Raw genomic sequence first — 72,089 nt, forward strand, 5'->3', positions numbered from 1 at the left:
GGTATCGGCGAACTCCGGTTGCAAGAAGGAGGAAGAGCGATCGAAATAAATCCAGGCCGCGTATCGTTGAACCCGCAGACTCTGTATTTTAAAACAACTAAAAGAAGCGGTCGCGGAGAGCCCGGGGCCCCATTTAAATCTGTTGAATGGCTCGGAGGAGCAGAGCAACCTTCTCTTTCAGCGCGGGGATTCGGCAACAAAGGCGGAGGTTTTACTTTTAAATTTAGTACACGGACCGACTATCCCTCTCTCTCTCTCTCCTTCTCCCTTTCTCTCTTGTTCTGTTTTGCTGGCGAACCCTCTCGCGTTCTCCCTCACTCTTACGAGTCGTTCGGCTCACCCCTCGCGCTCGGTAAGTAAAATAGGGATTTAGACGTAGCTCCAGTTTATTGCGAGCCGGTTCTTCGGCGGGATACAATAAATCAGCGTTCGGTAAATCGCTACCGATCATCCGGACGTGAATCAGGACCTCGGGCCTGTGTGTTCCGCCAATCCGGATTAACTAATCAAGATTTCGAAGGAGCTGTTACCTGAATGACCATTTCGAACGTTTCTACGGATTTGCAGACTTTATTCGTATCGCACAAGATGTCTCACACTTTTTGTTGCTTAAAAACAGTCTTTGTAACGAAAAATAAAAATTATTCTTACATTTTCAGTAGCGTTTATACATTATGTATTGATGACGGTGGAACATCTTTTAAGTGAAATGAATGAAGCACTTGATCTGTGTGCTCGACTCAATGTAATTAAATGGTAAGGGGTTAATATTACTTTATTTTACGGTTAGCGGGAGGATGTATTTTTGAGAGAATCTTTTGGGGGCAGCCATTAGGTTAGCCGAAAGTTCCCCATCACTTTCCGAGCGCTCGCCAAGCACATTACCCTAATGAATTGGAAATCGAGCAGGTATCCGAGACAGAGCCGAAGTTCAATTAACTTTAAGAATCAGATGACATATTTAATTTCCTCGGAATAATGAGAGTGGGTTCGTGGAAGGGCGAGCAGCCGAGATATAACCGGTAGGAGTGCCGGAAGGAGACAGAGAGAGCGGCGTCAAACTTATCGTACCGGAGGAAACTGCCTAGAGAGACTTATTTAGAAAATGGAGAACGTTCCTGGTAATCTTCCTTCACCCATTTAATCGAGTAGCAGTCTGCTAAACAATCTGCTAAACAAAAATAACTGCGTTACGGGATGGTCACCATTTTTAAATTGAAATTAATATTCTATCCCTAATTTGGACTGTAAAGATTTTTATCCAGACTCATAGATTGAAATTGATAAACAGGAATATTGTTTCCTATCAAAATTAAAAAATTTCGAACGCAAGAATATTGTCGACTAACCACCGTCTGCGACTGTTCCAGGGTCCCGGAAAATAAAATCTCGTCTCTCGTCCGAGACATCACTGGTTCATCGTCTCTAGAGAACGACGGACGGTTTTTAGCCGTAGAAAGCTCGTGACGGAGTTGTTTTTTTTTTCTTCGACGGGACGATTAGTCGATGGAGAAGCAACACGGTCAGGACGCCAGGATCCGCTGTCACAGCAGGATTTTGTCAGGAAGCTTTTATCCCTTCGCAAGGAGTAAATCGTGCGGTCGCCGCGTACATCTATTTGTCACTTGGTCCGCCTCGTGGATGTCCAAGGGGTCGAAGGGCGTCCTGACGTTCCTCGGACGTGCCGTATCCGCACACCTTCTCCTGGAGGCGTCCCTCCACACCCCGTGGGACCGTTCCATCTTTCCTCCTGAGCTCGATCCTCCGAGAGGAATAGGTTACCTTTCGTTAAAGAGGTAATTTGTGCCAGGAACGATCGAGCGGACCACCGAAACTTCTGTACACTTCCGTTCCGGGCTTGTACCTCGTCAGGGTAGTCTTTGACCCAATATTTCAGCGGGCCCTTCGAGCCCTACGGCGTTCAAACAACTTTTCATTTGTCGAGAACGACTGTCCGAATAATAGACATATTCGCGGTATTCTGATTTTCGAGGATCTTCCTCGGAAAAATTTCCTCGAAGCTGAGAAGTGTCAATCTACTACCGAATTGAACGTGGACAATTAAAATGATGTGGTAGTTCTTGTTACAAAAAGGTTTTTGTCTTCGGATGCTTTGTGATGTTCTAACAAGGAAAACAAGGCGCTGCGTTCTCGATCGATCAGCAACACAATCATCGTATTCACGCGCCTAGGTGTATCAAGTTATCCGGTGGCCCGACAGTGTTCTAACTTTAGTCATCTCATCATCCCCTCATGGAGGTTGGTGACTTGCATGTCCGTGACTCGGCATCTAGGGCAACGTCGATATATCGCACCCCCATGGCGGACGCGTGTGTGCTTCATCCCGGTTTTCACAGTATGCTCGGATCACGGGTCCATTTATCCTCTGTTTGCAACGTGAAATCGTCGGTCGGTGTCTTAATCACTGAATTCACTCAACGTTTGTCCGATTTTGATTGCAGAATCTTTATAATCTCAAAAATTGTCAAATAGAACATTACAAACCGGTCTCAAAATTTTTCTCCAAAGTTTCATTCCGATGCGGGTGGTTTATTTTCGTAAGAAAAATTGTTGAAGCAATAACTGCAATGGCTACATCGGTTTTACTGGACTCGTCAAGTAAGAATGTGTAAATTCTCGCGCGGTATTGAAGCATAATGCATTAGTGATGCACAAAGGATGCACCAGGGGCACCAGAAACGTGTGACCGAAGCCCTCGACGACTCGCCCGGGCTGAATATACAAATTTCCGCAATTATTCGCCGACTTACGACGTCATTATATTGCAATCTGGGAACACCGGCGTGGATAGACCGGGTGGATAGTGATTTCGCCTAATATCAAGCCCTGACCGCACTTTGCAGATACTCCGTTGCGAAGCCGTGCTTCGAATTCACTCGCGACGTTGCAATTGATGGAGATCGTGACCGCATCGTGCGCTATCATGAATTCTTTAGGCTGCCCTTGATTCCTTCCGAGCTCTATCATCAGGACGTATGTGCCTGAGAATGTTCGAATCATTATCATATTTTATCCAACAATTTTTTATACAGTTGCGACAGAATTATTAAAAAAGAAAATAACATTTTTAGTGAATTTTGTCTTACTACTATTTCTTCTTCCTTCTTCTAATATTCCGTTTTTTATGTGCAATCAGTATGCATGTAGAGAAAAATGTAAGGGGTGAATGAAGAAAATCATTTTTCATACAGTTGCGACAGAATATGAAATTATTAAAAAAGAAATTACATTTTTATTGAATTTCTTCTTACTACTATTTCTTCTTCCTTCTTCTAATATTCCGTTTTTTATGTGCAATCGTATGCATGTAGAGAAAAATGTAAGGAATGAAGAAAATCATTTTTCTAAAAGGCGTCGATGTAGGAGAAGGGTTGGGAACCCATGGTGTATAGGATGCCAAAAATATTAGGAGCCTCGCGAATTGTAAATTTGAGCCTTCTTGATCAAGTTTGATCAAGCAGTGTCGTCCAAAAGATTCCAGGAGAAGTGGTGCAATGGAATCAAAGTGCAAGCGATCCCTTCGTCCTCCACCCTCAAGTTCCACATCGTTCTCCAGTGGTCACCGAATCCCTCGAACCCCTTTTGTCCTTAACCGGTCACCTTAACCGTAACGTCCGCAGCCTGCTCTCGGAAGAGCAAAAGCCCCGGAGGTGGTCTTGCGTAATGCGAATACCATGTCGCATTCCGGGAACTCGGGGTCCCGTGGAAACCCTTCTTTATTCGATTAAATAAATTGGTAGCGATTACGTGGACGAGCCTCCGGCTAATGGAACCCGATAGCCGGTGATGAGCTGGGGTAATTAATGGCGCCGATCCGAAGGTTCATCCAGTTTCCTGTTTATTCTCAAGGATTGCGTCTTGTCCGCCTCTTTTTCTTCTCTTCTGGATACTATAGCCCGCGACTTGTAATTAGAACGCTGCTGGTCGACGATCATTCGGTGTTTCGACGAAAATGTCGGACCTTCGAACTCGAACATCCGATATCCTCCAGAGCATAACGAGGAGATCAAGTTTCCAGTCATAAGGTTTATAATACAGGGTGAACCACGAATCGTGACCAGCAGAGATTACTCTGTCATTAGCAGTCGGATCGAAAATGTTTTTATCAGTATTTATATTATAAATACACACTAAGTTTTTGCAAATACACCTATGATTTTTTTATCATAACTAGACTGCGGGTGTTTATGCAATTTTCAATTTTTTCAGGTAAATTTTAAAAAACTGGAATTAAATAAAATGTTATTTCCAGTGGTAGCAGCCTTTATAGATCCCAAATAAATTAAAATCGTGCTAAATTCTGTCATATTTTATATCCTAATATTTTTCGAAAATTTTTAGAAGCCATAATTGCATAAAGATCCGCAGTCTAATCATAACGTAAAAAGAAAATAATTGCAAAAAATTGCTTTTTTATATTTTTTCGCAAAAAAATGTACTGTTCTAGACTATGAAAATATGAAAGGGAGCTTTTTGGAACAGTTTGCCTAATTTGTGAGTTTTGAGCCACAATCGTCCGAAGAAAATAGACTATACTACGGAGGACACCAGGGACGTCTCATCAGATTCCACATTACGCCGGGCAACGAACACGGTTAGGCGAGTCGGGGCACAGGTCGGGGGTGTAGCGGAATACCCGAAAAGGTTTTCGGGATGTGCGGCGTGTCGAGGGTTTACGAGAAACGCGGCCACCGCAACACACGCGGTGGCCGAGAGCAAACCAAACCAAAGATTAATGCACTACACTTACTGGGGCAATTTGCGCCAAGTGTCGGCCCTAGACCTGCCTGTATACCTCCGGTCCTCGGGGTAGATTTGTTCCAGAGGAGCGTTCTCGCAGGGAGATCCCTCTCTTTTGTAACAGTCACCCCTGAAAAGGATCCCGAAGAGAGTCCCTGCACGAGGAACTCAGCGATCTAGGCTCCAACTGGGGCTACTTGTGGCCCTTCTGCACATTTCACATGGACAAACTTGTATACATATTCAGTATGGTGCTATGGTTTCATACTTTTCATTAATAATTTGTTAATCAATCTCTAGTAAACCCAGACCATAGTTAGTCTATGTCTATTTTAATTTGATTCAGTATTTTCTTCATATACTAAAGTAATGGAGTCTGTATCTTCAGCACGTTTTTTGCGGAATTAATTAAAATTGCACACAACTCTGACCACGTTCGGTCCGTCCATTTAATTTTATTCTCTGCTCGCGGAGGAGCTAATTAAAGCGAGTAACGAGGCACACACCCCAACTACATTGCTCTACGTTCTGCCGTTCTGATCTCCCATTGAATCAAGAGGCATATCACATAACAATTACGTGTCTATGTTCGAAATAAATGCAAGCTCTCATACTGTTCCTCGTGAAACAATCGTTCCCAACAATTTTAATAAAGTGACAATAATTTGATTTTCATTTTTAGTTTATAATTTTGACAGAAATGTAAATCCATAAAGATTGTGACAAGCCTGTAAATATTTTTGTAAATTCCAATCTCCACAGACAGTTGCGTACAAATAAAATTTTCCTTTATTTCGCAAACGAAAAATTATCTCGCGCGAAATATAAAATACGAGCATCGCTACTATTCATCTTCCTGTATCTCCTAAAATTCCAAACGTTGTAAATTCATGAAGATCCTCAGTCGACTTATGAAACTCGAATTTTCACGGAAGTGCCGGTTCCAGGTCGTAATTCGAAATGATGGCACCGGGATATAATTCATAGGAGGATTCGATAGGATTCTCGGTGGTTTCGAATAGGAGAAGCAGATTAGCCGATGGCAAACAAGGCAAACGAGTGTTCCTCGGCCAGGAAACGTCTAGTCGCGGCCGGGTATCATGGAGGGCTAGGATATAAGCAAATTAAACATGCATAATTAAAACGAAATAGCGACGTTCCTTCCGTCGCGCTGGCGCGGCTCGGCTCCGGGAGGACCTAAGGCGAGGAAGGACCTCGTAGCAACATCTGGCTGCTATGAAGTATAAAGAGGCATGCGATATCATCCGCAGTGAATGCTTAATTAAAACCTCAGACTCCGGCAGCGAGAGAGCTTCCCCTAGTCGCTCGCTAATCGCAAGAACTGCCACTCCCGTTCAACGGCCGCTTCTCCGTCTTTCTGTCTGCGTCTCCGTCCTTCTGTCACACACCCCCATACCCACACCACGTGGTCTCTACCTTGTTCTCCGTTGATTTGGGATCTTTCGGCTGGAACTTATTGGAGGGAACCTCCCGCAAGCACGAAACTACCGAATTTTTTCAACGTTCAAAATCATTCTGCAAGACTCCAGGAAAAATTGTGTTTGGTTTATTGAGTAGGAGGGATTTGAATTGTTTCTCGTCCTAGAATAAAATGTTCCACTAATTTGTTCTAGAACAATTCATTGAATAAAATGTTTCACCAGATTTATTCTAAAACAATTCATTCAATAAAACGTTTTGCCAGATTTATTCTAAAACAATTCATTCAATAAAACGTTTCGCCAGATTTATTCTAAAACAATTCATTCAATAAAATGTTTCACCAGATTTATTCTAAAACAATTCATTCAATAAGCCGTTTTATCAGTTACGTCCTAGACACTTCATCGAATAAAATGTTTTATTCTATTCATTTATGAAGCCTGCTACAATAATACTTCTTGTAAAACTTTCTCGAACAACGGAGGGCAACTATTCACCCCCATTCCCGAGAACCGGAAACGTAAAAGTGATTGAGCTTGACCGAAGGGACATTTTCTCGTCAGCGAAACGAGAAAAATACGCCGAGCCAGGTCCGGGCCAGCATCCGCCATTATAAATAAACCATCTTTCGTCGCCATTTTAGCATGCCACGGTCATAGAGGAAAAGAGAGAGTGTGGGGCTCGATCTGTCAATCACCGGATCACCGAAACGAGTCCTCGGCAGTGCTCGCCTTTCCACAAGGGAGGCTTTCGCCCTACGTCCCCTGGAAACACGACCCTTCCACGAACTTTTTCCTTCGCCGGCGACGTCTGAGGTAAAAGCGAACTCGTTAAAGACGCCAAATAAAATCGCCCCTTGCCTTTGAAGCCACCGGAAACGTCGCGTTTTTTCATTCGAATTGTCCCTTCTTTAATTGCTTCTCGAACGGCTGTCTTCGATTCGACGGTAATGTGTTTCTTTAATCAATTTCCAGAATTCCATCCAATTATGATTAGACAGCGGATTTTATGCATTTATGAGAAAACTGAAGGGATGTAATTTAATACAGTAAAGCTGTTAAATGTATTAAGAAAGAAAATCAATTTCTATTTAGCTCCAGTTTGATGCGATTTGGAATGAAAATGTTTATTTTGCATAAAGATCCGCTGTCCAATTATGATTTTCTAGATTATACGAAGGGAAATATTTCCGTAAAAATAATTTCACTGTCGATCGTTTCGTGTTGTAATTTCACCAACCTAATTCTTTGATAAATGCCGAAAATTCGCGGTCTAATAACGTCCTTGCGTCTGAACAACGTCCGCAATTGCACTCCTCGTTCCCTGCTTCGAGAATAATGAAAAATCTCCGGATATACTTTACGATTTTCGTAAAATCCAAACGTCTGAGCCATCTGCGAGCCGTACATTCGCCGGGACGAGCGCACCGTGTCGTTTACCGGTGAGATTTTTCGCGCGACGAAAATTTCTGTGTCTCTCACGGTAAAGTCCGTGCTCGAAATCAGCGAGACTACGCCTCTTATCTTATCTCGGTTAAGCTTAATACTAGAAAAATGGGATTCCACCGGGCCGGGCGGCGCGACGCGGCGGTACCGTTTCCCGCGACGAAACTGGAATTTCTGTCTGTCAGTTCTCTCCTTTTCCTCTCCGGCTGCCACCGATTGCGAAATGAAGTTTTATATTAAGCTCTTCCCGGTTTCCTCTCTCTCTCCTTGCCCGTTTCCCACCCCCGTTACCTCCGGAGGGTGGCTCCTCCGAGCCACCCCTGTCAGGCTATCCCACCCCCGCTTTTTTGTCGACGCCTTCCTCTTCGCCCCCCTTCGCCCTCCCCGCCTCTTATATATATTTACGTACCGATAGATCGTTATGTCGGCGTTTGCATATATATTGACATCGCCACCCCCTCCGTGAAGATGCCTTGTATAGGCTATCGAGTGGCATAAAGAAACTCGTGTACAACCGATCTTCGAGACGTTCATACCCAATTTGAACAAGCTCGATCGTCTCTTTCTTCTACTTCTTCTTCTCAATCTGCTAAGAATTTTCAAATTAGATACTTTCGCCTTTCCAGGTGAGAAAAAATACACAAGCGATTGATATTTCTCACAACGAAGAACAAGAAATTCCTGCTTCATCCACAAAGAAGTGAGAATTTTGAAATGACAAGGACAAGACAAAAATTATGCATCATCGGAACTCGGTTATAAGTTGCGTCAACTCGTTTTCGCTGTAAATGCATAAAATCCGCAGTCCACTTACGACTTTCCGAACTCTGTAAAAATCCACGGACGACTAATTACAAAGCTCTGACACGAATACGACGAGGAGACCGTGGTAGAACGTGATGGAAGGTCGATCGGGGGTGGAATCGGGATCGGAAAAGCCCGGTGTCCCCGGAGGCGCGGGAAACGCGTCGATCCGAACTCGACACTCTCCACCCCCGCCATCCACCCCGATATATTCTTCCTTGGAAGTTTTCGTTCGTATATTTCGAGCATCCTTCCTATATTCTTCGACGGTGCGCGCCAGAGGATCGGAGGGGTCGCGACGCGGGGAAGCGGTGAGCGCGCGCGATGAAACTTTTAATAAATGGCGGAGTCGATATGAAGTATAGGACTTTGACATATCGTGTGTCTGTAATGTATAGTTAAATCTGGCGGCAGATGTGGCGGCTGCTCTCCTCCCTCGACCCGATCTCTCGCTCTCTTGCCTCTGCTTTCCGCTCAGAGCCATCCGCGCCCTGTGAGCGTTTGCGAACCGGTCGCCGCCCCTGCCAGCGTCGCCGAAATTTTCGCACTAACCCCGCGATTCGCTGGATCATCGATCTCTGATGCCCTGATTCTTTCCTGGCCCTGCACTTTTTCCCTGACATTTTTTTTCTACTGTGTTTTTGATCGCGGATCGTGAGAAAGGGTGGCGAGACGTAGGAGATTTCGAAACTGTTATGCGTTCCTTCAATTTGGAAGTCCTTCTTTTATTGATTTTGAGGATTATAGGGGTTGGTTTTTCACGAATTGTGGACGATAGTAATATATTTGCATACTTGTTTGCAACTTTTTTGGGAAGCTACAGCAAGTAGTTTAGATCTACGAAACGTGTTCTCTAAGGTTTCCATACAAACCCACGTAAAAAAGTTGCAAAATGCAACTTTGACTATTTTCTCTGCAATTCCGGCAACTTGCAATTATTATCAAAAAATTTGTTCATGTTGTGTAGCAAGCCTGACTTCTCAAAAAAGATCAAATCCTATGGTTCGATATTAAAAAAGTTGTCGTCTTTTTAAGAGTGTCCGAATATTCCCGACATTTCGGTGAACCTCCCAGACACAAAAATTGCAGAACAATATGTATAATGGACAAGGGGTGTGTGTGCAGCAAGATTGCATCTGCAAAAAATGTATCATTTTTCTTCACTGGGGTATCTACACGAAGAATCGAGCAACTTCTCTTTTTTCGTGATAATTCCGAAGCTCTCGATCAAAGTACAGTCGAAGGGATAAAGAAAGACTGGCTCATTTCCATCCCGGAGGGTACCGCAGAACGAGGGTAGTAGTGCACACTATATGTATTTTTTAGTCTGTTTCGATAAACGGTCGGCGAACTTTTCAATCAAACGGGCTGTCCAAATGAGAGCTTCTCCACAAAGCGGATCGGGTAATCTGTCATCAAAACTGCCCCATGGCAAGTAGTCGTAGCACCAGCCGGCGCCCCCAGCAGCCGAAACCGTTGCGACGACGTCACATCGTTGCATTCGATGCACATCCCACCGCACTGAATTGCCTATCGAACTTACTGCATCATCTCCGTTCCCTCGCTCTCTCCCTCTCCCGTAAATTTCGAACCGTTTCTGCGGTGTTTCTCGTCCCAAAAAATATGAAATATGTCAATAATAGTTTCCTTCAAATTTCAATGCTTTTGTAATGCATCCTCTAACCCTGCTGAACTGGGATTCTTCCTTGTCTCCACTTTTCCCTTTTCCCTTCTCCACCCTCACGGAACGACATATGTGTTAATAGACATTCTCGACGAACTGAGAAACTCAAGAACGAACGACGTACACGATCATATAAATTCTCGACAAATTTACAAAACCCAGAGAGTCTTGATTAAATGAAGAATTCAATAATTTGTCGTAAGACTTTCTTGTCTCTCCACCCTTATTCTTACGCGAGTTTCCGAACCGAATACAACTGTGTGAGAATGGTAAAAAAGTCATTCCTATCTCCACAATCCAAAGCAACCCTCCATTCCAGCAAGCCTTACAAACAAACACCGTGTTCCTTCCCCGAGGTCAATAAAACCAATTCCCATGATCCTGAGATCCGCGATCCCGCGATCCGTTCGTCTAGTTATCCACCAGCGGCCATAAACACATACCCACCTCTCTCTTTCTCTCACTCTCTCGTTCCGTCAAGATCTCAGGCTAGATTTTTACCTCTTACTCCGCAGTTCCCCCGCGCCGAAAGACAAGGGACCGCGTGGCCGAGCACGTGAGAGCTTCCCCACCACGTGGCGTACGGTGCACTTGCGCGTCCCGCCCACATCTGCGCCGGAATCCATGACCGCCCAAGTCGGCCTCGTGCTCGCCGGGATCGAAAGCATAGTAGAGTAGAGAGTGAAGAGAGAGTCGGTCGGTTGCAGCGTCGCAGGAAGGACGGTGTGTTGTGTCTGCGTGTTTCTGCGTGTGCCCCGCTGGTTCCGTGCCCTCCGAGCCCTCCGAGGAACACGGGTCCGCCCACAGGTTCGGAGGGCCGTGCCTCCTCCTCCCGGATACCGCGCGGGGATTGGCAGGTCGTTTCTGCGAGCGACGATCACGTGACCCCCTCTCGTCCCCCACCGGCGTCTCGAAGCACGGACCAGCGGACCCCCTACCTCGGCCGGGGCAAGAGAGACAGCAGTAACAACAGAGACACGCCACGGAGAACACTGCAGAAGCGAAAAAGAGCGGTGGCGCGCGGTGGCAACTCTCGAGAGTGGAACCCGTCGCCGTAGTGCGTCTCCTTCTCCTACCGAGGCCATCATCCTCTCCACCTCTCGCGCTCTCCCGGTGCAACCCCGGTGTTCTCCCTCCTCTTCTCCCCGCCACCTACGAAAAGAGCTCGCCGGCGTTCTCTCGCCTATCTTTCTCCTGTTGCCCTCCTCGCGGTACTCTACCACCACCTCCATCTCCTCCTCCTTCTCCTTCTCCTCCTCCTCCACCACCTTCTTCCTCGTCCTCTTCGTAGACGAACATCGGAATCGCCAGCCTGCCTCGCCAGCCTGGGTTCCGGCCGATCGGAACACGCTCCTGGTAGCCGCGCTCTACCATTCGGTCCGCCGGCGATCTCGCGCGTTTTCATCGATCCTGTGACAGTGCGACCGCGGTTTTTGTGATCGTCGAGCCTACTGCTCAGGGCGCGAGTGTTCTCTGTGTACCTAGACACCGCTCTGCCATCGTGGGTTCTCCGACCCCCGTCGCGAACGATGACGACGCGGTGAACGTGGTGTACCCCGCCGGTGAACAACGCTGACAGGGTTTCGGTGAAGCGGGGCCTGAAGTGAGGTACCGTAGGTGTAGAGGTACACTGAAGTGGGGTACGCTGACGAAGTTGTAGAGAAGGTGCTGAATCCGAGAAGGTGCCGAGATGTTTGAGTGCTAGGATTGTTGTGTCGATGTCTGGAAGTAGAGACTTGGATGTAAGGTTGATACAGTTGTTCTAGGAGGAGGATGTTGCACTGAGGACCAGGTCGGTTCACCTGGAGAACGTGATTCTCGAGTCGTTGTATCTGATACGGTTGTAGGAGTCGTTCTATGAGAAGGGTGTTCCACTGAGATCCTTCTACCGAGGATGATACTCTAGCGCTGCACACTGCTTGGAGCAGTCGAGGACGTAATTGTTTAGTCGGTAGTCGTTGCAACCGACCTGTAGGAGAGTTAGGGGATCCTATAAGGTTTGAGGAATAAAGTGGTTCACCCCTGCCAGCATCGATCGAGCGTCCGCGTCGTTCCATGCGCGGCAAACAACAGCCGCTGGCGCACCAGGAAGAGGACCCCGACGAATCGGCGCAGCTGGGCAGCTCGGGCAACGTGCAGCAGCCCGGCGGACACCTCGAGGCGTTGGTCCACGCAGGCAAGGAGCTCGCGAGCCTGAAGACGAGGCCGACGACACCCGTCCTGGCGAACGACGGAGGGGGCGGCTTCTGGCTGGCCACGGTGGCCGCGGGGGCAGGTGCCCCAGCCGGGCTGCCCCCGCACGGGACCCATCATCCAGCCATGGACCCGACCTGCGGACCCGCCGAAACCGGGTTCATCAACAGCCAACCCTCCATGGCCGAGTTCATGACCGCGTTGCCGCAACTGGCCGGCGACGGTAGCCTACAACACTCGCCGGGAACCGGAGGATCCATCAGTCCGGGATCACATCATCCGGGCTACCACGCGATGATGGATCCCCACGGAGTCGCCGACCCCTCCGTCAACGTACCCGAATATCCGTGGATGAAAGAAAAAAAGACCACGAGGAAGAGCAACCAGCAAGGTAAGAAGTGCTGCTATTGAGGGTTTATTTTGATGGGGACTGGTGGTTTAAGGAGTTCATGAGTTCAGAGTGATAACTAGACTGCGGACCTTTGTGCAAGAGTTAAATAAAAATTCACTTGATCCTTTAATAGATTTTTCACATTGAGAACATCATAACAATATCCTGATTTTTCTCTGATCTTTCACTGTTTTATATTTCACAATTTCTTCCTAAATGCATAAAAATCCGCAGTCTAGTGATAACTGTCTCCGTGGACGAAGTTATCCACGATTAATCCTAAATTGATGTTTTGAGACGGATTTTGGAGGAGCCTCCAACATGTCATTGAATTGGTATATCGAATTAAGCTGGATCTAGTATGTAGATTTGAGGATTGAACTCTTGTTTGATGATAGCAGAGGATGTGGCAGGAGGGCTCTTTGAGGTTCGGTGATTCAGTTGCGCGGAAGGCCGGAGACTTCAACCCTTAATTCGACTCTGAAAGCAGACTTTCACAGTGGACATAGAAAAAACAATTGGAATAGTGTATTTGATGTTCTACCTTTCATTCAATTCTACCTTTCATTCACTTCTACCCTTCAGTGTCAAAAGCTTAATGGAGTAATGGAATGGCTTGTCTAAATCTTTGAATTTCATCAGAACTGTGGCTGGTTCAATAGTCGCTTAATAACCATAACAGTTGAAGAAGCGACGGAAACAATCAAACAAAAATGGTTCAATAGTTCACTTAGGGGTTGAAAAGAAAGTTTCTTATATCTATCATTCTAGTACACTAACAATAAGAAATATAAAAAAGTCTACACCGCGTGAAGAGATTATTGCAATAGTTTATAATCTATGACAAGACAAATTAAACCAAGCAAAACACGCACATTTAATAAACAACTTTGACAAAAAGCCGTACAATTGTGATATCGGTAACACAAGTAACGTCGATCGTACGGAGTCAAATTGACAATCCATCGAGGGTAAAAAAGGTGAAAAAGCCAATCGCTTCGATTACCCGTAGGCTTTGAATTCGCCCAACTGGCTCATAAATCACCGTGGATTAACAGGCTCGAGAATCGGCGAAAAAACGATGCTCGTTGTCATTATCAATTAAGACAGTCCCGGTACAGTCGTATAGTGGTCGTCACGGCGGGGTTCGAGCGACAAACAGTGGGCCGCAGAGTCAATTAACGGCGGTGGCGAGGATTCGGCGAGTCTGTTTATAGCATTAGCCTGTCGGGGTCAGGTAGCATGGTATATCGTCTGAGCAGGGGACACATTGTGGTACGCCACGGGGTGCCCAGTGTCCGTCGGCTAATGACAGTTCTCCTCTCTAACCTCTTGCTACTCCTTTTCCTCGAGGATCGTCGGCATCTGGTGTCCATCATGTGCGAAAACCGCGCGCGCGCGTTTTCCACAAGCTAACACTCGCAAAGTAAACGGTGTTTCTACACTCTCTACACCGTAGAATTATGATGTATCTCCCGGAGCGGACAATCGATGGACCGATGGCCAGCACATGCGAGCCCGCAGCCCGTAAACCCTTTCAATGAGGATGAATTATTGTCTTCCGGAATCCACGGTTTCGGTCCCCGCGTGTCTTCGTCGTCGTGACCCCAGAACCCACCGACAATTCGTTCTGGTTTGAGGTTTCGTTTGACGTCGATTAGGCTATTCGAACCTCGACTCCATTCAGCAACGCCATGTGTCGATCCCGAGAGGCTAATGATTTCTTTCGTTAGCCACCGCTCTTCCTACATGGCAGCTTTTCTTGATTTATGTACGCTTTGTTTGGCAGAGCTCGACAAATTTGGTGGTCAAGGGGGTTGCGCGAAGAACGAGTTGAATTAGGATGTCGAGTTTTTGATTTTCGAGCGAGCGGTCTGCGAGTTGTTGGATCGATCGTTTGATTCGTGGATTGATAGGCTATGGAGTTGAGTTGGACTCTGTTTGACAGAGTTTCAAGATTAATGGCGATTTAAACATTTTACGGCACGCGATACAACTTGTTTAATTATTGAAAGATTAATGATTTTCACGATTTCATGGCGGATCCATTCAAATCGTTAGAGATCATCTTCTTCGTCTAATTCTCGAGGAAAAATTAGCGAAGCGAAGAAATCTGTATAAAATTGTTATCGAATATGGCTAAAACTGAAAGCAGCCACTGCACCAAATTTTACATGAAGATAAACCACAAGCCAGGAGCTAATCAAATAACATTAATGATTAACGCGCAACGGACAGTTCATTTTGATTTATTAACTCCGGAGGATCGAGTCGTTCATCAAATCAACTGTGGAAAGAGTTGATCAAGAGTGACCGGAGAATATGTGAAACAATCGTCGAGTCATTTTTACAAATAATTTCAAACAACTTCTCAGGGATGAAGAATGAATTATTTTTTAATAACGTATTCATTCTTGCAGTTCTTCGTGACTGTTCTATCACGAACGAATGAAATACTTTCTAACGTTTTCTTCGATAGATTTTTTGCATTGGCTATAGCGAGCATTTTCTTCCACAAACACTTGATACGAGTGCGTTCCGCGCGCATTAACGCGGAGCACAAATGAAGAAATACCAAGATAATTATCAGGCCCCAGGAGACACATATTCAATCTTCACTTTAGCATAAAATATTCAGTTGAGTAACAACTTCGTCCAGTCCGCCATGTGCACTTCATTACGAACTTTCACTAGACAACCAGACACTTAATGCCACGGTGCATGCCGCATACACAGAAAGAGGCGTAGAAATTTGCATCGCCTCTATAGAATTACCCCGTTAGCCCCGGGCTTTTCGAAAGGTTAATTGCGGAGCCGACAATTCCCCCTAAATTTTCTAGAACTGTCGTTCAAATCCATTCGCGGGGTACATTCCTCCGGAAAAATTAATTAACCTGTTACCCAACCAAACACTGTTATCATACCAAACATGACTTATGTTATAATACCAGACTCCCGGTGGAAAATGTTTTCATTTCTATAATTGATGTCGTAATTTTCGTAAGGCACGATTATCATAAAAACTTTACTGTTGAGTTGAGATTAAGAGAATTAGAGTAAAAGAAATTCCTAAGTGAATGCTGTTCCTGGAAATTGGTGCAGACAATTTTTATTTTGCGTGAAGATCCGCATTCATAAAACACGTTACAACCTAGGAAGTTCCTCAAAGATCGCAGCACAAAAGAGACCGATTCAACGCTTGCCTAACAGACTCGTCAAAAAGCGAATTAGCAGGTCAAGGTCCTCGTTTAACCTGGTCCCGCGACCTTGATCACCGGCCATTAACCCCGAAGACAGTGTCGACTGCTTGGTAGCCGGTGTCGATGAGAAGGTAGAGGAGTTCTCGATCGTTTTCCAGCAACTTGTTGGCTATTGTCGGGCCATCGAGGACCGATAAATCTGCGGGGGATAGGTCCGTGGCACGCTCCAGCGACAGGAAGGTCGCATGTACACGCTGGTAGCCTGGCAATGGGATCAGAAGGGTGGCCAAGTTTATGGGCCACTAGGGCCGACGGTCCTCAAAACGATAGCCCCCATAGAACGCCTCTTTCCATTTATCTAACCATTCCGAGGCCGAGCAAAGCAAAGCAAAGCGGAGCGGAGTGTTATCGGGAAAGTCGCGATCTGAAGCGGCAGTCGCGGGACACACAGGAAGATTAAGTGTTTGGCACGAAGGTTAACCAGCCGTTGGCCAGGCGGTAACACGCGGAATCATCTGTAAATTGAGCCGAGGGCCAATGGGAGAGAGCGTCGGGACGGCCATAACTCACGCGGCCTGCTGGCACCGATGCCCACGTACCCTCTCTCGGCCCTCTTTGCCCTCTCGGCCCTCGCTCTGGACGCGTTTTGCCTTCGACCCCTCGACGCGGTATCCCTTATCGGACTCTCAACCCTTTCGCAATGACCAGCGCCCACGTCTGAAAGTGAAAATTTTAAGATCTCGGGTCGTTTGGCCGGTGAGACCAATTTTAACCGTTTCAGAGTGAAGAATAGTCTGTTCTCCAGACATTATCTAGGTTTATTCTTTCGATAAAACCTTGTTGGTTAAAATGAACTAGACACTTTGCACATACTAACAACTGATTATAGCTTACATTTGTAGGAACAAGATTATTGAGAATCAAAGTATCTGACATTTATTTAGAATAACGAGACAGAAATAACAAAGATAGACAGTACAGGTATAATACAAAACGTGTCCTTATTCGCAGATTCTTAACCTTTAACTACCCGCACCCTGAATTTTCACGTAACATTGGTGTACTTTTTACACTAGCGCGGGTAGTTAAAGGTTAATCGTAAGCCGTAAATCGTAATTGTTAAACGTGTGTCGTAGCCGCAAGTCGTGATCGAGTTCGTATTCCGATCTGTGGTTCGTATCGTTGCGTTTTTGGACAAAAGACGTTCCGCGTCCTCCGCGGCCTGGCTTTGTCGTTGTACACACAGGTGGTACGCACAGTCGGGGTACGGGCAATGACACTGGCCTAGGTTTACTTGTCAGTTCATTCGCCGGTCCTCGACTGTTTACAGCAGCTAACGTGTATCATTTGATGTTTTCGGTACGAGGGCAACGACTCGGTCGGTTGATGGCCTTCCCGATGTAAACATCCCCACATATTTAATAATCAATTGTACACGACTCAGGATTGCCAGCAAAATTCCGTTGGTATTTGATAATGAGCAATGCCTAAAGTATTAGGTTGTTGCAATTGAAATGACCGTTTTTCACATTTGAAACTTCCCGCCCTTGTAGTTTAGTTTTTCCACGACAGAAGCGGTTGTACAATTCGAAAAGTATAATACATATCTCGTACATGAATTTGCGTGTATAAGATTATTAATATTATATAGTATACAGGATTCTCAAAATCGATTTTCGTTCACCATGGAGAGAAAAAAAGGAAATTCATATAATTTACTTGTACGAGTTCAAACTTGGACATACTGCGCCTGAAGCAGCGAAAAACATAAATGCCGCTATCGATGAAGGTATAGCAAGTGATAAGGCGTTTTGGTTTGAAAAATTTCGTTCCGGAGATACAAATCTGGAAAATGAGCCTCGCGGTCGTAAGCCAGCAGCTATTAAAGATTTAGATTTAGAACAGATAGTTGAAAGGAGTTCACGTGAAACCATAATTGCTGATAAATACTGTCAGGAAATTGATATAACGAACGAAAACCTGCGTGTTCAACAGTCGGCATTAGTCAATAGACGTGGTGTAATATTGCTTCACGATAATGCTCGGCCACATATTGCGAAAGAAACAGTAAAAAAATTAGCAGAGTTAGAGTGTGAAGTTCTTCCTCACCCTCGTTATTCGCCTGACCTGTCACCTACTGGTTATCATTTGTTCAAGCACCTGGATGGCTTTTTGAATGGAAAAATATTCGAAGGAAAACGTGCTGTAAAAACTACATTTGATGAATTGATTGGAATCGAAGGCATTGATGCACTTGTATCACGATGGAAGAAGTGCATTGATGTCGATGGAAATTATTTCAATTAATGGAATATGAATAAAGTTTGTAAAAAATAAAAGTTCATGTTAAAGATTCAAAACGGCCATTTCATTTGCAACAACCTAATAATAACTAGACTGCGGATCTTCATGCAAAATAAAAATGTTCTTCACTGATTGTGGGGGAAGCAGGAATAAAATAAAAATTGATTTCATCCCTTAACGACATCATTACATTAAAAACAACATTGCAATATTCTTAAAGTTTTCTATTTCTTTACTGTTTTATATTTCACTTAGCCAATTTCTAATAAGCTTTGATATAATTCAACGATTGAAAGATACAAAAGGAACCTCGTAAGTATAAAAGTATCGCTTCGAGAATAATTCATGTTTCATTTAACAAAAATCTTGAGACACGAAGAACGTCTCAATCTTCAGAACCTCTCAACCCCCACGGCTCTCGTCCACATCCCGAAGACGACCTATCCCCGCCGGAAATATCAAAGCCGTAGATCTCCGGGAACAATCCATCCTGCTCGGTAAAATTTCAATTAGCGTAGTTTCAGCCCCTGCTCCTCGAAGACGCGTCTCGTCATCTTCGTCTTCGTGTGCTCCGAAGACAACCCTCCGTCAGTCCCCGGTTCGGCAGCGTGTGATCGTGCGTCACCGTGGCTCGCATTAAATTCCAATCTGTAACATGAACGTGTCGTCGTCTACGCCGCAACGCTATGTCCCAGACCGTTGCTGAAGGGGATGGAACCACGTACGATTAGTTATTTGCCCGCCGAACGGGGTGGGTGTCGGGGGTTTGCTTGGTAATTCTTGGCGGATACCTTCTCACGAGAAAGAGTGAGAGAGAGAGAGGGAAAAAAGAAGAACCAGCCGCAAAAGAATCCACGAGTGTTTTTCACGATGGCTTGTTCGAGGCGTCTCATCAGTCACGTCGCTCCGGGTAGCAAACCGGAGGCGCCAGCCCAGAAGACTCGCCTCCAAAACGCCGATGTGTCAATTAATCCCTGCATCCCTCGGGACAGCACTAGGCTAGAGGCTGGATTATCATTATCCTCCTTGCTATCATCCCCCAAGAACGCGCAACCACCCTACCAACGAGACGCTATCTTCCGTCTGGTGACACTTCTTCCGTCGCCCAACACTAGTTTGCTCCCTTGTCGATTCCTCGGTAAACTGTAGTGTTCTTGGACACGCGATTCTCAAATGATTGGCACGTCTCACTCCTCGTGGCTCCATCGAGAAAATTGGTTGGCGAACGAAATCTTCGCAACCTGAACGACATAATTAATTCTAAGCATTCTTAACGGGTAAAATTGATTTGCAAAATGGTGAATTTGATTTGCGAAACCTACAATCGCGCATTTCTCCACTACATGTAACGAGGAAGAACCGTCTTAAAGTAGAACTGGTCGTTCATAACCAGACAGGCGCGCAGTTACCGTTCGAGAAAATCTCCCACAAACTAGACCAAAAGTACATTCACCCTACTTGCGCGAAGAAGAACATTCGTACAGATTTATTCATAATATTCAATAGAACGATAAGAAAAAGTGTTGTGCATCTCACAAATATTAACCCAAATTACTATATGAATCAACGGATTTGAATAATCACCGTCATCGTTAAACAATTACCAAGTCATTAAAAGAATGATCCTCTATGATCAAATATATTTACATTTTTCAAGCAATCAGGCTCACTGGAACGTGCGTGCGCACTGGATTCGTTAATTGTTTCGGCCTCGATTCTCTGATCACAAAACAATACGATTCGCAGACATTTTATTATACTACTTCTTTTTGGCGAGCACCTGGTGGGTTAATGGCGACAATATATTCGTTATTATCGAATCGGAAGCAAGCAGGAGACGGTTTCCCAGGTCGCAAGCCCCCAGAGAGCGGACGAAATCCCCCGGAAACGGAAATACGGGCGCGTTTGGCGAAATGTAAAAATACGAACTATTTCCTAGACAGTTTTATCCGGTGGCGGCTCGACGGTCGAGCATCGAGGAGGAGTAGAACGAAGAAGCGAGGGTGGACGCGGTGGGATCAGAAAGGAAGAGGGGCGGCAGGCACCCCCGCACTTTTATGGCGGCCCATTTGGCGCAACAACGAGCGTGGAAACTTCTTTTAGTGTCGGGCCACAGATTCCCGGGCCGAAATATGCGTACGATTATGGGGTTCCGGATTATCAATTTGTTATACCGTGTTTATTATTTGAACGCCACCCGCTCCATCCCGAGCACCGCCTTCTGCAGCTGTAAACCGCGTGTTCCGCTTCGGGGGATGGTACTGTGGTTCCTGCAGATGCTCGCCAAGCACTCGCGCAATGCTGGATCGCGGAACGATGCACGTCATCTTTACAGCTATCGGTAGACTTTGATTTTACGAATACGTAAAAACTTTGTTATCTGTGATAGGATGTGGAAAGCGTTCTTAGTTTTAGTTTTAAAAACTTGTTTATTAATTATACAACTTATATTTGTACTATAACTCGTGTTTACTCTCGGACCACTACGACCTTGTCTTTACAATACGCAATAAGCTACTGACTAGGCAAACCATGAGGTATATGTATATTATATTAAGCAGGTCTATCAGTACAAATATTTCTGTTTACATGTCACAGATGTCGTTACTCATTAATTTTACAGTTTTACTTTCTTAACAATCTGCAGTGTATATTTTAGAAAATATGTGGGAAATGGGGTTAAACGATTACAAAATTTCGGAGGTCTTCGAGCAGCAAGAACTTTTCGCTCCGATTTTGTGAAACAGTACAGAAGATACGATCAGAGGGCTCACGAGGATTTACGTCGGAGAATTGAACTATCCTTCGATTTTATGACCGAACGAGTTCCCCAGACTCTGGTTTTTGGCGACTCAGCCACCCACGCGGTCTGAGAACTTTGCAAAAAAAAGTTTCTCTACTGAAATCAACCTCTTCGCTCCGCCAATAGAAATCAGATACACACAAAACGTTCGCAAAGTGCACAATAGAGGCTCGTACACTTTACGCATCAGCAGTGTAATAAAATAATACCAGGTTGCAAGAAAAACGTGTTCAGCAAACGTGTGCAAATCCAGAAATTTTACGTGCAGATTTTCAAATGTATTTTTCCGAGCTCATTGCACAACAGTTCCGGTTTAATCTCGAGGAGTGAAATAACGAGAGCGTATTACTTCGTCGCGAAGAAACACGAGGCACTCGCGTTTATTCGATCGAACGGCACTCGCACCCTTTATCTCGCACAGCCAGAGATTCTCGGAACAGTTCTTTCCTCGAGCGTGTACTTTATCCTCCGTTAAATACGTTCCCGGTGATATCATAGCCTTAAGAGCACCCCTCTGCTCTCCTTCTTCAACCCCCTCTGCCTCGGAGACGCGGCGTCGTCCTCGAAGGACCTCGCTCGTCGGGATTTCCTGCGAGAGTTATCTCTAATTCGCCGCGGATTTACTTGCCAATGAATCTTTAAATTAGATGCTCTACTCTCTCGCTCTTCCACTTCCTCTCTCTCTCTCCCTTCCCGTTGCGACGGAACTCTCTTCGCCACGAGTCCTAATCGTTCAATCACCTTTATCATGAAATCGACGAGAGCACTCCACGTTTCGAGCACCCCTCACTGACGCGGTCTCTTTCACTTTATTCCACCAATCAGACTGCTCCTGATGAAACAAGATCGGGATCCTGCTACTCTATTCTTCAGATGATCATTCATTATAGACTGGATCATTTAAAATAGCATTTGGGAAGGTTCAGTAGATTCGAAAAATTATGAAACTTTGCACACGGGTATTCAACTCTATTTTTTCGTACCACTTCTCGCATTAAAGGGGTGAGACTGGATGAAACCAGCCCTTGAAAGAATTCCAAAATTTTCTTTCTCCTGAAATATTTCAAGAATTGTTTACCAAACTGTGAAAAAAAAATTTTCGGTAATTATTTAGGAAGAGGCATCTCCTCCGATTTTGATGAAATTTAAATATGTTATAAATTTCGACATTTTAAACAACTTTTTCCTTTTCACATACAGTGACTCCGATTAATATTCGGACGCTCTAAAAAAGACGATAACTTTTTTAATATTCTAGTACTATATACGATTATTATGTATACTATTATATATGCTATAATAATATTATATATACTATAATAATATTATTATAAGTTAGAGGAAGTTAGAGCAATTAGTTTACTACTGGATGTGAAAAGTTTCAAAAATTGCAATTGGTCGGAATTGTAGAAAAAAATACTAAAAGTTGCATTTTACAACTTTTTTATGTGGGCCAATATTGAAAATATTAGAAATACGTTTTGTAGATCTGTGTCAATTAAACATATTCTGAAAATTTCATCAAAATTGGTCGACGTTGCAATGAGCTACAAACGTTTGAAGAAAGTACAAATTGGCCTCTTCATCATATTATATAATATTATATATTTATGCATAATCTTTGCATTGTATATATATACTATATATAATATAGCTGTCATCCAGAATTTCAACTAGTAATGGAAAAATCATGCGAATAGAATGAGTTGTGGTCAGGTCGTGGAATACGAAAATCCAGGAATAGTCTTTCAAAATTGAAAGCTCACTGTATACAGGGTGTGGCCGGACGGGTGGTACAACCGAGCAGGGAGTCATACTACATGTAAAAATAAGTCGGAAAAAGGAATAACATTTTTTCGTTTGACACTTCGTTTTCGAGAAAACCGAGTTTGAAAATGCAGCGAATACACGTGCTATTGCATAAGAATCGTCTGACGCGTCTGACCATGATCAACCAATTCTACTTTGTGCATATATTACTAAGGCCGCGATCACAGTAGCTCCGATGTCGGACTTTCTTTCGCACGCTCGAAAAAATCGGAGAGGAGTGCCTCTTTCCAAATAATGACTTACGGAATTATTTGGATTTGAGAACACTGTGGACAGAGGTGTTTCGCGTGAAACGTACGATAGACGATTTCGCGTTGTCGCGGGTGGTTGGAAACGCGCAAGAGGATCATTTAGGCCCGCGGTTCGCCGACTTTTTCGCCGGGACGCATGCAAATCGTCTGCAAAGTGAGACAAACCGCAATCGCCAGCTTTAATAATAATTTCATGGAAATGTTCCAAGGCACCGTCGCGGAACGACGACATCATCCGCGTCGTCGTCGTCTCAGCGAGTCGCGCGGCCATATTTTCGCTCGGCGAACCCCGAGGCCGGTGAATAATTCCGCAAGTTTTTGCGACGGTTACTCCAGTCACTCGTAAAAAGAATGTACGGGTAATAGAATACACGCAGAATCTGTTCGGCGTGTAGAAGTAAAAATTGTAACGAAGAAATATTTATCTCTGTAACGACACTCTGCTTCACTCATCGTTAAATTAACTAAATGGCACTTGCTTTAATTCGTGTAGTTTTCTGACTTGGGTAATCTGCGGTTCGCACTTTCACTTAATTTCACTCATCCCCTCTGCAATCGTGAGTCATAGTACGAGTGCATTGACTGAGTTTCTTTTTTCTGGACACTGGGAACGCGTTTATGTCGATTGTTGTTTGTTCGAATGCATTGTAAGCGAGATCGTACCTGCTGGGACATATTTATTTATCAGTCCTGATTGCGTAGAGGAATTTCAAACGTTGCACTCGAGAGCGTTCAGTCAGTTAAAAAATTAACACAGGCATTCAAAATAAATTTCCATTTTCAACTAATAACAGAACCTGTCTGTCTAGTTTAATATAAAATTAAAAAATGGTGTGTCGAATAAAACCTCACGGTTGCATCATGGGAATGGTGTGCCACAAACAGTCTTACAGAAATTTTGGAAAAATGATTGCCATGTCCTAATAGCAATAAGATGCACAAATTAATTTGTTCAGAAAAAATATTTCTATAAGTGGAAAAAATTGTCGAACTTCCCCTCGGCTGGGACGAGGCTCTGAGGAACCGTGCAAAGTGGCCTAACCGCGTTTCGGGGGGTAGTCCCTCGCAACCCTCCAAGGCACCGGCTAATAAATCGCCGGACTGGGACTGTTTATAAACCGTTTAACCGTTGGCAGGTATCGCGAAGCGGTACAGAAAACGCGATGCGAAAAACCCGGGCGCGGAGACGCCACCGTGTCCACGTGGCGGGAAAAGCAGCAAAGGGAACGAGCACTATGATGGATGAGCGTGGACGAGTCGTGGAACTCTGTGGCGACAATAGAAACAAATTATTAACTGTCTACTTAGTAACGTTGTCGGCGTGCAAACGTCAATTACCCCGGGGACCCGGAACTTCGATCATTCGAGTTCGTTAACTTTTCGGAGGTCAGAACTTACTTCTACCGTAGCTCTCGCGAAGATAATGGAAGCTAATTTCGCTGTAAACTCGATTATTTATTGTTACGTCTCTCGGCGGCGTCTTGTCAGCTATCGTTCACCGGTAACAGTTCGAGAATGTTTCATTTTACTACCGCTGGCAAGTGTGCGCGGCGAATATGTCGCAAAGAACGCAGAATGTTGATCAAGTGAGAGAATAATAAACGAATTGGAAGATCTAGGGAGCTACATGGATCGCTGGCAAGAAGTTGGTAGCGGGAGAGACCACGTTGCTTTGAAATGTGAGTCGACGGATGTACATCTTAATTTGTGTCATTTTTAAAGTGTCTGACTATTTTTTATTCAATGGAATAACTACAGTTATTTAGCGATAAATGTCCCAAATGTCTGGCCGACGATTGTCCCAGAACTATCCCCACTCCTGCGGGGTGTACCCCCTTGAGAGGCCAAGAAGGTCGAGAGGCCTCGGTCGCCGAGAAGTATGACATCATACGGCTCGGGTATATCGGTGAGACCAGACTAATCCAATGACAAAACTTCTTTATTCTTCATTATTCTTTTATGGGATTTTGACCAATATATGTATTTTTGTGACATTTTTGAAACGAAAATGGTACCAAATATGATATAATTCCGGTAATATTTACAATGGATATAAGCATATTTACAAGGAAGAACAGCGTATGGGAAGTTCTTTGAACTGTGCCGGCGCGCTTCGACTCTCCGCGTCTCTTCTTTCCCATATGCTACCCTTTTTTTGCGTCGAAAACTTTCATCGTTCATTACAGAAGCAAATATAATTGGAATTATATCATACTTGGTATCATTTTCATTCGAAAAATGCCACGAATATGTTGATCAAAGTTCCGCCAATAAATAATTAAAAATGAAGAAGTTTTGTCATTGGATTAGTTATGTTCACACTTCTCAGCGAGCGAGGCCAAAGAATAGTATTATATATGAGCAGGCCCGTGTTGAGGACAATTATCGATAAAATACTGTACTTAAATGTAAAATCAATATTTGCTTGTGCGGTCGACACCTTCGTTTGTGCTTGAACCACTAAACTTAACGTTTTGAGATGGTAAATACTACGTGCGAGTAATTAAAAGTTAAATATTGATTACGAACAGAAAGAAAGGAACGCGTAACATTTATATTTGTTAGATTTTGATTGAAATCTTCATCACGAGTCTGACTCGTTTAAATACGGCAGGGGGTTAAGGAAGGACGTCAGTGGAGGCAGAGCGTCGATCTCTCGCGCGAGCCGGATCGAGCGAAGCGAGGATAAAATTGCGGATTGCAGTGCGCTGTTCCCATAGCGAGGCCGTAGGTAGCATTTCGATCTCACCGGGGGGAACCGGAGAAAAACCGTGGGCCGTGTTCCACCCTAAAAATCGACGACGCGAGATTCTGCACGGCGCGCGGCGGCGCGGCGCGGTGGACTCGGCGAAAAACAATTCCGTGCATCGGTATCGCGCAAATGGCCGCCTCGGCCGAGGAATTGCAATCTCTGTCGAGGATCAGGGTTTTTCAGCGCGCGTTTCCTCGGCGCGGCGTCTCCTCGCAAACATCAGCAACGATATCAGCCCTGTTCTTTTTGTCGTTACGCCCGGGGGTAGGAGAGAGAGAGGGGGGGGAAGAGAGACAGAACTCTTCTTTCGTTTCTTCCCATCCCCCACCGCCCGTGCCACCCATCAACCTCCACCTCCTCTGGTCGTTCCTTTCTCGAACGTCGTCTCTCAGGAGTCTCTCTCGTTTTATATTAAAAATGAACTGTCGCTTCCACCGACGCGACGAGCGACGGGCATTTGACTGTACTGCCGCCTTTTATTTGATAAATCGCGGGACGACCTTCTCTCTTTCGGTCATCTGAATTTCTAATGCGTTATTTCACCCGGTGCCGGCCACCCCCGTGTCGCGAGGGTGAACGGACATCCCGGATGCACGAGCAAGGGACGAGAAACGGATTCCACGCGGATAGAGGACGCGCCGAACGATATTACGCTCCGAATCCCCGGGATGATTTTGAGCTCGATTTAATTGTTGCGTGGCATTATCGTAATTCCACTAGTTCGACGCGAGCGAGTCCGAGTTCCATCTCTGTCGGGGATTTGGTACCTGTCCTGCGGACTTCGGCGAGCGAAAAAGTACAAACACATCGTACGGATATTGTACTGTGTTCTTTTCTATTTTTAAGGAAAGTTTGATAACGTTCACCTAGATTCGACACGAATAATCATTGTTCATAGAACTTCGAAGTTAAAATATATTTTTGAAACTACGAGAGTATCTTCGAAGAGTGCAGTGCAGAAGTTTACAAAACGTTCGCTGCCAGTTTGAACAGTGGCATCATACGCAGAGGATAAATTATGCGAAATATGCGACGGAAGCATTTCCAAGCGCATTCTCCCTCTTGACACATCCGATTTCACGACTCGCGACAGTCGAACGCAAAGTAGAGCGATTCTCAAAGAGTACTTTGGCAGGTTCGCACGCGCCCGGACTTTGGACGTATGCCAGCGCAACATGCTTCATCAAGTGCACCACAATAAGAGACAAGCGAGTGAGGAATCTCAGACAGTAAACAATCCGATTCCGTGGGTGTGCAAGACAATATATCTAAAAGTACAGTGGAATGAAAACCGTGACAAATGCAATTTTCAGAATAGCATGGGATATAATCCCAAGTGTCTCCTTTCCAGAACAATTTTTCAAAATAACCACACTACAAAGTTAGCCCGATGAAAATGCATTTTCTGCTCTCGCAGGAAGAAAATCGTCTCGGACCGCAGCGCTGAGGTCTAAAACCGCGTCCGCGTTTCGCTAAACCGGGATAATTGCGCAATGGCGTGTTCCCGGGGTTGGTTTGTCGGATCAACGAAAACCTGTTGCCCGTGACGGGCCTCACAGCTAGATAAAAAGTCTCCGGAGAAGCAGAAGCGGCAACGGGTCCGTGTTTGTTGGACGCGGCGCGCAGTTTAGTCTCATAATGCAAAGTCGCGAGTCATTCGGCGATCAAAGTGCTCGCGGGCAACACACCGGCCGCGGCCGCCCCGTTAGCTTTGTGTACGTGTGCTTTTTTGTTTTCGCCACCGGGCGCAGGGCCACACGGTTTCAAAAGGCACTGTCGGCTCTGATGGCTGTTTGATTCGCCAGTTGGAGTCACGGCCGAGGACGTTGACACGAGGAAACACGGTCTACGCGAGGCGACAGCGACGTGGGTGAGGCGATAGCACCCACTTCCTTTTGTCCGATCCGACCGGAGATAAAAGGATTTCGCCGAGCGCGGCGGAAATCGCCGCGGAATGAATGCCCGGGATGATCTTTCGCCTTTCGGATCCCTGATTTTTGCATTGTCTGTCTCGCCGTGAGACTCGCCAGCTGGAAATATTCATTTCCCCGCTGGAACGAATTAATACGCCGACAGAAGAAAATCTGCACGTTAAACTTTTCGTTCGATTTGGTTTGGATTGAGGAGAAGGTGGAACAATGGTTGAAAAGTTTTCTGTAGCCAGATTCATTTTTGGCAGATAGGTTAATTGTTTACAGTAATGCAATATCATAATTTTTCTATAGTTCGAAAAATTCGACTAAATTCTGTCACTAAATTCTACTGAAGGGTGAACACAATCCGTGAAGCAGCGAGCGAATTCAGGCCCCGCGGACGCACTTAACGGTACCGAACGTAACGGGCCTGTGAAGCGGAGGAAACAGCGTGAAACGCGAGCAGAATAGTTGCACGGTCACAAAGAAGAGCATACAACGTCGGTCAGGGTATTCTTCTAGCCAAGAAAAAATACGGAAGCCCGCGAAGCTGAACTCTGAAACCTCGATTTCGAGCCTCGCAAGAAAAACAATGAACCGCGCGGCAACGGGCGGGTATTCCACGGGTTTAAAATCAACTTAGCAACAATCGGTAGACCGGTTACAAGCGCAGCCGCGGACTAAGCACTTTACTTTTAAGGGACATTAGCCGCGCGAGCTACGACCGGTCCCTTCTTACGCGTCTTTTCTTTCGCGGAAACCGAAACGCTGGAAGCTGGTGGTTCCGGCGACGACAAACGGGGGTTGGGGAAGAGTTGAAGGGGGTGAAACCGTCTGGGGTAATTAGCCGACGGTTGCAATAGCGCTGCGTGGAAACCGGCGATCGAAGTTAACAGTTGTCTCAAGCACTTGAAAAATTCTGATCGATTTTATGTGTTTCGTTCGAGATATCAACTTTTGGACCAGATACATTTTATGGATATGAAATTGATAATACCTCGTACAATACCTAAACGTGTAGTAATTGATTAGATACCAACATGTTTAATAATGGAAACAATATTGTGAATAATGGTACAGGAATTTTTAAGGGTTAATATATTAAATAATTTCATAGAAATACCAATCAATTTTTGCTACAATTACTTATAATTTTTTCATGAAATACTGTGCAGAATACGTATGTGCACACACACAACAAATTGGTTATTGAGATAAACTCAGGAACTGATTGCGAGCTTAAAAGACGCAAGTTATTAGCAAACTGTCGACAGAAAGATTTTTCAGCACCCTTGGGTCCGTCAGTATTGACTAGCTAACTTCTCGGTTCCGGAAATGTCAGCCAGCTAATAAAAAGTCATGCGACGTCGAGCATCGGTCAGAACGGGGGAGAAACTTTCGTAATTTCATTATCAACCGGTGCAATTACCTTCGGGCCGTCTCGTGCACCGGAAGCACTGCGTCTTCGAGGGTCTGGAGAAGTTTGGATAAGACCTTCGACCTTCTGAATACCGTCTGGAAAAAGGTCAGCCTCTTCCCGAAGGACACATGCTTCAAAAACAAGGCCTGTCTTCGTGGAAAGAATGATCGAGTTGTTTGAACGGGTAGCAAAAGCCTTTCGAGGAACAAAACTAATCAGCATTAGCGGCTAGAGTATAATGTCTGCTTACTATGCACTGTCACTACTTACTGGGAACTCGGAGCTGGTGGATAATTTGATACGAAAAAAAATGTGATTTTATATAACATGGAATCAATTTTTCCTTTCCCACTAGCTTTAGTTCCAAGGAATAGAAACAATAAGAATTCATGACTGCTTGTACTGAATGCAGACTAGTCGATGAATAATTCAACGAAAAGAAGATAAGATTGACGTACACATTGACGTTTCTCTTTTCTAGCTATCCTCAGTTTCAAGGAACAGAGATAATAAGCCGCTGCGAGTGACGCACTGTTTCTACTTACTGTCAATTAAGGGGAATGTTCGTTAAAGACATCTGCAACTTTATAAGTCATAGATGAATATTTCTAGGAGTAAAAGAATACCTGTGGCGACTGTGGCGACACTCACCAATGTGAAGTTACTCACCAATGTGAAGTTGATGTTATATTTAAAATGTTTTGGATGTTATATTATTTTGTCTTTAACAAAATAGGAAATGTTTAATCAATAGTCTATCGAAGGAGTAGGATCAAAGAATTGAGTTTAAAGCATTTATTTCTATTTTAACATTTTGTTTACAATTTTATAATAGTTATAAATAAATTTGAAATAATAAACTTCAGCCTTAAACATTTATTGGAAACTCTATTACTAAATTCCCTAGAGATTTACCAAATACCATTATCACTGAACAGCGGATTTCTGTGCGAAATAAAAATTGCCTGCATCTGCTATTCTGCTGTAAGAAGTAGGAGGCGCTAGAAGCTACTAGCAACTGAACCAGCGAGACCAGTAGCGGACGGAGGACTGTCAGAGCAAGAATACAGTCTCCCCAGCATCGACAGCGCAGGAAAGAACAATCGCAGAAGTGGTGCAGGTTAGCAGTCAGGCCGGATCGATTGTCAGGCTCCGGTAGTCGAGGCATGACTCGTCGATTCGTAGGTAGATGCCTTCCGAGCGCGAAACTCCGTACGCGTTGGATGTGGCTGACCAGCCGACCGACCGACGGACGGCTGACTGCCTTTCTGATTGATGATCGCTACTGGACTCTCCGCCGCCATGCATACCCTATCCTCGACCTCCACCTACGTCCTGCACACCACGAGGCAACCCTTCGAGCGGAGAAAGGCTCGCCGATTCCCTTTACTCCGCTCTGCTCCGGTTTTCTGTTTCTCGTTCCCGGAATCGCGCGCCTCCACCCCAATCTCTCTCTCTCTTTGCAACTGGCTCGTTTCTCTGCTAAATGCGCGATCTCGTGTCTGTAATCGACGTCCAGTTCCAGGAAAAGTGCAACGCGGTGCACCGCTGCACCGCTGCAACGGCACCTGCCGCGATCAAGACTCTCTACCGGGAAACGATCCTCGAGCTGTTGAAAATTGCCGGTTCTTAGCGAGCGTTTCTGTCATGGAATTATGACTGCTGTATCATCCGCTCTGCTCTCTAGTATAACGCTGCAATTTGTTCTTCTTTCGAGTGGATTTTTTCGAAGCTTTCAAAGTCGTTTGTTCGCGGATTCTAGTGGTCATCGAGAAAATTGAAATTTTTTTGGGTGGTTGTTAGATCGGTTCCAGGAAGTTTCCGAGTTCTTGTCGAGGTGTCGATTGATCCTTCATGACGGTGGTAATTGTTTAAGTGAGTCACTGGTTTACATAATTTTTTACTGTTTCACAACTCACCCATTTCTTCGTAAATGCGCAAAAATCCGCAGTCCAGCCACGGTATTGTAACCGTTCGTTGGATTAAGAGAAAAGATAACGTTTCCGAATCGAGATAGCGAACATGAATGAAGCGTTCGATAAATGCAATTTGCTTGATTGCAGAGAGTAGCTCTGTAAATGTGTTTTGATATCGGCGATGATTACTATGATTAACTATGATCGGCAAGTTTAATCCAGGGAGTAGAATCACGCGGGAAAAACGGAGGACCGGTTTGTTTCTTAAGGGATGCGAAACAAGCGGTTCATTATCGATTATCGATGTGGGATTGCCGCGATATCATCGGGTCGATGTTAAAATAATGAATTGGAATAACCAGGAGACGGGTCACGGTATGAAAGTGATGAAACGTGACTGGACGAAAATCAAACTTCCATCGTGTTTTCCTGGCTAACACCCCTTGCGTAAAAACCGCTCGCGCGGAAAGAGGAACGGTTTCCACTCTGGTAGACGCGTATCCCCTCAAATCTGAATTTTTTAACACCATTCTTCGTTATTCATTGTATCCTGTTCTTAACTCTGAAAACAGGGATTTTTTTAAATTCTCTCATCAACCCTTGAGGTACAATATTTTCGAGCTGCGATTTTCTTTTATTTATTTTATTCTTTACCGAAGCCATGAAACAGGAATTTTTTAGACAGCGGTGAAACGTTTCCATTTTTTCTGTGTTGGTGATCGGATTCGATAGTAACGCGAAAGCAACTGGCTGAGAAGCCTCAGAGCCGAGAACCACAGAAACAGATCGGCATTTAACTCCTAATCGAGCAGAATACTCGTGCGGATGACCTGGCACGACCTATCCGAAGGAGCGGTTACAAGCAAAAGGGAGATCCACCCCGATTCAACTCCCTCCCCCCGCTTCCTTTCATTCGGAGCAATATTTCTTTTCGCGAGTCCCCTCGCGGTGTCCTTTATCTAACAAGGAGCAAATCATTTCCCTATTATTTGCTCGCTATCGCGCTCTCGCTCGCCCCGGCTTCCTCTTCGTGGCTCGTTTTGCTCGTTCGAGTGCTCGGCCTGTCTCGTTTCTCTAGTCCCAGGCAGGCGATCCTCTCTATCGTCTTCCTACCCTGTCGGCTATACTTTTTGGAACCCGTCCAAAGACTATTCATCGCGTCCCTTGCCCTTGTCCTCTTCCACTTGCTCTTCTCCTCTGTGTCTCTCGCATTCTAATTTTTCTTCGAATCCAAATTCAAGTCTGTGTTGTTTCTCGGTGTTTGAAAATTTCAAGAATGTGTCTTCATCGAAAAGTTCATCGAAATGCAGATAAAATGTTTCCACAATTTTTCACTTCACCAAAAAGTGCGCTATTGATCTCGAAAAGAGGACGATCGAGCGTACATAGAAAATCAAATCGATGCACGAAGATTTAAACAAATTTTCTTGCACAGCTGTCAGGAAATCGTCAAAAACCCTTTTGCTTCCGACGTGTCGCATTCGACGAAGATCGGAACCTGCAGATTTCCTCGTAAACGGCTGAACACGCTCGCGGTTCGCGCGTCGTTTCGAACGTTTCGAACGACCGGGGGTGGTTCTGGGCCCCCGGGAGGCCGGGGGGCGCGGCCCTCTCTTAAGTCGTATCAGAAAGCAGTAAGCGCCACTTGTTCGCCGAAATTACGGCCTGGATCGTAAGTCTTAAAACGTGACTGGATTCCCGAGCGTGAATCCCGAGTCCGGTCGGAGGATCCGCGACGAGTCGAGAGGGGAAAAAACCGGTGCCTCGGGGTGGCAAAGGTGGACCAGGGGCTGGTGAAGGGTGAGGGAAGGGTTCCGAGGTTGCAGTTAAATAAAACCGGCAAAAATCTTCTTCCCCGAGGGCGAGAACCGTCGTCATCGTGGTCGTCGTCTGCAGGCTGGAAGACGCGCGCGGAGGCAACGGCTCACGGACGGGCGCCATGTGTATAATAATGTTAAAGAATGTTAAATGCGTGGAGGGGCCACGGCCCGCATACATTAGTTGTTAACAATGCTATAAAGGACACTCGGCCGGTGTCTCACCCTCTGCCGCCCACCCCCCGGAGCAGATTTACGAGCGCTCCTTTCCGCGCGATTCTTATGTAATACTCCGACGACTGCGGGGGTGTAAACACTCCGCCGAGGGGTTGGGGCGGGAATGGAAATGCTGTTTGACCTGGCCCGACCAGGACGATATATCCAGCGATTTTTTAGTGAGATTTTTACTGCAACTGTCGAACGTGCACAGAAATTAATGGTAAAAACTCGTCGAAACGTTACTTCCTCTCGGATTTCGATGAAATTCAAATATGAATATTCCTTTATGTCGATCGTAGATAATGATTTCGACGCCATAGGTTCGATCAAATGTTACTCACTAAGCAATTTTGCAATTTATATTGTTCTCGACGTTTCGATCCAAATGTGGACCATTTTCAAGAGAAATTTTGCGTCTGTAGAATACTGTAAGCTATAGTCATTGTTCGACAAAACCGGGCAATACCAATAAAACTTTGACATAAGTACTTCCTGTGTGTAAACGAATTATATATATTCAATGATGGAACTTTCGAGAAAACTAATTAACACCATGCAGGTGGATGTTAAACTGAAACCATGTGGCCGTTAAGGAAGAACCAAACGTCAGAACAAAGGAACGACGGATATCGAATGATAGCAAATCAGAACACAGAGATCGATGACTTCTCAAATCAATATTTGGGGGCAATTATGAATCATGCCGGTCCACCATAGCCACTTCACATGTGCTTGTATACCATGTAGATGTTATGGTAAATTAATAATTGACATTCAAAATATTTGAACCAAAAATTACATACAATTACTCTTGTATGTGAGAACACTAGGTGTTTAATTCATGGGTGAAAAACAAACAATGCAACTTGTTATGTGGAAACGTTATCATAAATTCAAATATGTTGTAAATTTTCAATTTTTGAAGATCTTCGCCAGTGGGTAGATGATTTTAAGATCTAGACCTAGTACGTGACAATTTCACCGCCACCAAAACGGCAACATCCGCGGTAACCACAAAACAAGGTTCGCATGGCTCATTAATCGCGTTACGCTGAGTTATAGCGCGCGACGTAATAAATCGACAGGAATCCTTCCGATTATTCCAGGCCGCAGCGAGCACCGAAGAAAACCGAGCCCCGCGTTGTTGACTCTAAATATAAATGAACCGAACGAGAAGTGACGTTTATGTGCCGCGACGATAAATTAACTAATATCGCCTTTAATTAGGACCCGATCCACATGCGCCAACCGCGTCTGCCGGACCCATCTTCTTTTCCATGCTGGCCAACGTTATTGATTGCCTGGAATTTCTTCGACCGGTTGCTCGGATTTCGGACTGGACCTCGTATCTCGAGCTGCGCGAAATTTTTGCACACAATGTGTTCGGAAAGTCATTTCTTATGTCTTTATGACATTTTTATTTGAAATAAAATTTGCACCGCATCAAAAATGTTGAGAATCAAAACTAACAATGCTTCGATTTATGAATTTTCCAACATCTGATTAAATCCATCCTCCTAGGCAGAAGCAGTATACGAAAATCGTAGGGGTGGTACAGGCAAGTCTCGCGTTCTCGTTTATTTCTCATCAGCGAGAACCGTATTTCGGTGGTAAACAAAGGAAGAATTCGCAGAAGGAAAGTATTTTCCCGGGGAAAAGCCAGTGTCCACCGGCTCCCGGCGATTTATTCCCGGCCAGCCTCCGCCTTTCGAAGTTCTCCGCGGGATTAAGGGGAGTAATTTAATCGTAATTAAGTGTCCGCACGTTCGCGTCTAAGTACATAAAGTTTACACGAACGCGGTCCACTCTAGGGACCGGCTACGGTGGTCTAAAAGGGCGCCGGCCAGTGGTCGGTTTAAACAATTATCACAAGGGTTGCAGCTTGCACGAGTTGACAGGGGTGATAAGTTATAGTGGGCGCGGGGTTGCTTAGGAAATGCTGCTGCGTGCCGCCTCGCTTTCGACCGCGCGATGAATTACATCTATTACTCTAATGCAGCTTTTCTTCCTAATAACCTTTTCATTTCATTCGACCGGGCCGCCCTCGAAACGAAAACGAACATAATTAGACCGTGGTGTCGGGTTATGAGCCCGGGGATTCGTAACCAGTAGGATCTCCCCTCTTCCTGGCAAATTAGTGAAATTAAAAGCGTTTTTTTCACGGGGACGCGGAAACGTTAACAAATGGTGTTCGACTATATTTCTTTCTAATTTTTTTTTTCATAGTAGTTCATTAAAAGAATTTCATTTTTATGAAGTTGGAAAACACTTCAAAAACCAAAATTGCACCAAACAGAGACGTTCGAAGGATTAGTGTACTAACTAATGTGTAAATAATTTTTTTTAATCGTTATTGATCGCAACTGCGAAGGAAAAAGTAAAGGTGACGATTTTTAAATATTTCGAAGGTTAAATATTATACGAATACTTCTTACACCCACTCTAAACACATTCAAAAGGATTGAAGAGGGCGCAGATTTCTCTTGGAGAGGATTCCGATTCGATCCAGACGACGACCGCCTAATTACAGCGATATCGATCGATCGTGGCTTCACTTTCTCGCTGCGACACGTGAGAGATTCTCAGGTAATGATTCGCGCGACCGTAATTTCGCCGACGCGACGATGCGACGCGACGACTCGCAGTCAACCCGGGGGGAGAATAGAAACGACCGGAACTGTATCTTGATGCTTGATGATTACGCGTGTTCGACGATCGACACGATGATGGGAAACGTGCCGGCAATTAGTGGCAATTATCCGTACGATGATTGCGACAAGCTTTCTTGAGGCATGTCTCGAATCGGCCGAGTTCATGGGTCAGACTCTCCTCTAACTATAACTCCGGCAATTTCTAGAAGAGATGTTCGAATTTTTCTCTCTCCTCGCGGAGAAAGTTCCTCGAGGATATCGGAGGACACGCGAGACTTCCAAGAACAAAGTAGTAACCGAGTTTAGGGGTGGGGAAGAACGGTCCGGGGGGGGTGGCGAATCTTATTTTCCGTCGCGACAGTTTACACCGTTGGGGGTGGGACGAACCGCGAAGGATTTAGAATTTGTATAGATTAAAATAAACTTTTTTATCCGGCCGAGAGGGCGGAGAACCTGAGGAACGAGGGTGGAAGCAGCTACGTCACCAGACAAGAACAAGGGGTGGTTTTCGGGGATGATCGTGAGAACGGAATCGGTGTGCAACCTTGGAAATAAATCTTCTCGACCGAGGAACACAAATTGACAACAAAAATTGAGTAACATCAAAGCAATTTATTTATTAAAACAAAAACTGAGCATGGGAAGAAGAGAAGACAGTGGTAGAAAAGAAACAACTATAAAACACATTACGCAACAGTGGAGTTACCAAATTAGAAGCTCTACATAGCAGAAAACAAAGAGAGACCACGCAAGAAGCGGAATTCCTAGCCAGGCGAGTTCGTTAAAAATTATATAATATTCCGGCGAATAAAAACAGCGATTTCCATGTTACCGTGTGTCAAACACGATCTCCTTATCTCGATCAGCGTAACAAAGTGATAAAAAGTCGGCCAGGAGCGGCGCAAGGTCGATTAATAATCGCTTCGCGACGCGCGATTATCCGCTCGTGAAGGAAACCCTTATTTCTCTTTTTATGGTGTGGCGTGTCTTAATGGTATTACGGGGCGAAGTTGTTCGGCCGAAATTGGTCGGCCCTTTGTATTTTGATTATCGCCGGATTATTTTAATCACATTAGCGCTCTCGAGCAGCAACAGCGCCAGCAGGAGCAGAGGATACACCGTAGGTACACCGTCGCGTCGGCCTGTTACGCTGAAGAAGGAGAGCTCTCGCAAAATCAATCTCGCGTCTAATGGGAAGATGGCGCTTTTCATCCCTCAGGAGACCACTCCCGTTTTGCGTACCGGCCACCCTTCGTCTCGAGTATCGTTCCCAACCTCCCCTAACTTCGCTTCTTTCCGATACACCGAGACTTCCGAGCCCTTAAAGGGGGCATGCTAAGCGCCGCCAATTAAAGAACCGCGCGACTCCTTGCTGGCGAGGTGGGGGCTTCAACGTCACAACTTCCTCTGAATCAGCTTCTTTTTAATACAAAAATTTATTTTAGACATTTCGCGAATTATTTCTATGGAAATATTTAACTTTCCTGCATGGAATTATTTCTTCGTCGTATCTGCGACTCTGTTAGGATAAAATAATCTCGAAGCGAAAATGCAAACGTAGAAATTGATTCACGACCGGATCTCCCGAGTATTCAGGCACCGAGGATTTTAATCTAGAGTCACTGTCGTTCGCGGTGGTTGCCAAGTAACCAAGTGACCGAGGCAGCCTCGCAGCTCTCTCGACTATGTAGGAAAGCAGCGGAGAAGGTTGAATGATAGGTGGCGATTCGTCAGAATTTTTATTATCACTCGGGACAGAGATAGAGGCGCCTTGGCGGTGCGTGGCAGCCGCGAATACGCTGCCAAGGAACTTCACTTGCTCGTAATCCAGTCGATTTGTACCAGTCGGCCGCGTGTACCGGTGTCTAATTACAGGTACACGGGATTCTAATTGTGCCTGTTAGCGCACACATCGATGGGACAAGGTGGACGGAATGCAACGCGATCAATCTCGCCGACGCTCGTTTCTGAAACGTTCGAATAGGCCCCGTGATTGTCGACAGCCATGCTTGAAATATTGTCAACGCTTCCGCGTTTTCAGGTTGCCGGAGTGAGCAGGTGGAATTTCCGTTCCGGCTCGATTTTTAGCTGTTTCTCGAATTTTCAAGTATTTCCTCCGCGAAGAATCTTTAGAGTTTGGATCGAGGTGGGATCGGATGGTTGATCGCTAGACTGGACTGTACACGTAATTTCTGAATTATTGCAAATGAGATTGGTGCCTGAACGGTTTTCGTGTCTTGTTAGAAAAGAACCTTCAGTTCAGGAATGATTGATTGCAAGACTGGAGTTTGAACATGCTACCTGAATTATTACTAGACAGCGAATTTTTATGCATTTATAACGAAAATGAGTTGGTGAAATTAAAACAGTGAAATTATTCGAAGAATTTAAAAATTCGGTCATATTATTTGCTACCGTTTATCCATGGTGACAAAGAAAATAAATCCAGGTTAAACATTTTTATTTTGTATAAAGATCCGCTATTATTACAATTATTACAAATGAGATTGGTACCTCAATGGTTTTAGTGTTTTCTTGAGAAAAAACCTTCGAGGTTTGATTACTGGAGTTTGAACATGCTACCTGAATTATTACGAATGAAATAGTATGCAGAATTCCCGAGTGGAACTGCCGAGGGTTCCACCCATTGATTCTCTTGAAAGAAGCCTAATTCCGTATACAAAATAAATTGTTGAATTTCCGCGTGGTGCGAGCGTTCGAAGGTATGCAGTCCTTTCGAGTGGAATGAAAAATCGCGCGGCGTATTACGGTCGACCAAACGAAAAACACACTTGAGCGACAGCCGAGCCATAACTCTTCCCGGTTGATAATAAACGGAAACGACGCGGAGTCGCCTTGTTCTTATAAAAATGTATGCGGTGTGCGCGCGCCTGTGGAACGGGTCGGGGCTTCGGCGTTGTTGCTCCCGTTAATTACAGCTAAGGGATTTATCGGCGGGGATCGGTGGAAAAAATGCACGCGTCAAGAAGGACCTGTACGACGTCGTTTTGATTCATTGCCCGCGCTGGCCGGGACGAAAATTACTGGTTGCACCGGCCGACTCCATTTTTCGATTCTATCTCCGTCGTCACGATAACAAATCCGTGCGGGCCGCGTGCGCAACGCGATCACGCTATACATTCGCGACCATAACGCGTTCGTACGAAACCGCATCAACCTGGGGACAGCTGTTGCTTGGTTGTGCGAGAACTGCTCGCCATTGGTTCTTCAAGCTCGACTATGAAATTATTATACATATAGACGCACCTCCGAGAGTCGAGATAAACGTCGCGATGCTACCACCGGTTAATAATTCACCTGCTTTGTTCTTTTCGATCCGCGATACACGAGGAAATCGGTCCGCCTGGATCGCTTCACGCGCCACTGTCGTCCAAGTTTACGTCTGCTTGCGGAAAAATCAATTTTTAGCTTCGGTATTATTTGTATTATTTTATTATTATTGTTTTATATACAGACCGAGGTCCTTTTATACAAACATTTACATTTGTTTACAGTAGAACTGGTAAAAACAAAAGGAAACATAACAAAAAAAAAGTCTTAACCTAAAATTTACATAAGAAGGGACAAGCGCGAAACTAAACAAATACAGGTACGATATTAACAAATAGTCTTGCGTAGTTTTCGTTTGGATGCCTGTAACGTGCCATTAAAAAAATCAATATTATCATAAAGTATGTTTGAGCTAGCCATAATGCAATTTACAGGATTTATTACTCCATATGTGGATTTGGATTTCATTGTTTGAAATCCTGCTCATCCCGGGACGAGATGATGCTGAAGATTTTTAAATCATCTGCGAATAATTACAATGTTGAAAAATGGTGGTTAAATCATTAATGAACATTATAAATAATACAGAACCCAGGTGGGAGCCTTTTAGTATTATGCTTGATACTGCTGATATATTATTACTTATTGTTGGTATGGCAGATATTTTCGTGTAAACTAATTGATGTATTTAATAAAAGAACTAATTCACTCGAGATTAAAAAATCACGGCCATGATCGTGATTCTGCGAATCCCGAGGAAGAATCATCGTAGACCCTGATTACGGGTTTACGAGAAACCGACGGATCCAAACGCAGAATTAGGGTCGCCAGGCCGGAACAATGCTCGCGTTGGTTTTAGAGGGTTGCGTCCCACGCGAACTATAATCAATTAACGCCGGGTTGAAACAAGAACCGCGGCGGACCACCACGGCCGCGAAATATTTCCTACCTTCCTGCTCCAGTTTCGCAGGAACCCAATTGTTTCGCTCGATTGGCCCCCCGACACTCCGCGATACGGTGCTCGATGAGAAACTACCCCTGTTTCAGGGCTTTTATCGAGCAGAAACGATCCTGCCGATTGAAACGAGAACTGGGGTGAAGAGCAGTGGCTCTTGGGATGGGGATCGTGCTGCTGCGTGACCGTTGGTTACTGTTGTTTGCTGGTTATGCGAGCTGTTCGGGAGTTGGGGGCGTTTATCTGCTGCCGGGTTTGGGGAGGAAGAATATTTAGGGGATTCGTGAATTTTTGATGTTTGGTTCTGGGTTTGCGGGTGAATGAGCTCTTGATGATCTTGCTCATGTGTGGAAATTTTCTCCTTTTTCATCGAAATCTTTTAGGGGGACGACACCCTTCAGAGTCGGGGGTCGATGTCCATTTGCTTTGTTTCTTTTTGTGATTCTAAAAGTAGTTGCTCTCAAGAGTACTCCCAATTTTCGTGTCCAGTTGAGAGTATTTCAGATTGCTCTCCGAGAATGACGTGAGAGTCAACTCTCGGAAAATCGACTGAGGTATACACATATGTGGCCATTTGAATTCCGTGCGTGTAGCTCTCAGATGAACTTCAACAGTTATAAGTAGGATCTTTATGCAAAATAAAAATCCGCTTGCACTCCCAATACCGTGTACACTGACGAATTTGGCTTTCGAGGATAACTCGCGATGGTTTCACTCTCAGATGGACACATAGCTTAACCCCTTGCCCTACAATATAAATTTGCTCACTAATAAATATTATATATATATATATATATATATATATATGTATTTTATTAATTTCCTTTAAACGGAAATAAAATTCCTTTTGGTTTTGTTAATCTACAGTTATTAGAGAATATATAGGCATTCAATAGATATAAATTTTCTCCTGTTTTAGGAAATTACGATCTACAAAAAAGTTCTAATCACTGACACCGTAAAATAAATCGTAGGGCAAGGGGTTAATGAAAGTCGTCTGGTTGAGATTTGAGGGATGGAAAAATTGTTATAGGCACTGAATTTCTATTTCACTCCAGTTTGTTGCGATTCAGGTAGAAACTTTATATTTCGAGTTGACGTGTCGAACATCGATCCGCGCGATCATCGAAAGTAATCCCAGGCTCGATCATCCCCAGACGATCATAGCACGGTCCTCGGAGCGTTGCTATCGGGTCGAGGTGTTTCGCACGCAACGGAATAAAAGAAACCGGGAGAAGAAGGCGTCGTAGAGGTTGCGAAAGGTAGCTGGAAGGCAGAGAGAGGCTCGGAAGGTGCCCTCGAGGATGAACCGCTTGGGTCGAAGGTGGTCGCTCCACCCCGATGATTGCAGGTTGCATCGGCACGCCTTCGGCCGACGGCGCGCGCGCGCACACACCACACGTCGCCCGGTTCTCTCTTTCTTCGGTGCATCCAATTTTCTTGCACGAAGGGCCTCTCTCCTCCGGTTTGCGGCCACCATAATCATGTTGCATGTGGCCAACATGGCCGCCGATGCGCGCCTCGCCTCGCCTCGCCTCACCGCGGCAGCTGCAGCTCCGCGGTTGCCGTTTCTCAATGCGCGGTTGCCGCTTATCGCTTTTTTCCTCCGCCCCTTTCATTTACACTTAAACAAAAATTTTCGAAGAAAACTTTTGCGAATCTGAAAACTTGGAAAGGGGCATTGTGTTGGAACGTAGAGAAGCGTTTCAAATGCTTAAACCTGTTCTGTAGGGTGTTTCATATTTTTCGTGAACCCTCAGCCCATTCGATTACACTTGAGCGGGGCACGAATTCTTGAAAGAATTTTTGTGGTTCCTTTGCTCGGTAAAAAGTAGTGCGTACATCTTTTGGAACGTAGAAGCTCGGACACTGTTTGAAAATGTTGACCTTGGTGTTGTGCAGACTGTTTCATGAATTTACTGGATGGCACAGAATTTTATAGAATTTTTTGTTGTCGCGTATCACTTCAAGATGCCTACTAAATCACAGATTTCTGGTTTCACGGGGATCTTACATTGGTTGGACGTTCCAAGGTCACTGCAAGGTCGAATGACTGAAATTCTGATTCGTTCCGCCGACTTCATACAACTTGTAAAACATTTAGAAACACATTTACAAACATCTAGAACATTATTATATGAAGTTTTCCGCGATTTTTCGTTCTTCCGAATCCACCCCGTGTTTCTCCACCCTATTTCGTCGGTTGTTCTTCCTTTTCCAGCTCTGTTTCTCCTCGGTTTCTCTCGGCCGTGCTGTTTTTTCCCCGCGATTCCTCTCCACGACGGCTCTTCGTTCTTTTTGCACGCGAGTCCCGGACGAAACCGAGCCATGGGAAGTTATGCTAATGCGGCCGGCTCGGATTCTCGGAAGAAACCGCTCGCGAAAAATGCGGGGGGACACGTGAGCGAGAGGGGTGGCGAGAGGCAGCTCGCAGGAAGTCGGTAATAACAAGGTGCGCCCTGTCGTTACGCGGTGTTCTTGCATACAATTTATAGGGGATTATGGCTCCGGGGACATCACGCGTGTGGTATGCTGAACTTCGCTCTAACGAACCAAGGGAGGACCTTAATGAAACCGCTTGCCGGCGGTTGGCTCGAGACCGGATCGCGATCCTCCCCTTTCGGATCCCTTTCGGTACCGGTTCCCACCCGATTCCAGATTTTGAATTACTCGAGACGATCTCGAGGTGCACGGAGCCCTTAAACCACGCCGAACACGAAATTATGCGAGGAGAAAAATACTGATCGCCTATCGTTCAGCATTAGCGAACTGGCACGTTATGTTTGCAATTGTCGCTGCAGAAAGCTGGTAATTGTACACTACGACAAACGCTATGAAACATTGGTAGAATGAGGAGAATGTAGATGTTATTAGCTCGGTTAATCTAGGTTCCCCTTTATCGTGGATTAAACAAGTAATTATGCTTCGAACTGCATCGTGTTTGGTATTATCTTAATCAGAAGAATGCGACCAGTATGATGGTGAAAGTTGCATAATAAAAAACTGATTAGAATCAGCCTCATCGCTTCTTCAGAACCTGATTGCAGATTTGATGCATTCGTAACAAAAGTGAATGAACAAGTAACGATAGCTATTTAAGTATACCGCAGTATAATTTTCAGTTTATTAAAATGATTAAGAGAAGATCCGACACTAAAGGGTTCAATCGACGATAAATCAGGTACCGCAGCGATTCTCGCGCCGAATTCCAGCCGTGGCTGTTCTTCAGGGTTCGGGCCAGTTCCCTATAGACAGGTGGGAAGGGTCACATGATGGCCGTCTTTGTAATTTGTCTTTTGTTTCCCCCGCGTCCGGGCCCGCGGGAAGAAAACTTACAGGGTAGAACAAAGGACGGAAAGAGCCGCTCTATCGACTGACGGCGAACAAGAGAGAGCCGCTCTCCTCTCTCGCGCGATCCTTCTCTTCTCCCTCTGCCCGACAGGTTCGCCAGTCTTCTTCGTCCTCTTCTTCAGACCCGTTCCAGCCGCCGCGCCGCGCGTAAACGTATGAAAAATGAGTGACGAGAGCTCGAAACAAACGAGGGGACAGCCGGTTCCGTATTTCGGAACAGGTAGAGAACGGTCACAGGGTTCTAGCGGGAAGGTAATCGATAACCTTCGATCGCCTCGAGCTACTTTCGAGATTCCGGAACGACTATCATCGCCAGACTGCGAATCTTTGTGCAAAATAAAAATTAATAAATAACAAAGATGATTTAAAAACCTTCAGCATCATCTCGTCCCGAGATGATGCTTCCAGATTACAGACAGACCTGGATCGTTTCCGCGACTGGTGTCACAGGAACGGTATGGATCTCAATATTAAAAAATGCCATATTATACGGTCCTCCCGTTATACATACAGTCAGGGACAATTTAAAGTGGACACCCTTAAAAATCGCATAACTTTTTATAAATTGGACCAAAGGACTTGAATTTTTTTAAGATGTTAGACCGGCTAGTTCGCTAGAGAATAAGTAAACAAAAATTTAATACGATTGCAATTGGTAGGAATTATACAAAATTTTTAAAAATGATGTTTTGTCAACTTTTTTATGTGGGCCTGTAACGATAATTTAAAAAATGCGTTTTATAGATTTCGGTAACTTATATGCATACTGAAAATTTCATCGAAATCGGTCAACATTGCAATGAGCTACAAACGTTTAATGAATCAGTTTCTGTAATGTAAGGAAAAATTGAATCAATGGAATCAAAACTCAAAATAGAAACCAATTACAATAACCAAAAACCAAAAATTAATTCGTCACCGTAAAAATGTCATAAAATTGAAAATAGAACCACAATATTCTAAACTTCTAGAGTACTGTTTAGTTGTTTGTGATAAATTCATAATGTTTGCAGCGCAACGGTTACCGCACAACATTCTAACGAAACAAGCAACAAAGTGCTCGCCTCGAGCAAAGCAGCAAATTGCGTCTTAGCATTCGGAAAATTCTCGAGAAACTTGATTGAGCGAACAAGTCACTCTAACCTGTCGCTGTCAAGAGGAGCCACAGAAATCGCTCGATCTCGTGTGTGACACCCCCGAAGACATTTTCCCTGAATTATTAGGTGAAAGTGTTGCGCAATGAACTGTTCGATTAAGAGAGAACACGGAAGGAGAAAATGGAGGATAATCCTCGAGGTGCACTATTGCCACGGCTTCGATAAGCTGCGATTACAGGCTGACGACTAGACCATTACCATTACGAGTAATAACACTGTGGCAGATTCGCCCTGTGGCGGTTTAATTTTAATTTAATCCTACTTAGTCCCCCCGGGGGCCGGTGTATCGATGCCGCACGATTTCTATTATAGTGTGAGATCCGTGCCCCGGGCACGTATTAGAGAAACCATTTCAGAATTGATAGCTGCGCGTTGATCGATGATTAATGTATCACTATTCGAACGTTCGCGCCGCAACGACTTCGATCTGGATCGAGCAGAGACGTTTCAATCCGTTTAAAAGATCAGAATCAGAAAAGATCAGTTCTCGAATTTTTCCAACGATTAAGGAAAAATTCTGATTTCTACAAAAATTTTTGGAATCTCTTTTAACCATCAATTACTCGCACTCCCCTTTGGGACTTTACGTAATTACATAAATCAATTTTAATTCAATAAAGTAACTACTTTGATGCAAAATAAATATTTGCTGGTATAGTCCACACCTTTGTTTATGCTTGAAACACTAAATTTAAAGTTTTGAGTAATTAAAAGTTAAGTTGACTCGTTATGAACTGGCTATTAATTTGTTTCGAATTGTTGTAACCTCGGGCTTATTTTAATGGGGAGTAAAATTAGAGCGAAGAGTCAACGACTCGAAGAAGCATTGTTGGGCATTATGTTCTGTTCTGCTCGGTCGCCAGCGCAAGTTACGAGACAGATACGAAGAAGAAGGTTCGAAAATAGCCCCGAGAAAAAATCCTGGTAAAAGTGGTCGGCCCGGCGACATTATTAAAATAACAGTGGTCTTGTTAGTCGAACGTTCGTCAGTCATCGAGCCGGTAAAAGTTCACCGACGGCCGTCGCTCCACTCCGTTCGTTCCGAAATAGTCTGCTCCTTGTCGAAACACGAAAACGCTAAGCTGACAATTCCTTAAATTGTTACTCGAACAAATCCTCAAAACTCTGAAAGTTCGATTCATGAAACAAATTCGGGTAACAACCCTTTTAGAGTTCTCGGTGCGATCGAAATGGGAGATGCAATTTTGTTACACGTTTTCGTTGATCCAGTGAAACCGTTGTCACAGAGGCGTCTTGTGATATTCAGGCAACAAATTCTATTTCTGCGACGCAACTCAGCACGCGTACGGTTCCGTCACTCTACGCTCTTCATTCTGACTCGAAGCTGACAGTTTGTCATCCCCTTGGCCACTGGCCGCAAGAATGGGAAGCTCGCGCGGCTATCGGCGTTGATGTATTTCGGTTTCGAATGAAAGAACCGGCGGATACAAAGCAGCCATTCCTGTCGCTATTTTCGGCACACTTCATTCGCTCGCTGAAAGCACTATGACACCTTCGACTACCGAGCCGCTCGTTACCGATGGTATCCTCGAGCTTCATTGTTACATCTTGTTCATCCTCCTAGAAACTTGTTCTTCACCTCTTCGTTCGCTCCACCCGCGTCTCGTATTCATTTCTTCACACCCTGTGGCTTAGAACCATCCATTAGTACGAATTTCCTTTCAATTTTTTGGAAAATCACCACACAGAGAGATAATCCATATACTGTGCATCTTTCGATAAAAAGTGTCCGTTGTTGGAGAAAAAGTTCGATGAAAATGTCAAAAAATATAATTCATAAGCCTTTTATATTAAATCTGCCTTTTCAAGGAATATTTAAAAAAATATTAATCAAAATATTATTAAAATTGGCCGAAACTGCATTAAAAAGTATACAGTCTTCTATGCATTCTACCTATAAATAAGCCGGGGTATTTTTTAATTAAATCTGCGCCATTTTTATGGAAATGAAGGGCGCGCGTTTGAAAGAATGAAAAGATTCAAAATAGTTGGTTAATTGCTCCGCGGTCCAAGAGCAAAGAAAACAATTACGAGATGGCTAAAGATATTTCGTTGTTTGTCTTCAGAATTTAGAATGCCTTTCATTTCGCTCGCGTGTATACAAAACGTATTACACACGCTTAGCATAGATCGTCATTCATTTCTGGTGCCTGAAAAAGGCACTCGGAGTGCAAAAGGTTAATGGCTTTCGCCTCGGTAGTTTAAATCGGGAATTACTTGTCTATCGTTTCATCATTATCCTTCTTTCTCGCCTTTCAGCGCGGCTACATTCTCTCTCGGCCTTTCTTTTTTTTTTGCGAACTTCCACCGTTCGCGCCGAGAATAGAATTCGACAAAAATTAGCAACATTCGGACTTTCACTATTGTAACACTTCCATTAAACCCTGTTAATTAACTTCGTCAATTAATTACTCGCCTTACCGAACTCGAAGCTTGACATTAATTACGATTTCTTCGGCACCGTTTTCACTCGAGGCTACGAAAGCAAAGACGAATGCAAAGTATTTTTTTTTGTTGAACGTTACACCGATTAAGAAATATGGTCGAAAAATTTTGGCGTGCACATTGAACAATTTTTCTGTATAAAATACAGTGAAGAATTGTTCTGTACAAAATCAACGAATATGGTGAACAAGAAAGCCAGCAATGATAGTGGACAATATTCCGACAAAAAATTTCAAGAATACAAAAATCGGATTCCACCCCTCGAAACCACCCTATCGAAAAGGGTCGCCAGACTGTACCGTGGCACGGGACACAACCAATAGGCGTGGAATATCGGCTGATTGACAGGTCCGTCCAGCCAATCGCGAGACCGAAATGCTGATGAGGCCCGCGTCAATCACGCGATACTTCCATCTCGCCCCTTGCCCGCCCCGTAAACCACCCTTATCCTCTGAAAAGCCCACGCGCCGGATTTGCCGAGTTTCGAGCACGTCACCCTCTGGTCGTCCAACCCCCTCTCTCCAACCCCTCACCATTCGATTTCAATAATTATCCGAACCGTTTTCACTAGTGGTTCCACTAGCAGGAGATTTTCCAGTTGGAGGAGGACTTTCGGAAAATTCTCTCGGAGACCTTGCAACAACAAAAAAAAAGTCGCGAATTCGCCACGCGAGAACCGCCGCGCAGCTAATTTCATAGCAGCCGATGATTTATGGCCGGCTGCAGCCGTTCCGTTATTGCAACGACCAACGGGGATACAGAAAACGTAAATGCCGAGTTACGACACGTTAATAGGCTGCGGGACCTTGACTTTTAAACGGGGGTAATTGGAGGGGATCCGCGTGGCACGGATTTTTCGAATGCTTACTGGATCCTGTAACTCGAGGACATAGCATACTCGAAAATTCGGTTTCGAGGGTCTATCCCTTGTTTTTATCGACGCCGTCCGCGTATTGGGTCGTCCATGTTCGCGACTAATTTGTTTAATGCTCTAGCTTTTAATCCTTCGCATTCGAAGCTATTTTAACTCAAACATTAAACACTTCTTCCGATCTAGAATAATTCCGTTCTACATGATTTCTTTAGTAATTGATAACAAAAATGAGTAGGCGTAATTTGGAATTGTGAACGAATTAGAAGAATTTAAATATACATACTTAAAATTTTGATTAACTGAATTTAAAAATTGAATAATGTTGCAGCAATTTTTAGTGGTGACTCGGAGTCACCTTAACTCGAGCGTTAAGGGTTAATAGAATTCAAAAACATTCTGAAATAAGTATTGAAGTCGCTAAATAAATGTTGAAAAAATAACTGACCAGATGCCGCGATAATTTTAGCCCCCACTGCCGAGCTTCCTATCGGAATCGTAGTGCTCTTCTAGGAAGACATCCCGAGGGCATTCGCATAGGGTTTTACATAAATAAAACGGCAAGATTGTTCCCGGATAGCTCGCAGCGATATGATAGAAGGTATTGACGGATTCCCTCAGCAAATCCCCAGATAGAAATATCGATAAGGGCCGTGTCACTCACGCGATACTTCCACCCCCGCGTGCTACTCTATGAAAACTCCACGTGCAGACTTTGCCTCGCTGCACCCTCTATCTGTCGTCTTCCTCTGTCGCCCTTCTCATATCCTTCGCCCTTCAGGTCGTCCTTCTTTTTTATCCTGATCTCTGTTTCCTTCTTTCGTCCACTACCCTTCCTCTTCGATTATCCTACTCTCTCTCTCTTCCTCCAGTTCAACCCCCCGCCGACTGAGAACCACCCCTCGGCCACCCTCGGATCCACTCGCACGCCATGGGGTAGTTTAGCATCTCAGCCCTCCGAAACGAACAACCCTCCTCGCCCGAAAACCTCCCTTCGTTTCGTTCGCGACGCGTCACGCCGTACAACAGTTCTTTTTTTCCTGCCACGATACCTCGAACGCGTTGCGAACACGGAGGAACGCGTGGAACGGTAACCATCCTTTCGGAGAACAACCGTGTCACCTAGGCCAGGTGCGTCGGCGATCGGTCATGCCAACGGGATCGGTCGATTGCCCGGAAAATTTGACGTTGTTCGATTGAATTGTTGAGGAGGACACGCGTCCTCGGAAGAGCGATCACTGGTGGCGATCGGCTGCTGACGAAACCGAGGCGATATAATAATGGCGGTAATGACCTTGGGAGATTGATGGGGAGACTCTGCTCTCTCTCTCTCTCTCTCTCTCTCTCTCTCTCTCTCTCTCTCTCGTGCTACTGTGACACTGGCCCCCTGGAAATTATGCACACCGTGCAGAAAAATTAAGAAACAAAAGTTATATGCCGTCGACGAAGAAGGGGATGAAGAATTTGATGAAGGAGGCTCTGCTGTCATACTGGAACCTGGAAAATAATACACACTGCGAAGCAATATTATTTTTCGTGTTTTGTACAGACGTTGGAGTACGATTGAAGAATCGAATGATTCTATAAATGAAACATTGAATAAATTCCCTCATTTAACACTAATCCTACCTCTAATCTCTACACTAAACTAAAAAATGGGAACAGATTGAATACATGTTTTCATTCTAGTACAGTTAAGGTATAATCATTTAATTATTTTAATCTTGATGTTTTGACAACACAATACACATCAGTCGCTATTGATGGTCGGTAGATTCAGTATTAAATGGATAAAATCTTGTGATTTTTATGCGGCAGCAGGTTTCACTGGATTCATTTCAGAAATAGATTTAACATAAAGAAACTAGCAGTAGAAACCGTTTGATCTAAACGTGGGTAGCTAAGCTCGATCTAAAGTAAAAACAGGAAACGCAGCACGCCCCTAAAAACTTTGATTAATCGGCGGAGGAAGTGAAAAAATATGTGGCGTATAATCAAGAGATAGGAAAAGCTCGAAAAAAAGGGATAGGAATTGATTAAAACGAGAAAAAATAGCTGGGAGCCGCAGAACGTACAATTTTTCATCAATTACCTTAGAACCGGGCGAGTCGGTTTGATTGTTCGCGGCACAGCAATTTCCACGGCGCGCAGCGGTGTATATTATTCCCATTACACGCGAACAAGAAACGCCGCTCGCATTAACATACTACGAGTCCGGTCTCATTAATTACTGTCAAGAAAACGGAGAAAAATAACTTACATAACCGTTCGAAACATCCCGTCCCTTCTAATATTCTCAATAAACGAAGAAAAATCGAAACGCACGCACCGGCACCGGTGAAACAAACGATTCAATTATCCCCGTCACCGAACAATCGTGCGCGAAACCGCGGGAAACGCATTACGACCAAGGCGAACCGGTCAACGGCGATTCAATTTTCATGCGAGAGCCTTGCCTCGCGGCGATTACTCGCGTTTTGTCGTCCCGATTCGTATCTTTATGGTCGAGGAAAAATAACAAATAGCCGCCGCGTCCGCGCCGGGCTACGGGAATCCGCTTGGTCCGGAAAAATCGAAACGGTTAATCGACCTCGATGCGTTGCCAGCATCTTTACAAAATAACAAGGTACAAATTTGTACGAAAAACATCTGAACGAGACGATTAAACAAGAGGGATACGAATAACAGGTAGAACCAGTAAAATCGAGTTATGGCGGATCCGGTTACGAAGAAAAATCACAGCCGCCCAGGGTTAATTGGCTGCATAGACCGTAATTTTCCTGCTGGATTTTAAATTGGCCTGGGATTTTAAATACGGGGAGACTTTGATTGAAATATTGCGTCTCGAAATCCCAGTGTGTAATTAACTGCTGGCGACTATTAATGATTGTTTACACCGTCCTCCGGAGGCAGATTACCGCGGTTCCTCATCGAGATATCGTTCTTACTTTCATCCCCGCCGTGGTCCCTTCCTCTTTCGACGCTTCCCTCGTTATCTCTCGCGACAAGTTTCTTACTAGATAATAATTACGAGGTGTTTCGCATCGACACGGAATACCGCTGGCTGGGAACTTGGCCAAAAGTTTCTAAGGAGCCCAGGCAACTCGCCGGAACAACGGCAGAACAGGGGGTCTCTTCTGCCGACGCAGGGGGTCTCTCTCTCTCTCGCTCTCTCTCCCTCTCTCTCTTGTATTGTTGCGCGGGCGTCCCTTGCTCTCCTCGAATGGCCTAAATGATCATTAATTAAACGACTGTTCGACTGGCGTAATCGGGCAAAAACCGAAGACCGCCTTTGCCACGCGAAATGTGTTCCTGTCGTACGAATCCTGCGACGGGCTGTCGACATCTTTGTCTACTCCGGGGTCTAATCGGTTCGTTGACACGGGATCCAACCTCCTATAGTGATGGATAATCCTTCGTCAATTTTATGATCGCCGCTTGAGAAATTACTGCTGGATCGCAGTCTGAAGAACTAGCACTAGATCGCTGTTTGAAAAATTAATACTAGATTGCAGTTCAGAGAATTGAAACTAGAACGCACTCTGAAGAATTAAGAATAGATCGTAGCCCAAAGAATTAACACTAGCTTGTAGTCGAAAGAATGAAGAGTAGATTGCAGTCTGAAGAATCGGACAGGTTATTCATTTATAATTGCTAGACAGCTTTATTCCATTCGGTTCATAAATAGACTGTGGATCTCGGGCAGTCGTGTCAAAACAGTGGACAGGATAAAAAGAGTCAGTACATTCATTTTAGAATGAATGAATTAAAGCAACGTATTATGTTCGCCTTATAATAATGATTAGAAGAAAAATGAAATTTCTACTTGGCTCGTATTTCTTACAATTGATGTGAACTATTTTTATTTTTCGTTGGCTTGAATCCTATAATAGCAATGAATTCCAGTATAATTTTCTATACGATTGTTATTGTCGGACGGTATATTTGATTTTTAAATGGACAGTGTCTCGAGGGGAATCAGTCTCCTTCGACTTTCTATTTCGGGAAGAATTCAAAGCAATCCAGACAGAAATGAGGAGTAGAGCTTCAACAAAAAGAGAAGAATAACCTCTCATTTTTCAGAGAATGGCCTGCCGAGGAGGCTCCGGACGGCCTACACGAACACGCAGCTCCTCGAATTGGAGAAGGAGTTCCACTTCAACAAATACCTGTGCCGGCCACGGAGAATAGAGATCGCCGCGTCTCTGGATCTCACGGAGAGGCAGGTGAGAGCAGCGAGAACTCACGATCCATTATCATCGAATCACCGAAACATTTTCTTCGGGAGAGATGCGATCGGTTTTCTGAAACTCCCAATTACATTATGCTTTGGATGTGAAAAATAGTCACAATACCCTCAGTTAAATTGAAGCAAGCCCAGCAACTAAGGGTGGATTTATAGTGGAGCAGCGAGGTGAGCTGTGCGGTGAAAAAATAAGAAGAACAAAGAAAATACATATGTACATACTCTTTCATTAGTATGTGTCGAAATGTTGTCACGAATGTTGGTTTCTTTTCACCGCGCCGCTATCATCGATGCTCGCAGCTCCACTATAAATGCACCCTAACCCAATCTCACTATCCCCTATCTTCAAACGAATCTACCAAACGCGAAAATCCTTTGCTTGCAGGTGAAAGTTTGGTTCCAAAACCGGCGCATGAAGCACAAGCGGCAAACCTTGAGCAAGGAAGACGGCGACGAGAAGGATGGCTCGACGTCCGACGGGATGGAGAAGTCGAAAGGCGATAAACTTCTATCCCTGGACAGCGACGAGAAGAAGAGCTGCCACAACTGTGATATCTCGGGCGTGAGCGACGTGGGCAGTACGTTATCAGGCGACGTGACGGAGCTGAGCTCCTCTGGCCGTCGTAGCAGTAACAACAACAACACGCCCAGCGCGACAAACAACAATAACAACAGCAACCCTGGTTTCAACGCGAACAGCAACGGTGCGAGCAGCGTTGGCAGTACAAACAGTGTCTCCAGTTCGTTCGAGAAAATGATAGCAGACGACGACTCTAGGTCTCAAGACGGTAGCGAGGTGACGTCGCCTAGCGTGGCTTCGAAGAAGTTGTCCAGCGACGTCCGGGTGAAAGTGGAGAGCGGTCACAAGAGTCCTAACCCTGGGAAACAGATCTCCGTGAGCAAGAAGTCCCCGTCAGCAAACACCAAGGAGCTCTGCTCGGTGAACAGTAACGGCGTGTTATTGGCAATGCCGGATTCCACCGTGAGTACACCTGTGCTACCTGGCCAGAACTCCACGAGAAGCCTGACGCCGTCTTCGACGCCTGGGACACCGGTTTCCGTGCAACTGCAGCAAGGCAGTCCATTGGGGATCCAAGCCACCCACGCAGCGTACATGCAGAGACCCAGGAGCTCTCCATCCTCCACCAGTTCAGTGGCACCTCCCATGATGCACGGGTCCACGAACGCAGGCACCATGTCTCCCCACGGTGCCAGGACCATCTCTAACACCCAGCAGACTCACTTCCAACAGCAGAGCGTCTACCAATCAACATCGGCCGTAGACTACCGAAACGGAGTGCCCAACAGACACTCCGTCCCAGCTGTCCCAGCAACGACCCAACAAACGCAATCTCAGAGCAACTACTGCTCCCGCGACACCTACCAGCAGCCCAGAATCTCGTATCCGGGTGAAGTACATCCGCTATACGCGAGACAGAACCAGGTGCTGAGCTCCAGAGTCCCTCATCATGTGCGCGGATCGACCACCAGCACGTCGAGGACAATGTACAACGCCGGCTCCATGCAGTTCCACCAGCAGCAGAGTCAGTACAGCAACGCTACCGGAGAATACAACGGGTATCCTCAAGCTGGCCCGCCTTATCACGCGTCTTATCACCGTGGGATGCAAGGTAGCAATGCTTACGGGCCCAGCCAAGGTTATCCGCAGCATGATCAAGCAGCCGCGGAGAGCTACATGGCCCCAGGGAACTATGGTTACCCGGTCAGCGGCAATTATCATGGGACTAGCGAAAATCTAGCTTCCCATGGACACGCTGCGGTATCCGTGCAGACTGGACAACACTATTACAACGACATTCAACAGCAACAGCAACACCAGCAACAACACACTGCAGAGGGATACGTTGCTCATCAACCTCCGATGCACCCCAGCTCCGGGGACTATCGGACGGGCACCAAGTGTCACCCGAACGCTTATTACGAGCAGACCAGTCAGCTGCACGTTCATCAAGGCGGAGAGGCGTCCAACATTCCGAACAGTTACGTGTCTTCGCCTGATCCCTTCCCAGCGCCGGGAATGACGACGACGGCAACTGCCATTGCCGCAGCCACCGCCGCTGTCATCACTCCGCCCGGTAGCACTGGTCAAGCTGAAGGGAACAGCGATTCCTATGGGAACTATGGGAATTTCTACGGGGATCCTGTTCACGGAGCCGCTCCTCCGCCGTCGGCTGATAATAGCAATAGCTCGTCGGATTTCAACTTCCTCACGAACCTGGCCAACGACTTCGCCCCGGAGTACTATCAACTCAGCTGAGTTCACGAGACAGAGAATCCCTGCCAGCTGGACTGGAGCGACGAGCAGTGCCTGCTGAACGCGCTCTACTGATCATTGTGATGTGTACATAGCTGATCGTGCGTGGGTGTTCCGTGTCGAGGACTAAGGTTTCCGGCTAGTAACCGGGAAGACGTTGGTTGTCGCGAGTGATACCGTTCGGTGAATGTGCTGAAGACCGTAGATCATGAACAGAATGATCGGGGATGTAAAGTGCTGTTCCAGCTCTCGGAAGAGTTTAGATGAAGCAGTCTGGACGCGTGAAACGTCAGATTCAATCGAGTCTGAACGTGTGAAACGCGTCGGTGTCAGCTGACAGTCTGTCAACGCAGTGACAAGGTTCGAATTGGTGCAACGATCTTCGCAAGTGTCATTTTCCTGGAACTGGTTTCTTGATCGTCGTTGAGTGTCGAATTGCTGTTGAATAAATGGATTTTTATGCACGCAACGAGCTGCATGGACGTTCAGATTGTGTTCTTAATCATGAAAAATTCATGTTTTCACTGTTTTGCATTCGATCCTAGCCATTTTCGTCACGAACGCGTAAAACAGCGGAGTCGTTGCGCTTATTCGAGCCTTGTCGTGTCTCGGTTAATACATTGCGCTACAGTTTGTTCGATCTGACGAATTCGAAGCGAGACGCTTTCGCTGACGATCATCTCCGTCCGTAAACAATCATCGAACCGATACTCGGTTCAATCTTCGACGTTCAACGAGTGAGACCAGTCGGGAAGTGAGATCGACGAAGATCCGTGGATCTCGGTGCGAGAACAGTGTAAATAAATAATTTAGAGACTGTGAGAAAGCAAGTGCAATCTTTCGCGAACGATATTCGCGAGGTAGTTAGCTCCTGTGCACGCGTGATCGAATGAGTTTCCGGGCAAGAGCGGCGGCCATTTGGTCGGTACAACGCAGCGCCATTTTGTCGAGGACAGAGACGGGAATGAGCTACATACATATAGTATTCGGGAGAGTCTGCGAGGCCTGATAGATTCGCGAGCAATAATTCATAGTGAGAGAACGCGTGTACATTAAACGACAGCGGGAACATGCATGTCTCGTGCGCTCGCAGCTTTGTTTGTTGCTAAAGTGGAAGTTTTAGTCGAAGTGAACGAGCTTCGAAGAAAATTCTTAATACATTCGATCTAGTACTTCGAAGAAAGTGTTAAACATTGAATTTTATTTAATTATGATATCATTATTACGTCATTACCGTTTTCTTCTGATTCAGAGAACGTTGAATTGTTTATTGATCTTCGTTTCTTCTGATAGAACGTTACAATAATGTGTTGAATCGTTTTACAGAATTTTCTATTTTGTTAATTGTATAGCATCTCATAGGAGTTCTCTTTTAGTTAATGCAATTGTTTAGTGAACTCTATTATCGTGAGAAAATGTGAAAATATTGTTCATATGAATCCATAATAAATTTTCCTTTGATTCGGGGAGCAAATATAAATTCGATATTCGACGAGGCTTCCTATTTTTAATTGAACTCTACAGAATTCGCAGTATCCAGCTGCGAATTGTCGGAAACACTGAACATTGCAACAGCTGCGAGCACGTTAACGGATTTCCGTGTGACAGTTAGCGAACACAGGGAGTGTACGATCCAAGTGGGCGGAGCGTAGGTGCAATGCGTTAGTTTTAATTAAGAACAGAACATAATCGTGTAACTGCCTACTGTAAGAATCCGAGATTCGCCCTGGACGAAGTGAGATAGCTGCGGGATAGAACTTGCCTCTCGTCGGATCTCCTCGACATCCAGACGTCGGACATCCGACGAGACTATCCGGAACGTTCGCGCAAGTTTCGTTTCGTACGTTTTCAATGATGCTTACTTTTTACCGCACGCGGGACTATCATTTCTTTTTTTATTTCTCTTTTAGAGTTAACGAGACAAACGCGATCATGCTCTTTCATTTGCGGGGGAATCGATCGTTCATTTTTCACGAACCGCACGTTTCCGCGTTTCTCGAATCTCCGCTGCTGTTGGGACGAGATAAAATGTTTGCTCGTGCGCGCTCTAAACTGCAAATAGAAACTTTAGTTGATCTAAGTGAAAAATCAAAATTGAGGGAGAAGTTCAGACTCTGAGAGTTTCGACTGAAATTAGAATAGGGAAAATTTGTTTTAGAGACCGGAAAGTGATCTGTGTTTAAAGTTTCCGTTCCCGAGGGGTTGACAACACCTCTCCACAGGGGTTCTAGGGCTGCTGCCAAACGGAACTGGTACAACCTAGTCTGTTCAAGTGTTTGTACACAATGCTCGATAATTCCTTTCTTCTGGAAAGAATTCTCGAAGGATTGAGAAACTGCAGGCTGCCGTTCAGCCGCTGGTGGCCATTTCCAGCAATCTTTGAAGATGAGCAGCTGTCTTGCTCGAGCAGACAGTCAACTGATTTCGGTGAATTCTAGAAAAATTTTAATTTCAATGCAAAATCATTTCTCGAGAGTCACAGATCACAGAAGCGAATTTTAAAAATGACAGAAGCAGCATACTTGATCTCGGCGAATTCTAGAAAAACAATTTCGACGCAAAATGATTTCTCGAGAGTCACAGATCACAGAAGCGAATTTTAAAAATGACAGAAGCAGCACACTTGATCTCGGCGAATTCTAGAAAAATAATTTCGACGCAAAATAATTTCTCGGGAGTCACAGATCGCAGAAATTCAACACGAAAATGACAGAAGCAGTGTGAGAACATTCGAGCGAGCGAGAACAAACAATTTCTGTCGTCCCGATGGCAGGCCGTACTTTAAGCGAACCAAATAAAAAGAAATCATCGTCATGAGCCGATAGTTAAAAATACGAGATAAGCTGTAGCTAGCGGACGTGTAACTTTGATTTTCACCTGATCAGCGCGAGGAATACTATTTAATACGCCGTCGTCGTCTGGTTTGTATAAAGCATTAGGAGAACCGTGGCTGTTTACACGAGAGATCTTCTTTGTACATAGAGCGCTTACGGTAATCGCGAACACAACAGGAAACAGACTAACAAGCGAGAACACCACACAAGTACATGTCGACACACGTATAAGAGACATACACACATCATACACACTCACACACACATGTTGTTTATTCAATTCTGAATGTATAATTCCTGAGCGACGAGGAGGAAATCCTCGATTCGAACAAAAAAAAAGATATGAAGTGATCATCGCACACACACGTGTACATTCGTTCACTGACGCAAAATACAGGTCGTACCAAACTTAACAGTGCATTGTTTCTTATTTATTCCGGCTTTCCTCCCTTCAATAGGTGAGTTGCTGATTTCGAGCCTGGAGAGGTGCTCAAAATTTAATAATACTCGGAACAAACCTTGTTTCGAAATTGCCTGCACGATTTTTAACTTTTAATTACTCGCATGCAGTACTTGCAATCTGAAAACTTTAAATTTAGCACTTTAAGCATGTGTTAACAAAGGTGTCGACTACACTAGCAAATATCGATTTTGCATTAAAGAGTCGTACAAGTTATGTAGAAAGTGGAATTGCGAGTAACTGAAGGTTGAAATAATTATTAAGAGATTGATTAAATTGACCTAGATCTTCAACGATCTGTGTTTCGAGCACTAGAACGTGGCATCTGCAGTTCACAGTTTATAAATGGGAATAGAAGGTGATAAAAAGGTATCATGGGAAAATTAATCACGATCTTCGATTCCCATTCTTCCCTCGTTCGGTTCACGTTCATCGACTTCATCGGAGCGACGAGGATCTTTGAATAAATTGAAAAATGCCTCAAGATTAAATCGTTCCATCTCATTAACGCATAACACGGAATCATCGATAATTAATGAACAGCCTCACTGAAAGGAGGAAAACACACTTTTAAGATTAGAAAGCACTGCAAGGTAGAAAGTTACGCCCGAAATGTCAGCTGTCAAGATATACCACGATTTTGCGATTTAAAATAAGGTTAGTAATAACAAATGGAAGCAATGTCATTTCTACACGAAAAACGAAAGACTTTCCGAACGACCCAATAAGTAGAGTCTTGTCATTTTTATCGTATGAACAATTTTAATCGCTTTCAGTGCTCGGTAGGTTTAGCGTTAATTGGGAAGGCCCTGTTCCTGAAAATGCTTTATAAATAAAGAAAGATTATTGAGGAGTTCAAGATGAAGCAGGCCCAATGGATCGTTCGTTGAGGAAGGACAAGCCCTCTCGAAAGACAAAATCGCGATCGACAGCGCGCGATTCGCGCTAGCAAATCAATTTTAATAGGGTGATAAATGCGGCGCATCGCGTCAGTAAAATATGGATCGAGCGCGCGGCTCGCGAGCGAGAGGGCCACGCTAAAAATAATATTTCAGTTCGATTGCTCTGATATTTCGAGTCATCCATCATCGTCGGTTCCTTCGTAGCCGACACGGGGCTCGTAGGAAACGGCGATCCAAATACATACATTTCAGTCGCCTCTTTCCGAGGCGCGCACCGACGCGATTTTCCGTACGAAATTCAGACGTTCCCTCGACGATCCCGAGCGAGATCGTTCTAGATAGCACGGTGTCAGCTGTGCATTAGTGGACAACGGTGCAATACCCGGTGCAGCAATAAAAGCATCCATTCATCGGATGTATCGCATCCTCAAAATTACATCAGAACCACAACCGAAATAGATATCAAAAAGAAACCTTCTCTTCGGACTTGCACAAATCGGAGACTGCGTTTCTGGCATCTTGCAACTTCAATTTCAGAGAACTTGTTCCTCACTTTCTTTCACAAAACGGCAATAAAAAATCGTTGTAAATAGGAAGATTCAATCTACAAATCCGTGCTAGTTTCATTCTCGAAAGAAATTATCCAATGTGTCCAAAAGCAGACACGTCTTCAGTTATCCAACTGCTGTACCGCACAGAAAAATCTCGGATTAAAAGGAACAATGCAGAACTGAACTACATAGAGACCTCGAGCGTTAGAACGAGCCTGATTTCATTGTCGTGCGATTTTTTCCTCCGAAGCTGCTCGAATATGAAAAATCGTGACTAGTGTTCGAATGCTATTCGAAGCTAGGGTGTTCAGGCACGGGTATCGATAACAACTGGCTCGGAAGGTTCGGGAAATCAGAACACACGCCGTAGAGAAAGAGAGGAACAAAGAGGGCGAATTGCGGCGGGGGTGGCGGGATGGGGGCGGTGGAGAAAGAGAGGGTCACGAATCGAGAGAGTCCCGTATGCGCGTCCGTAGACCGGACGAACGGCTGTGTCAGTGAAGAGACTGACAATGATGGATGACTGCGCGTGATGCGTGTGAGTCAAGCCCATACGATGCCCCGGCTAGGCTCCAGAGCTCATATGTGGCCTCCTGTCTGAACGAGCCGACACCGAACTGTTGCTATCGTTGCATCTGTGCAGAACACCCCACGGGCCCGATACGAGCGCCGCAACCCTCCCCGATCAACGATCCGCCCCGCGTCGGCTAATTTCACGACGCTATTAACTTTTTCTGCCCTGGAAACGCCGCCCTTCCGGCCGGACCTAGCACAGAGAAAAAAAAGAACTGGAAAAACCGGGGAATCGCACTTTCGACCAATTCCTTCGCTCACCCTTCTTCTATTCCGCAACCCCTCGGCTTCCTGCGTTCTCTCGTGCTCTGGCCGCTAGTGTCTTCTCTCTGGTTCCTTGCGTTCTACTCCCCGAGTCCCTAATTCTACGATTTCTCTACCTCTTCTCGGATCCTGTCACCTTTTTCCACGATTTTTTCGGCCTGCTCCGTTTTTACCTCGCCCCGGCATTTTTTCGATTTTTCTCGTCGTCTTGAAGCTTCAAGTGTCTGTGCTCTTTCACCCTTTCATTTTCTTTATTTTTCTGATTGACCTTTCTGATTGCTTTTTACATGATTTTACTCGGGGGTTCCCTTACATTTCTCTCTATAATGCACAGCATACAATATAATCATATTACTAATGATTGCACATGAGGAACTTTAAAAAAAGTGGTTTATTCTTTTTGTACTATTTTAATTTTTAATTTTAGGAATACAGACTGTGTGTCTATGCAAATCTATATGTACTATATTTATACACATTGAAACAGATATTATTATCTAATAATTACATTCTATAAAAAATCAATGAAATGGAAATGGAATGCAAAAGACACGTTTTAAACTTCCATCGACCCCCAAGGGGTCGATTGTTCCTCATTTTTCTTTGATAAAATGACCCAAAATTAATTTCCACTGCCGCGTCCGTAATTGTCAATGAGTTTTTATTTTGAACAGCCTCCCTGGCAAAATACTGCCCCAGCAGAGACAGAAACGCAAGGACAAGTCGAAGACACTCGAGACTCTACGAATGGCACTTTGATCGAGCCGAAAGTCGCTGGAATCCTCGAGTTTCCTGCGGCTCGGATATCGGTCGGAGAGCAAAGTGGCATGAATGAGTCGTCCCTTGACGATCGTAAGATTTATGGTCGCGACGGTCGGACGGGGATAGCCAAACATTGCACGGCTCGGGGGGTAGTAACCCTTGACTTCCCTTGGTCCACCCCCGTGGCACGGTTGTCGCAGTGGCCGCGATAAAACTATGACTACCGCCGTAAAATATCGGGGAATCTTTTTACCTTTGCCATCGAGACATCTTCACCACGGAATCTCGCCGCTAAAATCTCGAAAATTTATTTCTCGGAAGCACTCTTGTTTTGCGCTCGTTGATCCCGTCGTTGTTGAGCCGATTCCACAGCCGAGACTGAACAGATTAATCAACGATTCGTTACGGTAAAATGATAGGAGGGTGGCGACCCCTCGAGAGACGCGCCCCATTGGCCTCCCCATCACTGCTTAGGGATACCCCCGTGGTATGCAAACGTGCTACAAAAATCCTGCGACTTTCCAATCGGTGTAAGATGCTCTATCACGTAATTAACATTTTTAACAGTGGATTTGAACAGACATCTTCGTGACTGCACCATTCTAACATATTCTGTCAATGAATTACAAATCTCTTGTATTGCGATAGAAATTTCATTTTTCTTCACGTTCTTCATGAGAAGAGGTTACCGAAATTATTATGAACAAATTTTGTTCACACTTCGAAGCCTGTATAACAAAGATCTGTGAACAGGTGTTCCATTTCTTTTATTACATTTTGTTCTTCGTTTAAGAGTTTCTTTCATAAACGGAAAATCATGAAGTAACTTTTTAATGAGACCATAGATACTAATCTCGTCGAGGATTCAGCAGAATTTGGGAGACAATAGCGAGCGTGTCGCGAATTAACCCAAATATCGCGATCACGTCGAATCAGGAGCGATCGGAGGAGTTCTAAGAACCCTTCGGCAGATTTCTAACCGGGTCCGAGTGGCCGTTTACGTGGAAAAAGAAGGGAAAGCGTTGAATCGACGAAAAGCAAATGTCGGTCGAGAGAAAACGCTCTCGCGGCGGGTTCGACGTTTAGTGTCGCGTAATCGCGGGCCGCTGCAAAAACGTAAATAACGAGAAACTCATTTTCGAGGTGAAATCCTGCGGTGCAGCCAGACCCAGGTTGTGATGAAACGCCCAGGATTTCATGTAATGTAGAAAGTCGAACTGTAAAACACATAACGTGGTCGGCGAAGAAAGAGAAAGAGGGAAAAAAAGAAGTCTCAGCCGGACGCAAAAAGATCGCGTGGCGAATTCTGCGGCTCGCGATTCTACGGTCTCGATACGTCCGAGGGTGCTGCAGCGGGGGAAGAATAATCGGAGCTTAACTACATACCTGATTGAAGACGCTGCTGCGGATTCGCAAAAACCGCGATTTCTGACCGATCATCCGAAACGCTATCAAATTGCACAAAATATTCACCTTCCGGGATCGAATTTTTACAAATCCAGTCTCGTTTCTACCATCGTTTCAGAAAATCTAGCTGGAGAAGTCTTTTGCATACGCTGTTTAACTTTCTCTCTGTGTACGGGGTGCAAATGCGCCCAGGCTGATACTACTGGAAATATAAAAGTCGACGAATGAAAAATTTCCAAAGATTTTCTAGGAATGCTAACTGTGATATGTTTAAAATTTTTTAATATTGTATACTTATCTTTAAAAAATGTATATGGTCCAATTACTCCCGTGCAGAGTTGGGCAAAATGTAATTTCAATTACAATTACAATTACTTACCACTTACTGTAATTTGACATTGCAGAAATAAAATTACAATTACATGTAATTGAAATTGGTAGTTGCAATTACTTAATGCAATTACTTAACACGATTACAGTAATTGTAATTGAGTCTAATAATTACTTTAGTGTAATTGTTCTTTTAAACCACTAATTTTTATATTTTGGACCATTTAACCGTTTTCTTATTGTAATTATAGTTCTTATTGTAATTACTGCCCAACTCTGCTCCGGTGTACACGGTCAACATTAGAATAGCAGTGTACCGAGAGGAGGTTGAAAACAGTCATCCCTTCAATTTCTGACTGGTTATTCGAAGCACTATCAAATTCCACAAAATGGTCACGCGTGTTCAAGTAACGCAAATATACGTAAGAAATGGTATTTCTTAAATTCAAATGTTACCGCGCCTCCCGCGTTGTAGAGCGTAGAGTGTAGAGTGTAGAGTGGTTGTGTAGAGTGTGTGTCTACTGTTAGAGTGAGAACGACTAATAGAAAGAGATAGATAAATAGATCATTACGTAACAGAGCACATGTTCATAAAATAAAAGGGAGTGATAAAAGTGTAAGTAAAGGAGTGCGATAGAATAAACTTTAAATGTCTTTTCTTTGTTTACAGGTAAGATTGTACATAGTGTAAATAATTGTTGTAATATAATATAATAAACAGATAAAAGATTCTTTGTTTACAGGGAAACAATTTCTAGTTTATTTTTAAAAATCCTTTGTGATAGATAATTGTCTTATATACGTATAATGAAATATATAAAATCGTTCTTCCGGCCATTGTTGATAGAAGGGGCGACGGGAAAAATTTTTGTGAAAGGGGACAGCCCGAGCTCCATCCGCGGAAATCTCGGGGTCCGAAATTTGAATAAGGGTTGCCACGGACTTAACTAAGAACTCAAGGGTTATTCGTTCGATTTGACACGTACCATAAATCTTTATAGGGTAGGAGGAGAGAGAGAACGAGCACTCGACCGGTCTCGGACATCGCCGGACGGTGGTGGATCCCGAAAATCGAGTGGTAACCGTGCAAAACCATTCGATGCTCCTCCGGGTTCGAAGGGAACCCTGCGCGCTGCGTTCACGTTTCCACGCACACACGTTTAACCGTAACGTGTACGTGCATACACACAACGGATCGTTATAATGATTAGTTGGCCCGTGTCACGGCAGAATTCGAATATTAGTCCGAGGCCGCATCTCCTACGCTAGACACTCCCCGCATACACTTTATTAATTGTTCTGCATCTGGTTCTCGGTAAAAGCCTGGCAGATTGCGATTCATTTTTCAAGAATTTTTCTACCGTGCTCCTTCCGGCCGTCCCCTGGCTTGATTGCTTGGCGAAACGTATTAATGCGCAGACCGTTCGGCGCTTCTTCTGCATTCGGAGGAACGGAATCGCCTCTGAAAGACACCAGGATACTTGTCGGGCAGCAAGAGTTCCAGCGAGCGTAAAAAGTCCTTCTACAAAACATAAATTCGAAATTTTCATTAAGGGCCCAAATAAAAACGTTTTAAAAAATGCCTTTTTTGTTTTTGCATGTAACCTTGTAAATCATAATTATTTGAAAATCTTTTTTGCATATCATTTCGTAAACCAATGCTTCTAATTGATTACAAAAAATCAGGTCGTTTGGTACAATTATAAAAAAGTTATTCTATTGCAAAGGGCGTACGAAAACGTTTTGCACTCACTGCAGCTCGAACAATGTATATTGCTTTTGCCGAAAGATTTTGCGTCGGACAGATTCAGATAAAAGGTCCTCCACAAAAGGATAGCGGGTGAGACGTTTAACGAAATATTTGATAAAATTCATGGCAAAACTTAGTAGGTGTAATTTCAAACAGTAGAAACATTAGAAAAATGTGGGGATACTGTTACATCATTTTTAACCTATTAAACATGTCAAGAAAAAAATTTTATTTTGCATAAAGACGCTGTCTATTAATTATTTTCACGTGAAACTTTCGCCCAACATATTCTCCACAGTTTGCCGATCGAAACGATACCAAACACGCCGCGATTAGGATCGCGTTCACTTGCTTAATCCGCGATAGAGTGGAAGCTCTACTATCCGAACTCGAACGAACGAGCTGTAAGTGAATACATTCAGAATTTGGGTCAAGATAGACCCAGGCCAGACAATCTAAAGAGTATCTCGCAGAGATTGGCCAGAGGATTTTGATTGGAATTTTTTCTCGACCACCATGACCACTATAGCGCGTGTCGCCCGAGATTCTATTTACCAGCAAGGTGTCCCCGCGGTGAAAACTTAACACCGTCTATACATATAGCGTTGTAGACGCGTGTAGAGCTGCTGCCGCTTCCTTCATCTATCATGCGAACCATGACAAACCGGGGCTCAAAAGCAGCCGCCAGGTTCGCCGCTCGACTTCTTGCCTTCTGCGCGCTCACAGTCTCTCAGGTGAGCCTCTACCTGTCCGTCTACGTGGGATCCGGTCTACCCTCTCGCTCCCTCGCACATTTATTAACATTTAAGCGTTAACGACATTTCTCTGGTGTTCACGGGACATCGAAGAAACCGGAACCGTCCTCTTCTCCCTACTACTACGCGCACTGGAATCCTTTCGTCTCAGAGGAGACAACCTTGCCCCGAAATTGGACATTGTTTCAAACCAGAGGATTGTTCACGGCGCGTCTCTTCGATTCACAGCGATTTACATATTTCTACCAGCGAAGCAATAGAGCTGGCCACCGAGGATTTGTCAAGATGTTTCACTCCATTTCAGCACTGGCTACGATGGCTAAAGATAGAGCACGATACATTTTTATACATGTTATGTGCAATTGTGAATCTTCACAGTGTGTTGAATAAAAGATCTTGGCCTATGAATTAATATTTGTGAAAATTATTAACAATTAACACTACCCAACTGATACTCACTGATTTGAATTTTAACGTACATATTAAACACCGAAAAATATTAAATACGTGTTTTTTCGTTTCGGCTAAATACGCTTTTTAGGGGTAGAAAGCACCCCTCAACCTCTGGAGATGGAAACGTTTGTGACTAATTATTTCTTAAAGGATACAGTTTCTGAAAAAAGTGCTAGATCCAGAGTTGTACAGTTCAGAGTGATGCGCTTGATGGAGTCCTTGAAATCGAACTTGCGGTCGATTTTCAAGGTCAATTAAATTTGGAAATAATAAGCCGGACTTGCCGGATTTAGCAGTTGCCAGACCTTGAGCGCATCCTGTGTCTATAATCAGTAATTTTATGCGATGACTCTAAATCTGTCTTCAGAATTGATTTGTTGCGTTATTTTCCCAAAAAAGGAAAAATCAGACGTTATGGGAAAATAGGCTCAAATTTATAGAAAAAATATGAATCCTTTAAGAAATAATTAGCCGCAAACGTTTCCATCTCCAGAGGTAGAGGGGCGCTTTCTACCCCTAAAAAGCGTATTTAGCCGAAACAAAAAAACACGTATTTAATATTTTTCGATGTTTAATAAGTACGTTAAATTTCATTCAAATCAGTGAATATCAGTTGGGTGGTGTTACTTATAAGTGAAAATTGAAAAAAATTCAATGTATTTTTTACGATATTGTGAAAAATGAGCCGTTAGATAGTGCTCGTTATTTCAACATGATATAATCCATTTGGTGTTAATATCCTTTTCGTTGAAATATCTCGAAACAACAAACATATCACTTAGAACACTTTCATAATTATTGTATACATTTCGATGGAATAAATTTTTGAATTCAAACACAGATTGCAATGAAAGCTGTGCAGAACTTGGATAAATTCGATCTGATGGTTTTCATGAGGGAATATAAGTTGCAGTATCACCCATTAAAAAGCAATGCGATAAGTTGAGAGTAATATTGAGTATGAGCGTGGCTTGAAACTGTTTTCTAGGCGGCAAAGAATAATGAGGGTGCATTCCGTGTGTAGGTAAAGAGGATGCACTGTATAACGTCCCTATAAAATGAGTAATGATGTAAGGTGGGTGTAAAGTGAAGCGGCTATTGATTCGTAGACGCGTAAATGACACGTCTATCGGCTACCGAGGCCACCAGTCATGCTGAGGTTTTAACTCTTAGCACGGTGAACCCCCGAACCTCACTCAACGACCTATACAGATGATGATAAACGGTCCACACCACCGGTAGCCTGCGGTTTACAATTACCCAGCAATATTTTTCGAACCGAACCGCATTAAGAACGCCTGGTGGTCTCGCGATTCAAGTGTCACACGAAACTCGATAACTTACTGCGCCTCGATCTGCCTAAAATCAAAAACATTCAAATCTCTCCGAAAATTTACCTTATCCTCTCACCATACAACAATTTTTCTGAAATCAGACCAACATATTTTAAATAATGTAAACAAAATTTTGAATAATGGTACAGTAATTTTGTATGGTGTCTCTGAGTTACCACTCTAGTGTTTTATCCTCCTAGGACTATCTCATTAATTCGGATTGATTTCGAATTCTGTGAATGGTTTATTTGAACACACCTGTAGGTATGCACCTTTTACTTGGCCCTGATTTAGTTTTGACTGTACAAGAATTTATTAGTTACTCGATTCATCTATTAGCTGGAAATATTTATCAATTACCCATTCTCCGGAACAATCTCATTAGCTCCGAGTAAAGAAAAGATATTGAAGTGTAGAATTTGTACTTCGGCAACGAGTGGTACGAACGACTGGACGAGACGGTGTATTTTATTAGTGTTCTGAAGAACAATGCGATTAGTTGAAAAGGAGAAGTAAGACAGAAGTAGACCACGAAAAGATAGGAAAGGTGTTTACTCCTAGTCTGACGTGGAATCCAATCAACGTCTCCATTGCGACTTGACCTTACGAAAATTGGGTCGAGGATCCACGGGGAAGATTAATGCTCGCGCTGATTAGTCTCGGGGTCTTCGAAACGAGCGGCTCTTCAACCATTAGCCGTCCTATGATCTTTGTCCATCGGTCGGATAACATTAGATTGTTCATAAGACAGGCATAAAATCATTTTAGCTGGTACCTCTCCACCGACACCTTCGAATCCACGGAACTGATTGACATTTATTAATTATTCCCGGCTGCCTGTTCAATTTTTCTTCGTGGAACTTCGAACTGGGTGTGCTATTTCATATCGTGGGATTTTTATTATTATATTTTTTCATCGAAGAGAGCCTGCACCTTAGATCGAATAATTTTTGTATGTAATGTTTCATTTGTTTTGTATATTGTTGTGTTTGTTTATTATTTGAAGAAGAGGTGAAAGGGGTTCTTTGCGAGCCTGCAATCGCTTGTTGCACGGAGCTTTCGCCGTTTATCAGTTAGGGCAAGGTTTGTTTATGTATGTTAACATGGCGTCGGACTGTCTCGCCCATGAGCTCGGTTGATTTATAGGCGGAGCATCTGACAGTACAGATACCACCCCTAAACTCGTCAGACCAGCTGTTTCATTCTGTGAAACAGTATGGGGAATACCCTTGCCAAGCTCCATCTAACTATTTTCAACCACACTTCCTACCTTAAAAGTCTAGGCACCGAGCCAGCCCCTGTGCTATTCAGCGGGACCAGTAAGCGGGCGCGACCGGGCGCGGGGATAACATGGAACTTACAGTGATCTGAAATACCACATCGCTAAAAGTTCTACCAACGACGAGATACTCGTCAAGTAGAAGAAGAATGATATAGTATTTACCCATTCTGTAATTGCCTTATAATACTATCACCGACGAAATACTATCCCGTCTCTTTACCTAAATAGAACCAGACTATATGTATATGACATTGTTCACGCCCAGGGCAAATCAGCTTGGATAATACATACATTTTGATCTGAAGGAAGGTAAAATTGCAAAATGTTGTGAAAGACACAATAGGTATAGGAATAGAATTTATTGAAAAATCAACATATTTATTAAATGTGCAGCTATTAGCTCGATATTATCCTTTATTCATAAGACACTAAAAGTTCTTACAAATAGAGGTTAATACCGATTGCCCAGGTCTCACCACGAGGAGGTTGCTGCACAAGAGACTCGAAAGGGAGTCAGAACGAATGCAATATTCCTTCTGGCTCTCTTTCTTACAACGACAGACTTAATACTAAATTACGCAAGTATATCGAGTAATTATCGCGGGGCAAAAGGTGTGAATCGGAGAAGAAGTCTCCGATCCACGGGGGATTAAAGGCAAATCAGGCAGAAGGCTCTGATTCTTTCAAAGTGAGAAACAAGAGCGAACCAGAGCAGAAGGCTCTAGTTCGAAGGTGATGCGGCGCGTACAATGCTTGCAGTGCAGCTCCGGTCAGAGCCGATACCCGACGTGTCCTCACCAAGAGGAATGGACAGTGAGAAGTGTTCAAACGTAGAACCATCTCTTTGCCAACTACCTGCCACCAGGCAACGCAATGCATTGAGGTAACGTGGGTAGGATGACGAACAGAGAATGTCTCTGCCAACTACCTGCCACCAGGCAACGCAAAGCGTTGAGGTGACTCGGGTAGGATTACGAACAGAGAGAATGGCAATACGAGTGAACAGGTCTCAATGAACCACCCCTCTCAATGTATCGACGCCGAATACCGGCTCCAACCGGTCTGGTACATACAAGCAAGGTCCGACACAGCAGAAGGCTGTGTCGGAGTCAAAAATACGAGTCGAGTAAAGTGACGTTATTGCAATAATTACTCGACATATTTACAACAAAGATATACGAGTTTAAAAATTACCGCACGCACGCACGCAATTAATTATTGGCATTGGTATTATACTGATTCATTGTTATGGTAATTCTATACTGATATACAGATATAGTGATATGCGATATACTGCTAAACTGATATGCTGATACCTTTGTATCCTGATATCCTGATAACTAGATATGCATATATATATGGTATTACAGATTTAGAGATTAAACCAAAAACGTTAAATCGAGCAAATAATACCAATGCCAATAATTACTACAATATTATGGGTATATACAGATGGGCATAGTACAAGCTCTTAAAAATTAACGCACGCAAGCCGAGCAATTATTGGGGACCAAACAACTAAATCGCAAAACGGGAAGAATCAAAGCAGAAAGCTTTGATTCGCAAATAAGAAACATGAGCCTGAGCAGAAGGCTCAGGTTCGGGGGTGACGCTAAGACAATAATTGCTCGGCAAATAAAACTAACTTAAGAATACGCTGCAGTCTTCTTGGTTTGTCCTCTTCTTGGTTTGTCCTCTTCTTGGTGTGTCCTCTTCTTGGTATGTCTTCTTCATGGTATGACTTCTTCTTGGTGTATTCTAGCTGAAACAGACTAATAATATAGTTAGACATAACAATACATAACCCTGCACACGAGTGCAAACCTAATACCCGCTCACGAGAGCAAACCTAGAACCAGTTCACGAGAACCAAACTAACCCCGCACACGAGTGCGAATCTAACCAGCTCACGAGAGCCAAATTAACCCCGCACACGAGTGTGAATCTAACCAGCTCACGAGAGCCAAACTAACCCCGCACACGGGTGCGGCCTATAGACGATTCGGGTACCCCGGGGACGCGACACCCCGTACTCACTCACGGCCCCATCCGTGAGTGAGCCCCTGGGGGACCTCCGATCGGAGGAATGCCAATTTCAAACAAAATGAGAAAATTTGTAGGAAGAGGGACTTGTAAAACACGACATATTTACAACGATGATATACAATCTTGATATATAGATCGTATATAACTAACTTCAAAATACACTGTAGTCTTCTTCCTCTTCGTTGATGTGTCCTCTTCATTTGGTGTGTCGTCTTTGTTAGCAGCGGCTGTTGTAATCTAGCTGAAACAGACTAATCGTATTTAGAAACAATGCAGTTGAATACGGAATTAAATCACGCACACGAATGCGAATGTAACCAGCTCACAAGAGCAAATATAACCCCGCACACGAGTGCGAAAACAACCAACGAAGCAGCTCACAAGACCAATTATAAACCTGCACATGAGTGCGAATATAACCAGCGAACCAATTGACAAGAACAATTGTAATCGTGCACATGAGTTCAAATACAACTAACGAAGCAGCTCACAAGATTAATTATAAACCTGCACATGAGTGCGAATACAACCAGCGAACCAATTCACAAGAACAATTGTAATCCTGCACATGAGTGCGAATACAATCAGAGAACCAGCTCCTGAGAGCAGTTGTAACCCCGCACAGAAGTGCGAATACAACCAGCGAAACAGCTCGTGAGAATAACTATAACCCTGCACACGAGTGCGAAAACAACCAACGAAGCAGCTCACAAGAGCAATTTTAAACCTGCACATGAGTGCGAATACAACCAGCGAACCAATTCACAAGAACAATTGTAATCCTGCACATGAGTGCGAATACAATCAGAGAACCAGCTCATGAGAGCAGTTGTAACCCCGCACAGAAGTGCGAATACAACCAACGAAGCAGTTCACAAGAGCAATTATAATCCTGCATACGAGTGGGACGCTCGAAATGTAATTTTTATAAAGAATAAAATTAATAAATTTGAAGAAGACCTAATAGTCTTCATCGAAAGTCTCGATGAAACTTTCAAAAGTATGAAGGACAAGTTTGAAAAGACAAAGGAAGCTTTGAAAAATATTAGTAATCAAACTTACCGTTGTTCCTTGAATGAACAGTTGAAGGTAGGCCAGGGTAACTGTAGATGACCTCTAGTCCACCTCTGGTCCACCTCTGGTCCCTCCGGTTCTCCTGGCGCTCCTTGTCCCGCAGCACGTCCGCTCACGCCGGTCCCCCCGCCCCGACTGACTGACTGACGGAGAGCTCTCGCCGAGCCGCCGAGCTCGAGCGGCGCCCCCCACTCCGCCGAATATCGATCGATATCGATCGCCGTGACAATTATTGATAAATTTATTATTTCCAGCTGGTTAATGTTTATAACAATTCTATTTTACAGCGATGTCCACAAGCAATCCCTTGGCTATCTGACCACCTAATTTTTTAGTCAAAGTGGCTAATAGTTTTCGTGATACGTAATAACTTTTAAACCATAACATTCGCACGCATTAATTTATTCGATACAATTCACAGATAAATTTATTATATCTGGCTGTTTAATGTTTATAACAATTCCTTTTTCTAACGATGTTAACGAGCACTCCCTTGACCACCTTGCCATCTAATTTTTTCGTAAAAATAGACAATAAAACTCGAAATATAGAATAACTTTTAAACCATGAACATTCGCACGCATTAATTTATTCAAAAAAGTAAAGTCTTTTCAAAATATTTCTGTCCAGATCGATTCTTGGAACATTTATGTATAAAAAAGTGAAAGGTAATAATTCTCGTTTATGAAATGTTTTGAAATTACAAACTGAGGTGTCTCGTATAAAATTTGAAATAGGAATTGTTGATTTTCCTAAAAAATTATGCTTCAATAATATATTTCTAGGAATTCTTTGTCCTTGAGTTTTGCTTTTAATATTGAAACCAACATCGTCTGAAATATCTGCTCGGTACAGAATGTAACAATTCATGGTGCTCAATATGGTTCCGTGACGATTTGCCTT

General features: G+C 44.3%; 1 protein-coding gene across 1 annotated transcript; it reads left to right on the forward strand.

Moving 5' to 3' along the window:
- The first annotated feature begins 11,126 nt into the window (after nucleotides 1-11,126).
- LOC143207974 (uncharacterized) lies at nucleotides 11,127-59,530 on the forward strand. Its single transcript, XM_076421949.1, has 3 exons — nucleotides 11,127-12,721; nucleotides 51,972-52,114; nucleotides 52,520-59,530. Exons 1-3 carry the CDS (start codon nucleotides 12,193-12,195, stop codon nucleotides 54,410-54,412), a joined length of 2,565 nt encoding a protein of 854 aa, XP_076278064.1. The 5' UTR covers nucleotides 11,127-12,192; the 3' UTR covers nucleotides 54,413-59,530.
- Nucleotides 59,531-72,089: the final 12,559 nt, after the last annotated feature.

Source organism: Lasioglossum baleicum, chromosome 4 (assembly GCF_051020765.1).
Source record: "Lasioglossum baleicum chromosome 4, iyLasBale1, whole genome shotgun sequence".
Lineage (NCBI taxonomy): Eukaryota > Metazoa > Arthropoda > Insecta > Hymenoptera > Halictidae > Lasioglossum > Lasioglossum baleicum.

Bases quoted from the DNA above. Each gene is read 5' to 3' on its own strand.
- LOC143207974 (XM_076421949.1), top strand. From the start codon at position 12,193: ATGCGCGGCAAACAACAGCCGCTGGCGCACCAGGAAGAGGACCCCGAC. The intron at 12,722-51,971 runs GTAAGAAGTGCT...CTCATTTTTCAG, and splicing joins GAGGAAGAGCAACCAGCAAG to AGAATGGCCTGCCGAGGAGG. The intron at 52,115-52,519 runs GTGAGAGCAGCG...CTTTGCTTGCAG, and splicing joins TGGATCTCACGGAGAGGCAG to GTGAAAGTTTGGTTCCAAAA.